The sequence below is a fragment of the Lampetra fluviatilis genome, chromosome 27 (assembly GCF_964198595.1).
Source record: "Lampetra fluviatilis chromosome 27, kcLamFluv1.1, whole genome shotgun sequence".
Taxonomy (NCBI): Eukaryota; Metazoa; Chordata; class Hyperoartia; order Petromyzontiformes; family Petromyzontidae; genus Lampetra; species Lampetra fluviatilis.
Genome location: NC_136301.1, coordinates 10,680,836 through 10,745,773, shown reverse-complemented (window position 1 = coordinate 10,745,773; position 64,938 = coordinate 10,680,836). Strand labels below are relative to the sequence as shown.

General features: G+C 49.0%; 4 pseudogenes across 3 annotated transcripts; all 4 read right to left on the bottom strand.

Moving 5' to 3' along the window:
- Positions 1-7,132: 7,132 nt before the first annotated feature.
- On the bottom strand, positions 7,133-8,155 carry LOC144942483 (trace amine-associated receptor 365 pseudogene; annotated as a pseudogene). Its single transcript, XR_013639383.1, has one exon. The product of XR_013639383.1 is annotated as a trace amine-associated receptor 365 pseudogene (transcript).
- Positions 8,156-33,426: 25,271 nt separating this feature from the next.
- On the bottom strand, positions 33,427-34,473 carry LOC144942574 (trace amine-associated receptor 365 pseudogene; annotated as a pseudogene). Its single transcript, XR_013639399.1, has one exon. The product of XR_013639399.1 is annotated as a trace amine-associated receptor 365 pseudogene (transcript).
- A 17,346-nt stretch (positions 34,474-51,819) lies between these two features.
- Positions 51,820-52,887, bottom strand: LOC144942573 (trace amine-associated receptor 365 pseudogene; annotated as a pseudogene). The gene has a single exon (XR_013639398.1). The product of XR_013639398.1 is annotated as a trace amine-associated receptor 365 pseudogene (transcript).
- Positions 52,888-62,543: 9,656 nt separating this feature from the next.
- Positions 62,544-63,611, bottom strand: LOC144942572 (trace amine-associated receptor 365 pseudogene; annotated as a pseudogene).
- Positions 63,612-64,938: the final 1,327 nt, after the last annotated feature.

Below are 64,938 nucleotides of genomic sequence, written 5' to 3'. Positions count from 1 at the left end.
CCTTTTTGGATGTCCTAATCAAAAGGAGACCTGATGGTTCAATGAGCCACTCTGTCTACAGGAAAGCCACCCACACGGATGCTTATCTAAAACCGGATTCCCACCACCATCCATCCCAGAAGAATTCTCTCATCAAGACTCTATATCATAGAGCCCAATGCATCTCCGACCATGAACACATTTCCAGTGAACTCAAACACGTACGCCAAGCTCTTAAGGCTAATGGTTACTCCGACTACACAATCCGCAAAGCCATCACTCCAACCACCAAGAAAGATCCTGTTGAGGAGCCTTTCAAGACCATCACCTTACCCTACATTGCTGGGGTCACAAAAAAGATCTCCAAAATCCTGATTAAACACAAGATCCAGGTCCGATTCAACACAGTACATAAAATCCGTGATCTGGTACCGTCTGTAAAAGATGTGGTTCCAGACATACAGTACCCTGGTGTCTACAAACTAAGTTGCCTCTGTGGTAGCAGTTACATTGGGGAAACCAAACGACATGTCTCGGACCGCATCCGTGAACATAAAGCTGACCTGAAACACTGTAGGACAAACACCTCAGCCGTGGCAGATCACTGTTACAACTCAGTGGGCTCACATGACATTGACTTCTCCAAGACAGAGGTTCTCTGCAAGCCATCTGGCTATCATGAGAGATTCGTACATGAGGCGATCCACATTTACAAACACAGAGACAATTTTAACCGAGAAGATGGATTCTGGCTTAGCAATCACTGGAAGGACGTAATAAACCATTTTGATACACATTAGGGTGGGTAGAATAATACATAGTGTTATATTAAAAATGTATAAGGTATAGGGTGGTTTATAGCAATACAGTATGTAATTTAATGTTGGTTTTGCCTATGGAAGTATATAGTACGGTATAGACGCGTGTGATGTAAGAGAATAAAGTTTAGATGGAAGCATATTATATAATTTTTTTACAACGTAGAATTTTTCATGTATTACTTACTGTTAGTAACTCAGCTTATTGTAGAGTATAGTAAGTTTACTGATGATGCTATGTAGTTTATACTTTAGTTTGTCATGCAGTTTATACTGTAGTTTTTTACGTGGTTGTTTAGTAACTACAGCTACATACTATTAACATTCCTTTCCTTTGTTAATGCTCCCCCCCTTCCCCCCCCCCCTTTGATGCTGCTAATCCTGCATAATGCACGGGCATAGTATTGATTTGGAACCCCCCCCGCCCACCTCCTACGCATTTTCCATATGCTGAATTCCTCTTGATATGCAAATTATTTTGTTTAGGCGCTCTTCTTCCCACCTCCCCCCCCCTCTAACCCAGCTTAAATATACGCTCCAAGCTTGGGGTGTTTCATTCTTCGCCTGAGGATGGCTGCTTGCGTTGTGGCCGAAACGTCGTGAGAATTGTTTTATTATGTTTTATTTTTATTATTTTATTACTTCCCTTCTACGTGACTTTACCGAAAGAACCAAGAAGATGTGGAGGAGATGTTGGCTGCAGATATTGTCTCTCCCTCCACCAGCCCTTGGGGGGCGCCTATTGTATTGGTAAAAAAACGTAATGGCTCCTTTCGATTTTGCGTTGACTTCCGAAAACTGAACAAAATTTCCGTAGCAGATGCATACCAGCTTCCTCGTATGGACGATTCCTTGGATGCTCTCTTTGGTGCACACTTCTTTTCAACCCTCGATTTGTTGTCAGGATTTTGGCAACTGACGTTGGACGCAGAATCTAATCCTAAAATGGCGTTAGGAACACCACGGGTTGTTTCATTTTAATAGTCTCCCGATGGGACATCACTCCCCGCTGGCCACCTTTCAGTGCCTCATGATATTGGTTCTATCTGGTTTGCAATGGGAATCGTGCCTTGCTTATGTTGATGACATAATTGTCTTCGGTCGCACTTTCAACGAGCACTTGCAGCGGCTGCGCTCTGTATTCTCTCATGTGCGCGATGCAAACTTCAAATTTAAGCCACAAAAATGCTATTTGTTGAAAACTTCGGTCAAGTATTTGGGCCATATCGTTAGAGTGTCAGGGGTCGCTACCGACCCGGATAAAACGGCCTGCGTGTGCACGTGGCCGACCCCCAAATCGGTGATGGAGGTCCGCAGCTTTGTGGGATTAGCCTCGTACTATCGCAGGTTTGTAAAGGATAGTGCGACAATTGCCAAACCGCTCCATTCCCTAACAGCCAATGGACCGAGTAATTAATTGGGACAATGTGAAAAATTATTCCTTTGTAACGCTTTGTGACGCTCTAGCCGGTGCGCCACTGCTCATTAATCAGATTTCTCAAACCCTTTATTCTGGACACTGACGCCAGTGATACGGGCATAGGCGCTATCTTGCCCCAGGTCATCGACAGAGTAGAACGAGTCATAGCATACGGCAGCCGCGTTTTGTCTCCCGCAGAGCAGTGGTATTTTACTTATACGGCAGGGACGTCCTTGTCCATATCAACCACGCAGCACTCCAATTCTCCCTGTGTGTGGACCAACCTTCTGGCCAAATGGCCCGATGGATTAAAATCCACCAGGGATTCTCCTTTACTGTGCAGTAAAGGAAGGGGACGCGCCATGTAAATGCGGATGCACTGTCCTGGCTGCCACTGCCCAGCTCATGTAGGTGCGTGATGGTATCAGCTCGATGTGGACCGCCGCTGCAGAAATCGCCCGAAATGGTCGCTGCAGTTGACTTGGTCCCGGTCAGCGATGCGCAAGCATCAGCCGACCGCATATTAGGGCTGAACCACAGCGAGTGGGGACAGCTCCAGGTTGAGGATGCCTCCCTGCTGAAATTGAGGCGCCGGGACCTCCCAACAACTGAATGCTGCATGGCGCCCTGTTCTGCAGCTCAGGGAAAGGCTCCTCCTACGATGGGATGTAGAGCTTCAACGGTTTTGTCTAGTGGTACCCACGAGTCTATGAGGCAGACTTACGCACGCGGTTCACGAAAAATATATACATTTGGGTGTCAAGAAAACACTCTCGACCTTAAGGATGGAATTTTATTGGCCAGAAAAGGACAACAATGTGTATTTGTTTATTAAGGCTTGTCCAGAGTGTGCACGTCAGAAGTCACCAACACAACCACACAGGGTGCCGCTGCAATCCATAACGGTGTCTCGTGTGAACAAATTGGTGGCATTGGACATTTTGGGACCATTTCCCGTTACCCAGAAAGGTCACAAATATTTGCTAGTTGGAGTTGAGTATCTCACCCGATGGCCAATGGCGTGGCCTTTGGCTGACCAATCGGCGGCGTCCATAACTGAGGCCTTTCTGCAGGGGTACGTGCTTGACAATGGTGCCCCGGAAAATTTGCTCACTGACCAGGGTAAAATGTTTTCCTCTAAGCTACTGAAGGAGGTGTGTGACTCCCTGGGCACTAAAAAGATTCGGACTTCCCCCTACCACCCATAAATGGACGGAATGGTTGAGCGATTGCACCGGACCTTGACATCCATGTTGTATCAGCAGGTGAACGCGGCTCAGTCTGATTGGGACTTGCACATCCTGAACGTCCTTGCCACCTATACGCTGGCCCCACACACATCGACGGTGGTTTTCGCCCTTTTATTTAATGTATGGTAGGGAACCCGAAACCCCTACGTTGGTACAATTGGGCGTGTGTCCACCAGGCAAGACACCCACTTTGCCAGTTCCCATGCAAGTGACCCTCGACTGGTTAAGGGAGGCTCGAGAGGTGGCCATAAACAACTCGGCCCAGCGGCAGGTGGCCAACGAATGGCTGCAAGGCACACAACCTCCATGTGACTCATGGCAGGTAGGAGACAGGGCATGGTTTCATTTCCCTCAGGTGACAGTGAGCACATCACCAAAACTACATCGTCTGTGGCAATGTCTGGTTGAGGTTGCAGATGTTGGACGACCCCAGTGCATGCACATTCAAGTCGGGCGACGTCGTTGGTTCGTACACCCATCAGGTCTCAAAAAATTTGTACCACCGCATCTCAATGCGTCATCTCCCATCCCAAAATGGCCTGTGTTGGATGCGTCCGACGAGTTGGTCACACCGCTCCAAGCGGATGTGCGTCAGGAGTATTGTCCTCTTCCACCCACAGGATCGCGACAACTGATGCACCAGAACAAGCTGAACGGTCCGCCGGCTGAGTCCGGGCCGTGGGACCTGCAGCTAGCACGTCACTCGTCATTGAAGGGACATGTGCACAGGGACGGTCCGGCCACCGGAACCCACTCCCATAGGGTTATGTTCAACCTGAAAGTTACTGCAATTACGTTACCACATGACCCGCCATCTGTACACCATTTGCCATGGAAGAGACATCGCTCCTCGTCCAATTCTGGCCCTTCTCTTCCTCCGGCAGTTTTGGATCCGGGTCGTGAGGACGGGCTGGCTGCAGGAACCCACTCCCGGAGAATGATCTGTTGAGGAATGTGGGATCGACGGCGCCATGGACCGCTGCACCGTTCTTTCCTCCGTAGAACAGACTGCACTTTGCACTCCCACATATTGTTATTATTGTTGTGTTCTTTCTCTTCTATTGTTGTTACTTGTGTCACGGATTCGCGTGTTACTTGGGTTGTATATAAGGTCAGCCGGGACGGCTGGGTATTTCATCACGAGGGTTGGGGTGAGATGGTGGCGTAACGCGCGCAGGGTTGCAAACAGCGGATGCATTCACGCGCAGGGTTGCAAACAACGAATGCATTCACGCGCGGAGTTTACAAACAGCGGGTACATTTCAGGGCAAGCAGGTGCAAGCGTTAGGACATGGAACAGCCGCCAGAGAGGCGCCAGCAATTAAGGGAGCAGGAAGTAGGTGGATGCATTTGGAGATAGGCGCCGGAGTGACGGGAGATGGAGACGATAAGGGATAGGAAGCGCGTACAGGAGGTGCCGCCGAGGTGCCGACTTAACAAGGGGCAACTGCGGACCCTTAATGAGGAAGGGGATATAAAGGGGTGTGCGTAAAACATGGGGTTTAGTTGGTTGGAGCTGAAGAAATGAAGAGGACAATAGCCGGAGACAAGAAGCCTGGGACCTCGCCCTCCACACCTCGTCCTCCCCAGAAGTGTTGGCTGATCCCCGCTGGGGGCACGGACGAGGTTGGAGGTGTGAGAGAGACTGACAGGCTAGCGGAGTGTTCAGTAACAGGCTAGCGGAGTATTAAGTGACAGGCTAGCAGAGTAAGAGAAAGAGTTCGGAGCAAGAGTGCGTTGTGTAAATAAGTAATAAAGTGGCATAGGAGAAAAGCTGACAGTGTCCGTGAGTGAATACACCACTACAATTGTACTGTCCTGATGAGTCGCAATGAGGGCGAAACAGATCTGCAGCTGTGTCTGCTTCCCTGCTACCTGTTATGGGAATGACCACATTTTCTCAACTCTTTGAGTCGGTGGTTCTAAACGACTCCCACACGTGCGGTTCTTTTGAGCTGGTGGTCTGTATAACGCTGAGAGCGATTGGACATGCAATTAACTGACCCGGCGACCTATGATTTGTTAACCTCAAAATGAAGACGGGATATATATTGCGGCAGAATCCACCAGCACGACCCAGTGCAGCTACCCCAGCAGTTTTGCAGCATTGCCCCATTCTCACTTGGTAGGCTTCCGAACCCACGCGAGGGCATTTAAGTTAAACTTGAGGAGATAGCCCCCAGCACAGGTCCGAAGGGAAACCATGGCACCTCTACTATGAAATTACAAAGCAACAGTTATGAGTAGAAGAGAGATTAAAAAAGAAGAGGGGGCGAGGAAGACAGGAGAATACCAAGATGTGGAAGGTAGAAACAGGCCTATAGGTATGGATTCCAAATAACTAAGATGAATTTCGAATTGCATAGAGTATTCATCTAATGGTAAAAAAGAAAACTACTTTGGATCGAGTGTCAATACATCATATGCGCGTGCAAACTTCCATTGACAATAAACAACGCATTCTTTTTTTTTCTTTTTTTTGGTATAGCCCTGGGAGCCATTCGGCTCTTGAATCGGATGCAACCACAAAAAACAAAAACACATGAAACAAAAACATGAACAAGAAAACATCTTAAAGTGACCATGTGACTATGTGCAAACAGAAAATCCAAGAAAAGATAGAAAAATATTGCAGAAAAAGCACCGTACACCAAAGCTGTGTGCAAAAGTTCCAGTGGGATGCAAGTCAAACAACAACAACCACAAGACAACTTCAATTATGTCCATGAGTCTAACTCCGTACTACAACAAACAAAACATGGCCAGACCAAAAAAGTTTTCGAAATCACCAAAATAAAGCCATAAAAGCAATGTAACAGTGATCATAGGAACTGTGACCGAATTTTCACAATAAACGACATAAACAACATGTACCACCAAACCCTGCAGCCATAGCTGGCTGCATGAGTCACTCCACAACAACAGGAGCATCAGTCGGAGTATCAAAATGTTTCAATGCACCTTTAAGATCAGCACACTTAAGCAAAACACAGATCATACTTTGCAGCTGTCATCCGGAGCGAAATATTTTATGTTATTTTAGGCCACTGAATAGCAGTGGCAGCTAGGGGTGTTCAACTCCTCTAGAGCAGTTTTGAGTGAAGATCTCATAGGTAGTGATTCAAGTTGCAGTTTATTGGCAATAGCATTCCAGACCCTGGGGGCATCAATAGCAAAAGCCGTTCCTCCTGTATTTGTACGGCCAGAGTCGGGAGTAAGCGTGCCGACAAGGACGGCCATTTGAAATCTATTCTCACAACAAAAAGTCCTTCAATATAGGACTGAAACTGCGGACAAGAGTTGTCAAAATCTTGTTCAGGTATGGAGAGATCTGCGAAGATGCACAACCAAAGTACATATACTGTGAGCCAGCCTGGAGTGATAGTTGTATTCATAACGGATGGGACATGTTTTTGCTAAGGCCTTTTCACTCTGACGTTCAGCATTGTGACTGAAACGTGATCACATTGTGTCCTCGACTCTGAGTTAGTGCTTGAATCACTTCTCATTAAATATAGCCCTTGATATACAGTGCAGATGGTAAAACATTTGCCACCTGTCCTTCCACATCGCTTTTAAAACCCATTTTACAATCAAGTTTTGTGTGAGAAAATAAATTCACCCTCAATGCCGTTTAAGTCTTTGATCAATCCATCCACATGTCCTCAATTCATCTCCTTGTCCCTGGCCGCCGATGAAAACACCTTGAAGCTCAGCATTGTCTTGAACGCGTGGCGGAACTGCTTGTTGAACACGGCATACAGGATGGGGTTGATCGTGGAGTTCATGTAGCCGATCCAAAATGATATTTTGTAGGGCAGAAAGATATCCTGGTACATGGTGAACACTATGGCCAAGATATAGAATGGCAGCCAGGAAATGATGAACGCTGCAATGATAGAGCCCAGTGTCTTTGTTGCGTTGTGCTCTCGTTTCATGTTGGTCCAGCGACTCGTGGTCTCACTGGCAACTCCGGGAAGCCCGTGGCTCTGCGTCCCGATCTTGCGTGCCTGACTACGAGCCACCTGATAAATGCGGCCGTACATGAGCATGATGAGCAGCACCGAGGTGAAGTATGGCACCATTCCGATGGTGAACAGGATGCCCACACTGATGAGAAAGCGGCAGTCGTTCGGGCAGCCTACCATCTCGATCCGTCCCTTTGCCAGCGTGGGACTCATGCTCAGAAGGATCGGGGTTGATATAATTGCCGAGACGATCCAGCAGAAGAGAAGCATGAACGTCAGGGTGCGTCGTGTCACCCGCTGTGCATAGCGCAGGGGGTCGCAGATGGCCACGTAGCGGTCGTAGGCGATGCAGCTCAGGTGCAGCACTGACGCAGTCGTGAACCAGTAGTCGCAGAAGAACTGCACGTTGCAGAACCATTGCACATAGAACCAGCACTTGTAGACTGCCTTAACCATGGCGAGGGGCATGATGACCACCCCGACAAGGAGGTCAGACACGGCCAGCGACAGAGCGAGCGTGTTGGTCCGCGTCTGCAGCTGCCGGAAGAAGGCGACGGCGCTGATGATGAGGAGGTTGCTGAGGATGGTGGTGGCGATGAAGAAGCTCATGACGCCCACTATCAGTGCACTCTCACTTTTGGAAAATTCCATCTTCGTGCAGTTGAGTCCGTAGTAGGAGATCACGCATTTGGATGTGCTGGTGCTCGTGGTGTTCTCCATGGGTGGTGCACAGGTTATTCACAGGACGTGCTGAAGACACGTATCTCCAAATGTCCAGTTTGCTCTGTCTACGCACGTGGTCTGTCTCCGCTACAATGTTCCCGCAGAGAATGGACAATCATTCCAAAAGACGTTTACCGATGTGATGTACTGGTTACGTGAAATTATATTGCATCTTCACTCGACCTATATTCTCTCCCACTGATGTTCTGTATATCAATATATCGTGATGTTTGTTTTTTATCGCGAGGGTGCCGATGTGTTCTTCAATTTAGTGCAATCGGATCTGTGGAAGGGGTATGGGGTTGAGAATGAGAAAATATTATTCATATATCTTCTACACATGGCACAAAACCTCACTGATCTCGCCAAGGTACATAAACCATCAAGCGAACTCCGGTCATCCTCACAGCAGCGGCTTTTGGCTGGCCATTGAACAAAGACGGTCACGGCATCGCACGCTTTCAGATGCGTTTCTGTGGCCGTCTGGAACGCATTTCCTTCCGATATTAAGAAGCCACCTGAGCTCTAAACGTTTAAAACATCTAAGTTTAAACCTAATTTCTTTAGAGCTGCTTTTTGTATTCAGTTTGTTAGCTCTCAATAACAGAACTTACCCGTTCACTTCATGTTAGCTATAGGAAGGATATTTCTCTTTGTGAGTGTTTGCGTATATTTATATATGGTAGTGTCGGGAGTGGTAGTGTAGCGGTTAGTGCGCTGCGCTACGAACACAGCGACACGAATTCGATTTCCGTTCACGGCCAATACCAGTGACGATTATTTGAACCGGTCCTGGGCCTCCCTAGGTCTACTCAGCATCAAATGGGTACCTAGTGCAATGTTTCAACGTCGCCACTATGGAGACAAAAGCGCCGTGTCGACCTTCATAGGTGCTCGCTAACAGCACTTACCCCAACAGCTTGTTCAGGCTATACAGGGGATCTTTGTATTTGTTATATATGGTAGTGCAGCGAATATCACTCTGCACCACGAACCCGGGCACCCGAGTTAGGACCTCTTACAAGTTAGTTAACATCTCGCCACCACGGCGTCAGATCATGGGCGTATGAATAAATCTTAATCTACCAACCGATGATTTCTATATCACGAGTTCCTAAGTTTCTTGGAGACAACCCTCAGACGACAACGTGCACCTCGTTGGATGAACTGCAAACGTGATGGCGAGGAGGTGTCCGCGTGGCTCACAGAACATGGGTTCGAATCCCAGTCGCCTGTGATTAAACCGTGTTCTCGAGTGTGGTGAGTCGATGGTCTCAGCCCCGTCACGAGTGACTCACACAGACCCATAGACTCACATAGCCATTTATAGACTCGTATAGAAAACCATAGACTGACATATACATATACTGATTTGTGATTAAACTAGTTTCTCAAGCACGGTGAGTGAATGTTATTAGCCCGGTCACACAAAAAACAGCCACTTAATTTGGCTAAATTACTGCCTTGAGAATGCAAATATCGCTTTGAGCGTCAGGCAATGGACGTTGCGCTCATGACGCAGAGTGAGGTGGGAGGAGTGCTGCCCTCTCTGCTGTGTGGCCCAAGTGACCTGAAGGGATCTCAAGAGGTACAGTGAGGGAAAAATGTATTTGATCCCCTGCTGATTTTGTACGTTTGCCCACTGACAAAGAAATAATCAGTCTATAATTTTAATGATAGGTTTATTTGAACAGTGAGAGACAGAATAACAACAACAACATCCACAAAAACGCATGTCAAAAATGTTATAAATTGATTTGCATTTTAATGAGGGAAATAAGTATTTGACCCGTCTGCAAAACATGACTTAGTACTTGGTGGCAAAATCCTAGTTGGCAATCACAGAGGTCAGACGTTTCTTGTAGTTGGCCACCAGGTTTGCACACATCTCAGGAGGGATTTTGTCCCACTCCTCTATGCAGATCTTCTCCAAGTCAGTAAGGTTTCGAGGCTGACGTTTGGCAACTCGAACCTTCATCTCCCTCCACAGATTTTCTATGGGATTAAGGTCTGGAGACTGGCTAGGCCACTCGAGGACCTTAATGTGCTCCTTCTTGAGCCACTCCTTTGTTGCCTTGGCCGTGTGTTTTGGGTCATTGTCATGCTGGAATACCCATCCACGACCCATTTTCAATGCCCTGGATGAGGGAAGGAGGTTCTCACCCAAGATTTGACTGTACATGGCCCCGTCCATCGTCCCTTTGTTGCGGTGAAGTTGTCCTGTCCCCTTAGCAGAAAAACACCCCCAAAGCATAATGTTTCCACCTCCATGTTTGACGTGGGGATGGTGTTCTTGGGGTCATCTGACCACAACACTTTCACCCAGTTGTCCTCTGAATCATTCAGATGTTCATTGGCAAACTTCAGACGGGCATGTATATGTGCTTTCTTGTGCAGGGGGGCCTTGCGGGCGCTGCAGAATTTCAGTCCTTCACGGCGTAGTGTGTTACCAACTGTTTTCTTGGTGACTATGGTCCCAGCTGCCTTGAGATCATTGACAAGATCATCCCGTGTAGTTCTGGGCTAATTCCTCACCGTTCTCATGATCATTGCAACTCCGCGAGGTGAGATCTTGCATGGAACCCCAGGCCGATGGAGATTGACAGTTCTTTTGTGTTTCTTCCATTTGCGAATAATCGCCCCAACTATTGTCACCTTCTCACCAAGCTGCTTGGCGATGGTCTTGTAGCCCATTCCAGCCTTGTGTAGGTCTACAATCTTGTCCCTGACATCCTTGGAGAGCTCTTTGGTATTGGCCATGGTGGAGAGTTTAGAAACTGATTGATTGATTTCTTCTGTGAACAGGTGTCTTTTATACAGGTAACAAGCTGAGATTAGAAGCACTCCCTTTAAGAGTGTGCTCCTAATCTCAGCTTGTTACCTGTATAAAAGACACCTGGGAGCCAGAAATCTTTCTGATTGAGAGGGGGTCAAATACTTATTTCCCTCATAAAAATGCAAATCAATTTATAACATTTTTGACATGCGTTTTTCTGGATTTTTGTTGTTGTTATTCTGTCTCTCACTGTTCAAATAAACATACCATTAAAATTATAGACTGATCATTTCTTTGTCAGTGGGCAAACGTATAAAATCAGCAGGGAATCAACTATTTTTTTTCCCTCACTGTAGTTGCTCTGGAGTTTCTTATACACTTCGCGCAATTGTCGCAAAACACAGAGGGTTGGAATGGGATGTGTTTGGTTCCTTCATCGGAACGCCGACAGAACAAGAGTGACCACCCCAAACACAGACCTCGTGGGTTGTAACTCAGCTCAGCAAATGTCCGAGTTGAATGTCCAGACGGGGGGCAAGACACAGCCAAAGCGCCCCGATTAACTCACCGCGCCACGAAGATTGGCTCACTCCGTCATTACCTATCTCGGTCGCTCTCACCAGGATGAGCGGAGTGAGAGCGGTTGCAGTTGGTCTGTTGTCTGTCAATAATGTTGTCTGTCAACAAAAAACTTATATTATTATGCTATCGTTTTTTTTTGGGTTAGATCGCGTAAATATAAATGTTTAGTTCAACCCGCCACAACCCGACATAGTCAATACGTAAGGTTTGTCACGTAAACAGAACATGCCAATTCGTTACTAGTACAGCACACCGGTGTGTTAGAGAACGAGAGGCGGGCGAGTGTAAATTTCGGGTTGTGGCAGTTTTAAGGACATGTTTATATTTACATTTATATTTACGCGATTAAACACACAAAACCTATATAATGGATGATATTGGTCGCGATAGCCGACGTGTTAAACTGTTGTCTGTCTGTGTGTCTGCGTGTGGGATTTTACCTGTCACCTCGGTAGCCCCTGCTCTGCCACGCACACTCGCCCACCTCTCTTTCTCCCCCACGTCTCCACCTTGTGCTGTGCTTATATAGATCATTTTACCCCCCCCCCCCCGCCACGTTCCATTGTCGGCTTCCCCCGTAGGGTCAAGCCAATTAAAATTAATGGAACTCAAGATCTCACTCCGCTGCGCCTGTGCTGTGAACGTGAGGGATTTCAAGAAGAGTGGAGTTATTTTTATTCGTGATGCGCAAGCAATTTTATCAAATAACTCGACACCCGGTACAATGAAATCGTCATGACAAACATCTCGGACCTGAAAAATCATGGGCAAATCACGCAACTAGGATGACACATAGCAGCAGCAACATCACCCCTCTCCCCATCACTGCAAAAACTTCGCAGTACCCTCCAAAGCGTCTTGAGACTCGGTGAGTCGGTTAGTCTCAAGACTAATAATTATTTGAAAAATGCACCCCATCTCCGTCGGATTACACAAGCTGAACAGTTTGGGCGCCTGGATAGTACTGTACTTTGACAGATTACCTCCGTCGCTTTACTAGGTGCTGTAGGAGTGGGGTTATGGGATGGTGCAGGGCTCCGTGTAACCCCCATCGACGAATTCGTGGCGGTTCGCTCCAGGCTCTCTAGTTTCATCACGCATGACACCAAGATCTCACTGTCTGTGGCCACACATCCCAATGTCACGAGGACCCTCTTCAACAACGTCTCCTGAGACTCCTTTCCTGTAGGACAAAGTAAAGAGCATGGCGATGAATGTGAGTCTACACCTCGAGGCGTCCTGCTAAACCAGATGTTGGCAACCAAAATCGCAAGAAGATCCATTTTTTTCGAATTCGGTCAAAAAAATCATCAATATTTCAAGAGCCGCAATGCACTGTGAAGAACATGACGAAGCCGTCCTTAAAGAGCCACATGCGGCAATAAATAAGAGCCGTATGTGGCTCTGGAGCCGAAGGTTGCGGACCCCTGTACTAAGGCAACTTTATTCTTGCAAGCCCCCCACCTCCCCTACCGCTTTATTTCTGCCAACCCCTTATAACCCCCTCCCCATCCCATGCCACTAATGGGTATCTCTCTAGGGTGTTCCCCTAGTCCCCTAACCCCCTTCATTTCACCCTGCAGCCCACGTGCGTGAATGGAAAACTGAAAGTATCGGCCCGCTGAGATATATAGCTCAGTGGGCCTTACCTGGAAAGATATAAGAAATAGTTTAACAAATCGTTCACATAGTTTTTAGTTAAAATAGTTTTGATTGATTTAAGAAAACGGGAAAATCACGCGGTTAGGAGGAAAGTTATTGCAGACCTGAGATATAACCATTTTTCAGAAGCGACGTAATATCTCAATGCAGTGGCTTATCACGTTGAAATGTGTCGCAGTCAAATAATCTAAACGCGTGATGTTAATTCTAAATATGGAGGGAAAAACCGGAAGACCCGGAGAAAAATCCATGCTACTACGAGGAGAACATGCAAACTCCAAATATATAGGTGTCAGGGTCGGGATCGAACCCACGACCTTCTGCATACCAAGAAAGTGCTGTAAGCGATCACGAAATGAAGACCAGCATGGTACATGAAGGGGTTAGTATCCAGCACCAATGTAAAAACATCCCCAGTGGCGATGTTTCCACATTGTGTCAGGTACTCATTTGGGCTCAGTCAACCTAAGGGAGGCCTAGAACCAGTTTACATTCATCGTCACTGGTGATGGCCGTCAAAGGGAATAGAAAAAAGGGTTTTGCAGCGCAGCTCGCTAACCACTGCACTCAACAAAGCAACCGTCATTCACCACTAAGTAGCAGTGACATCACCGTGAATCTTGTGCCAGGCTATATGCACGTTGAGGCCATGTGAAGTGTCGAACGCCCACTGGCAGGAGGTCACGGGGCAAACCCAGATACTACAGGTCGACTGACTGAGACGACTGGCAGATGCACCACCTGTGCCAACTTGCTGTGCTTCAGCCACCTGGCGCTCCGCTCGTTGCTGTTAGCGTCGCTCCTCCCCCCTCCGTTGTGGTTGGAGGGCAACTGCCACCACCTGCCCAGTAGCGTCATTCACTAGCCTTCTCCACAGAGGCCGATCTTGACACCGCTGGTACCAGTCATCGGGAAGTCCACTGAGCTCCACAGCCTCTTGTACCACATCACTCCATCTCTTCTCTAGCCCATGCCGCGCCCGTTTAGCCCCTTCGATCCGGCCGAACAAAAGCTATTTAAGCATGTTTAATAAAGGCCGTTGAGACAACGTCTGCAATTCAGTATTCTTTATTAAGTTTCTTTCACAACTCTCACTATATCCGTTCCTCTACTCTATAGCTCCTTCATGTTGTTGGCAGACAGCGTGGAAGGGGAGAGAGAGAGAGACTGCCGCGGGCCGCCACGTGGCAGGCTCCGGACCACGGCACCAGCGTGGTTTCCACCTTCGTTCCTCCAAGCTATGACCACGTGCTGTCCGTCTCCACCCCTTTTAATCCCTGGCCCACGTGATGCTCCGCAGCCAATCCTCAGCCACATCCCTGGAACTTTCCAGAACCCACTGTACGACTCCAGAGCCACGCCCCTAACTCGACTCCCCATTGGTTGCGGGCTGAAGCCAGCAGAGCCAATCATCATCTTCCAGGTGTAACCTTCACATTACATCAGGGCCACGCCCCTGGCTCGACTCCCCATTGGTTGTGGGCTGAGGCCGGCAGAGTCCATCATTATCATCCAGGTGTAACCAATTAATCATCCAGGTGTAACCCATTTATCATCCAGGTGTAACCTCACATTACACATGCGGTGACTGCTCATGCGGGCTACATGGCCCAGCCAACACAGCCTTGTCTGCCGGAGGATCTCACCAATGGGACTTTGTCCAGATCTTTCAAGGATTTGTGAGCTCCTCACACAATCCAACCTAGTTAAACCCATAATGAATCGTGCGCAGGCCAGGTTAAATGTTTATAACCAGCAAAGTTGTTCCTCTAGAGGGGTCCACGTTTCGCACGCAATAAGAAGGGAGGGAATGACTGTGGCCGAGAAGACCTTAAACTTTGTGCAGAGCGACAGACCAGGTAACTTCCACACAGTGTTACACAACCGATGAAAAGATAACGCCGCTCGACTGATTCGGAGTGAGACCATTAAACCGGAGCCAGTCATAAGGACACTGCCCAGGTATGGAAAATTCTCCACTCTCTCCACAACTGCCCTATCACCAATTGTTAGTTGTGGGGTGGAGTGTCCGATGGTACAAAATACCCAGGCAGGTGCTGATGGTAAAACCCCACCTCATAGTGGCAAGCTCCAGGTTCATCAGCAGCGCCTCCAACTCCTCCTCTGAGTGAGCAGCAATTATCAGATAATCGGCATACATGACATGGTTGAGCAATAGAGAGCCATTCCTTGACTGCATCCGGGCATCGATCAGCCTCCCATTGTATCTGTACCAGATGGTAATTCCTCCAGTACAGCCATTGAAGGTTTCATGAACTACGTGGTCAAAATATATGTTAAATAATGTGGGAGACAGAGGACATCCCTGCCCCACCCCAAGGTCTAGAGCAGGGGTCGGCAACCTACGGCTCCGGAGCCGCATGCGGCTCTTTACGAGCTGCTTCTTGACGATATGTACGTATGTACTCAGATGCATTGCGGCTCTTGAAATATTGAATTTTGTACCGAATTGGAAAGAAATGGCTCTTCTTGTTATTTTGGTTGCCGACCCCTGGTCTAGAGGGAATGGCTCTGACTGACGGCCATGTAGTTTGACGCGGGGCCGCTCACCATCATGAAGGTCCTTAAGGATTGTGAGCAAAGGGTGAGGAATTCCGAAAGCATGAATAACAACCCAGAGGTCAGGCCTACTGATGGTATCAAAGGCCTTGACCAGGTCAATAAAACACATACATTCACTCACATGCACACATGGACCTACAGACACGCGAAGAAATGGACTTACACTGACTCACAAGGAGCCACGCACACAAAGCGACTAACACACACGCCCATGGACTGATACACAGAGACATATTGACTCACACACACAAACACATGGACTTACACTCGCACATATGGACTCACACACGCATAGATATCCACTTTACATACACGCACATGGAGTTACATACACATATATCGACATACACACATACAGCGACTCATACACAGACATACGTGGACTCACACACACATTGACGTAAACACACATGTGTACTTACACACACATGTCGACTAAGACACACACACATGGACTTACACAGACATACATAGACTGACACACACATTGCCCTACACACACATACACATAAGAACTGTGACACACAGACATCTTCTTAAGATACACACACATGGATTAACACACACATATCGACTCACACACACGTATTGACTTACACACACACATCGAGTGACACACACACATGTATGGACTTACACACACATGTGGACTAACACACACACATATGGACTGACACACATACACAGCGACGTACACACACACATCGACTGACACACATAGACACACAAACGCACATTGACTTACATACTCAGATGGAGCCATGCACACACATCGACTAACACACACACATGGACTAACACACACGGCGACTGATACGCACACAAATGGACTGACAAGCACACTTGGACTGACACACACACACAAACACTTCGACGTACACACACACATCGGGTGTTGTCCGTTCGAAAAAGATAGACACACATATGGACTCAAACACACACACATCGACTCACACACACACATCGACGTGCACAGCAATCCCCGATGATAGCACAGCTATCAGTATCGCAGTACTACGTATGAGTAAATAGCGTGACGTGAGCAATCGAAACAATAGAAATGCAATGAAGAAATAAGTATCAATTCAAGAGTAGAAGTACGCACAGGTAAGTTGAGAAGCAGCCGACAGTCTAGATTATAGACTGCCAGTACGCCGACTCAATCACATAAGCACTGCTACAGTCGCAATAAAGCAGAATACAGTCGACATGAAAGGCTCTGGCAGTACACTTAGTTAGGTAAAGAAGCAAGCAACAGATTATAGACTGGTATACACTCATAATGGTCAAAAGGAAAATTAGCGGTGTAGATAATAGAGTGCCAGTGCACTGACGTTAATTAATCAGCAGGCAGCAGGCCACAGCACAGACTGGCAGTAGACCGTCGCAGCGTCATGAAAGCACAGCAAAAAAAGGTAATATTTAGCAACCTAAGAATGAAAAATTTGTTTTGTGCACACAAACATAATTATTATAATATCTGCCAACGTATTTGTTAAATAATAGTAAACAATAATACAACAAGAATGCTATCTAAGCGCTGTAATAATATTAATATGTACGAACTTCATAGCAGTAACTGCACGCATCGTATTGGGGGGGGGGCATCACACTGTCAAGAAATATCCGCAGCGTTATGTGTATAGTTATTGGATGTGAAAGCTTAAAAGAAAATGTCCCCCGTGAGCTCGACCGAACGCGCATCACTTAGCAGGGTTCGCCCCCCCTCACGCAATTGGCGTGAGTTGATACGGTCGATGTCGCGCAATAAATACATCGAAATTCCACAAAATCGCTAATTTAACTAATTTAAAGGTGACGGACGTGAAAAATGAATAGCATATTCCCACCGCGGGGCTTAGGGTGTGCTGCCCGTCAATTTTTTTCGACATCAACCCCACCGTTCGAGAATCAAATCCCTTGCAAGTGCGCGCGGAGACTTTTATATATAAGATATACGTGACTTTACCGAAAGAACCAAAGAGTATACACTTGTTTAGCCGGGGAAAGCCTCCCTGAGTCTCACAACTCATTTTTAGGAGGGTTCTACCGAATCATCGGATCATCTAGCGATATAGCATATCGTCCGTATAATCTCCACTGCATCATTTGCGGGTATCATTTCCCAAATTTGGCACGCGTGGACCATTGCGCCTGTGGCACGCAACGGTCTACTCATGCGAATGGCGTCACGGGACCCTTTAACGTCCACTGTTGGGTGAAGCAGCCCGGCGCGTAGCAGCAGTGGTAGTCGCATCTCTTCGGTTATGACGCACCTCATCAGTATTAGCCGGGTCTGCCGCCGGTTTTGAACTCTGCAACGAGCGGAGAATTCTCTGTCGCTGGGCCACCGCGCCAACCGCCTCGACTGGACGTCTGTGAAAGAGAGCATCATAACTCGGCGGATGCCTCGAGCATAAATAAGTATTGAGATTATGATGCTACGAACGCTGCGCGCTACGAACCAAGCACACTGAGGTCGATTCTTGACCAATTTATTTTCTAGTCGCTCCCTCCACCACCCTGCGGCCGGATAGCATTGTCAGTTGAGAATATAGCAGCAACATTGTTGTACTGTACTGTGTCCCCACGTCAGTTTCCCTCCTTCATCAACCCGCACTAATGAACATGATGAAGTATGGTCCAGCAACCCCCATAACCTCCACTATGCGGAGAGGTCTTCACGCAGCAGTGGATTGTCAAAGAGCTGAAGGCGAATGAGGTCTGGGTGAGGTCTGGTTGTGACAGATTGAGCGCACGTGTGTGTTTGTGTGTGCGCGCGTGTACACGCCCTTGTGGCAATCCACGACTGGTTGAAGGCTGCCCGACGCTTGCCGTGCAGTTCGTAGTGTTTATTTGACCATACTTCACCACGCTGGTCAATGCGAGTTGGTGAAGACGTGGTAGGAGCATAGTGCAGTACAACATGACCTTTTGGTGTGTAGTCCCTTTCTAAGAACGCAAGAGCCTTCAACGTCTATGTTAGACGTACCTAATAATTCGTAACTTGTAGGGTAGTTGCTTGGTCCAAGTTTCAAATTAGAGTTAATGTTGTTTAACCAGGTGAGCATTCAAGAGATCAGAATGAGCTTCAATTTGCAAGAGTGTGACCTGTGTAGGTATGTATGTTGAACTTATTTTGCACCATGCATTGCTAACTGTGCTCATCAGAGGTGTAGGGCAGTGTTGGGCCGCCAATAGGGAGCGAACTTTGCTGAGTTAGTGTGCGGGTAGTTTTCAAATTTGCGAAATGGTAAACTTCAAGTTCAAACTTAGTTTCTTTTTTTCAACTAGGTGAGTCCAGGATGAGTCTCACTTCAAAATATATTGTCAAAAAAATTAACTAATGAAAAAACTAGTAAATAGCTTTATCTGTTACGTGATGAGGAATTATAAACATTTCACGAACATAAATCCCTCCATCCCATATCGTCTCGGGCAGATTTGATTCCGAGTGGTTATTCCGCTCGTTATCGGCTTTTGTGTCACACTGTTCCAACAATAACCAAGACGACGAGTTTCCGAAATGAGAGCCCTTCAAAACTCGCGGATGTGAATTCTCGACTAAGATGCAAAAACCGTAAACATTAAAAAACAGAACAAGTTTGAAATTCTAATCTCGAATTTTGGGATGGTGTCCAAGCTCTGTTTTTCGGATCTTGGTGTCGAATTTGATGTTTGGGTTCATAACTCATCAAATCCTCCAGGTACAGAAGTCCGCATAACAAGGTTCCATAACAACAACACTGTCAGAAAATTCACACACATACAAGCCCGTCCCTACCTTGCTCTACTCACCCACCGTTACCTACCTCGAACAGTTGACTTCAAGGTGTTTCAGAGGTAGCTCTGTAACATCTGCTTCCGGTGGGCCGTTTTTTCAACACACAACGGTTTGCCCTCTACTCTGCGAGAGATCCGATTCGATTCGTCGTCCTCTTAGGGACCTGGCTTCGACAACACGAAACTTACCCCACCCCCGCTAACTCTAATTGTCGCTGAACTCAGAAAATTAATATCAGATGCGGGGCCACCACAACCACCGTGCCCAATGAACTCTGCGCGCCACACACTATCACTCACTCGCCGTCACCCTATCTTGTTGCTCTGCCTGAATGAATTTTGGGTGGAGCGATGGTATATCGGTTAGCGCGCTACCCTATAAACCCAGCGAGGCGAGGTCGATTTCCACTCACGGCTAACACCAGGGCCGGATCATGGTCCCATGAGGCCCCTGCGTACATGTTTTTTGGAACCCCCCCCCCCCACTTTCCTATATTGGTGTCTTTCTTGCCTTCCTCCTCGCAAAATCATCCACTAGATCTTGAAAATGTAGCTGTCTGACAAGGTCTAACTATTGACATAAGTGATCATGAACTGAGATGTGTTTGGCACATGCTACTCCGCAGCTCATGTTTTATTCTGCCTAAAAGGGTAAAAGGGGGAAATGTCCGCTCACCCTGGCAGTTTGTCACTGGCAAAGTTAGAAAAATTCGAAGTGTCACGAAAACATTGGGAAACACTGACTGCAGATTAAGTGCCTGCAACGTCTCAAACAATTTAGTTGGGAATTTCTCACCCTCAGTCAGACATGAAAGACTTGAATTGGATGAGTTTGTTGGAAAAGTTAATGTCCAGGTCTGATTGATATGCAGTGGAGAGTGCATTTACCTTTACCACTATGACATCACTGTTAGACACCGGATCTGACATAAACATAACTCCAAAGAGACTGGTCAAACGCTTGTAAGCGTCTAAGCGATGTTCAAGGCATGCCACTAGCTTATCAATGACCACATGAATGTTTCTATTTTTAACTTCTCCCTCCCCTCAAGTGTCACACCTGGCTCTGAGCTCTCATCTGAAAATCATGTTCGTTTCCTCTTTCGCTGAAGATCGTGCTTATATGACTGAGAGACACCTGTCACATTGAAGGCTGCCCTTTAAAAAGCCTCAAACTAGTCTCGCTGTCCCGCCACAAAATCCCTCAATGAATACAAAAGCTGTGTTGCTACAGAGATGTCAATGTCACTTTTCTGTAGGTGCATGCTTGTCGCGTGGAACCGGTCAAGTATGACGTCCCAGATATGTGCCATGTACACCATCTCTGAGGTGTCCAATTTAGCACATAGTCCAATTCGAGTATCTCTTTTCTCATTATCACCGAAGGCCTCTCTAATGTGGGTGTAATTTCTCCACATTGCCTTGGTTGACTCTGCCCGAGCACTCCATCGAGTACTGGACAGCGATTTTAATGTCAGTCTGACATCTATCTTCGAAAGACTTTCCCCCATCTGTGTGGGGATGATGAGCAAAATGTGTACAATCACTGCAACATGTAAAAAAACTCGTCAGCCTCTGGGCTACTGCCGTCTCAAGTGTTAACACCAACTAAGTTAAGTGGATGCGCTGCGCAATGCACATAATCTATCAGAGGTTGTTTTTTTGCTTCAGGTGGGCCTGTAGCCATTTATATTTTCCTGACATGTTGCTTGCATTGTCATATTGTAATAAAAGACTTGACCACGATCTCTGGCTCAGTGTCCTTTATTTGGTCCGTACTGTATTACCCACACGGCTGTCTCCTCTTTGCTCAGTCCCCACAGTGCTGACTCCGATGTCTCCCCAGTCTCCACCAGCAGCCCCTCTGTTGGCCTCTGTCGCTCTTGTAGCCCCCACAGCAGCTCCGCTGCTGTTACTCTCTCCCAGCCCCCCTGGCTCTCACCGCTGCAGCTCCTCTCTCTCTCTTGCTCTCTCCGCAGCTCTGACAGCCTCGTGCTGTCTCCCCACACACACCGCTGCAGCTCCTCTCTCTCTCTTGCTCTCTCCGCAGCTCTGACAGCCTCGTGCTGTCTCTCTCTTCGTCGCTCCTGCGACTCTCTGCAGCCACACCGCTGCCTCTGACACACAGCCTTCCTGGCTGTCCGTGCCCCTCTCCTCTCGTTCGCCCGCGTGGCCCCACTCTTTTCCATTCACACCCCGACTGACCCACTTAAGGACCCCAACCTTTCACCCACGTCACCTGGCTCCGCCTCCCCGTGACGTCACATCCGGAAGGTCGCTCACGCCCGCATTACACCACCCTCCCCCGTAGAAAAAACCCAGCCGACCTCGGCTGAACAATACCAAAGCGCAATGCGGTGAACCGACCTTCCGCGCTAAAGGACACCAAGCATGCAATATAACAACAGAACAATAACAACAAGTAACATCAACGGACGTACAGAAAGCATGCAATACATACAAGGGTAAGAACAAGAACAACAACACAACATACAATCAACGAAACGTAAGTGATTTAGAGCGTGTGCGGGTCGCCGGACCGTCCCGGACGGTCGGCGGGCCGCTCGCAGAACGGGAACGCGATGGAACTCGATGAATGACAGAGGGTAATTCTCCTGTTGCGGTTGGAAGTCCACCAACGTCCCGTGTTCCTGAAGAATCAGTCTTGGCCGTGTCCTTCGAATGTGCCCGCGGCGGGGTCCGAAGGGCTGCAGGGCTCTAAGGTCTCGCAGAGCTGGCAGGCGCCCTCCGAGCAGGGCACCTCGTCCCCCTCGGTGTCACGGCCGACCTGTCTGGAACAGGTACGACAGGCGCTCGAGCAAGATCAGTGGACGCAGGCAGGGGAGAGTCGGCAGCAACAGACCCCGGCAAGGCAACATTGGGAGATGACGCATCACGTAGGGGAGCAACATATGGTTTCAACCGCGACGTATGAACAAACCAACGGCGAGAACCAATCTGAACGCGCGCCGACTGTGGATTGGGAACCTCAATGAGGCGCACAGGACCATGCCAAGGTTTGTGCAATTTAGGAGAGGTCCCCGGCCGCACCTGCGGGCAATGGAGCCAGGCCAGGTCACCAACCTTCCAGGGGCACTCCCCCTCGGATCGCCGAGCATACCGCTCGTTCCGGGCCTGGGCTTTGGCCGTAGCCACGCGGGCATTTTCCCGCGCCTCCGTGACCCGGCGAACCGTGTCCTGAATGTATTCAGGGAGTGGTTTACGAGGTCCCTTCACCCCAGTACCCAATTGCACATCCACCGGAGGCACGTTTTCCCGACCATACATAAGGTAAAACGGCGAATACCCTGTAGCCGCATGAGGCGTCATCCTGTACGCCGAAAGCACTCCGGGGATGTGCAGATCCCAATCTGATTGCTGTTCACTCACAGTATGGCAAAGCATGGCAGACAATGTCCTGTTCAGCCGCTCAACCATACCATCCGTCTGCGGATGGTATGGGGATGTCCGTATTTTCTTAGTCCCAAGGCCCGCGCACACTTCCGCCAATAATTTAGAAGAGAAATTTCGGCCCTGGTCCGTGAGGAGTCTCTCAGGCGCCCCCTTGTCCATAATATACCCAAACAAAAAGGCGTCGGTGATGGCTGCGGCCGACTGATCGGGCAACGGCCAGGCCATCGGCCAACGGGAGAGATACTCAACCCCTACCAGCAAATATTTATTTCCCCTCGCCGATGGTGGGAAGGGTCCTAATATGTCCAGTGCCACCAATTCATTGACTCGAGACACCTGAATCGACTGGAGAGGCGGCACGTAAGGATGTTTAGGCGGCTTACGTCGGGCGCACTCAGGGCACGCGCGCACGTGCCCTACGACATCTGTCGCCATGCCGTGCCAAAAATAATGACGTTGCAACGTCAACAAAGTCTTCTGCACCCCTAAATGTAAGAGTGTCTCACAATGGAGAGTCCTAATCAACTCGAATCGCAAGGACGTCGGTACCACCACACGCCAGCTTTCCTGGACCCCTTCTCGCCACATAAGCAGACCATCTCGGAGAGCGGTTCGCGGCCCCACAGCCGAACTCGGACTCCCATTGTCCCTCGTAGACCGCTTCCGCATGGACAACAACGACTCATCCATCATCTGTTCCCGAATCCAGACAGACCGCGGCAGATTCAAAACCCCGTCAGTCGGTCCCGGTTCCATCGGAGTATCCGACTTCTCGACGGCCAACGTAAGCGGCTGAGGGGGGTTCAGAATCGGCGAACACCTATGCGTCCCCGACTCACATTTGCAAGGGGCTCGCCGCGGTAATCTGGAAAGTGCGTCAGCGTTCGCATGGCGCACCCCCTTCCGATGTTGAATTTGGAAGGAAAATTCCTGTAGCGTGTCCAACCAACGTGCCCACTGTCCAGATGGCTGGTCCATTTTAAGTGCATATTGCAAGGCCGCATGATCCGTTCGCACAACAAAGGAACGACCGTAAAGGTACGGTCGAAATTGCCGTAGGAAAAAAACAACCGCCAAAAGTTCTCTACGAGTGACACAGTAGCGAGTTTCCGCAGGAGACAAGACTCGGCTACCATACGCCACGACGCGCTCTACACCCCCTTTATACTGTGATAACACCGCCCCAATACCTGTGTCACTCGCGTCCGTATCAAGAATGAATGGGCGATCAAAATCGGGATAATCCAATGTTGGGGCCGTTGCCAATAGATCACGCAGACTCCGAAAGGCCGCCTCTTCCGGCTGTCCCCAAACAAACTTCCGTCCTTTACCCGTAAGGAGATGCAAGGGCCTCGCAATCGTCGCAAACCCCGGCACAAATCTTCGATAATACGAGGCAAATCCCAAAAACCGCCGAACATCCCCCACGGTGGCCGGAGTCGGCCAATCCCGGACGCACGCCGTCTTTTCCGGATCCGTGGACACCCCCTCAGCACTCACAATGTGCCCCAGATAACGGACGGACCGTTGCAGTAGGTGGCATTTCTTTGGTTTAAATTTTAAATTCGCAGAGCGCATCCTCGTGAACACTGTCTCCAGCCGTGTTAAATGTTCCTCAAATGTGCGGCTGAAGACAATGATATCGTCCAAATATATAAGACACGTCTCCCACTGCAACCCCGTCAAAACGAGCTCCATCAATCTTTGAAATGTGGCAGGGGCCGCATTCAATCCCATGGGGAGGCAGTTAAATTGAAATAACCCCTGCGGCGTACGGAAAGCGGTTTTCTCCCATGAGGACTCGTCAAGGGGGAGCTGCCAAAATCCCGAAGAGAGGTCCAGTGTGGAAAAGAACTTAGCCCCCGACAATGCGTCAAGGGAGTCGTCCATACGCGGCAGGGGGTACGCATCTGCCACCGATATCTTATTCAATTTCCGGAAATCAACACAAAATCGCAAGTTGCCATCCTTTTTCTTAACCAAGACCACAGGAGCGCCCCAAGGGCTGTTAGATGGCGATATGATGTCCGCAGCCAACATGCCTTCTACTGCCCCCCGAATGTGTTCTCGCTCCGCAGGACTCATCCGATGCGAATTTAATCGAATAGGGGCAGCGTCGCCCGTCTCAATGTGATGGGAAAGCAACGATGTGCGGCCCAGATCCAAATCATCGGAGCTGAACACATCCGAATACGTCAACAACAATTTACGCAGCGCATCACGTTGCTCCACGGACAGGGAAGAATTTTCGTCACATAAGTTAGCAATCCAACGATTATCCGAACCCCTCGGCTCGGAAACACCAGCGACCACTCCCCGGCTATGCGGACAATCGTGCGTCGCAAACGCGTAGTGGCATGTGCCACAACCGTACCGGCCGGAACACGGATGTTTTCCACCCCCGCGTTAAGCACCTGTAAAAACGGTAATTGATCCGGCCGGACAATGGTCTGTGCCCCAACTAACGCCAATCCTGTTGTTATCGTGGCGGATGGCGACAACAAGACCCCTACTGCTCCCAGACGATTAGGCAGGGGCTTCCGATACCGCAAGGGTATAAGCGTCTGTGAACCAGGTGGGATGTCCACAGATGCGACGGACAGCGCCTGCACCTGTATGGCCGAAGCAGGTCGCCCCCAGGGCGACGGCAGAAACGATATTTGACGGCCACCCGGCAATTCAATACAATTCTCATTGATTTTGATCAAAATGGGCATTCTAGCCAAAAAATCGGTGCCTAATAAGCAAGGAACCGCCAAAGATCTTGATATTAACACAACACCCGAAGCCGACACATCCCCAATAGATATCTTAGCATCCACCTGGCCCACGATACCCATGCTACCCCCGTTCGCAGCGACGCACGACCCATAAACCGGGCGCACAGCCCCCGGCGGGATGCCCAACAGATGGAAAATGACATCCGATATAATAGTCGCAGACGCTCCGGAGTCGACCAAAATGCGCACGTCCACCCCTTGTATAGACCCCGGTACAGTGGACGAACCCGTAGCGGCCGCGACGACTCTCCGCGCCAATTTGCGCCACTGCGTCACCGAGCGACAAGGCCCCGTCGAAGGGCATGCTTTAACCACAACGTTAGTATGGCGCAACGACGGTGATGGGTGAGGTGTAAAGCCTTGCCGAGTGTCTGGTGCGTGCCGACATGCCTGTTTCGGAGGATCTTTAGCCGACTTGTCCGGTGCCGAGGCCTCCTGCTGCGGCGGAGCCGGGAAGCGGGCCCAGCAGTCCTTAGCGTAGTGGCCCCTACGCCCGCAGCGGATGCAGTCGACATCATCGCGCCGAAGCGCAGGCCTTGCATCCCGACGGCCCCGTTCTGATGGCGTAGCGCGCAGCCCCAGGCCTCCGCGTCCCGACCATGGAGAGGAGGCGGCCGTCAGCTCCCGAGGACCCCGCTCATCCGGCACATAGACCGCCTTTGTGGGGTCCCACCCCATCGCGCCTCCTTCCTTGAGGGGCCCATCCGTCCATGCCGCCACTTGCTTCCAGCGACGGAGATTAAACTGCGCATCTAGACACTTTGCTGCCGCCCGGGAAGTGAGCTTCTCATGCCCACACACAGGCATGGGGATCCCCAGATCCCGAGACAGCTCCAGCATTTTACCTAATATGAGAGGCTCGAGCAGGTCCTGTGGCGTCTCAGGATAAGCTGCCATGGCCAGCTCCAGCACCGCACCTCTGAACGCCACGGGCGATTCCTCGGGTGCTCGTTGTCGTTGAGCGAATCGCCGATGCGCATCGTCAGGTGGCTCATAAGCGTCGGCCATTTCTTCAAAAACTCCGCATAAAGTCTTCTTCTTATCGGCCGTTATGGAACGGAAAAATCGAACAGATTCATCGTCCAGTAGAGTCGGCAACACTTCCAAGGCCTCAGCATCGGTCCATCTTGCTGAACGTACCGCCGCCAAGAATCGGCAGGCGAAAGCGCTCCAATCGCCCCCGATGGAGAATTCCTTAACTGTGGTGAGGTGGCGACTCCGACTCCTCTTCACGCCTTCTTCCAATGTCGGTTGTTCTGGTGGCAGATTCAAAATGGCGTCGGCCCGCGGCGTGGCCAAGATGGCGGTTTGGCGCCGCGGGGCGCGCAAGATGGCGGCTTCTTGCCGCGTGGCTAATGGCGGCGGCAGGGCAGGCAACGTGGCGGCCCGTGGAGCACCTTCAGCTTCCTCTGTCGTCCTTGGCGTGACGAGTTGACATAGGTGCGCCAGGACGTCCTTGAGTGCCTCCAGTTGCACCGCCATCTGTTGCCATCTCTGATCAGCGTCCGATGATGTTGACGGCCCCGCCATCGCGCCGACATCTTCCACTCCCGTCCCCATGCTCGCTTCAGCAGAGCTCTCCTCCACCACCCCAGCAGGATCCATGGTTGGAGGGAAATCGTCGTCGTCGGACGATGAAGCTGATGCTGGCGGCGGAGTAATTTTCTTCCTCACTTGCTTCGACATGCCGTTTCACTTCTGGCACCAGTGTAATAAAAGACTTGACCACGATCTCTGGCTCAGTGTCCTTTATTTGGTCCGTACTGTATTACCCACACGGCTGTCTCCTCTTTGCTCAGTCCCCACAGTGCTGACTCCGATGTCTCCCCAGTCTCCACCAGCAGCCCCTCTGTTGGCCTCTGTCGCTCTTGTAGCCCCCACAGCAGCTCCGCTGCTGTTACTCTCTCCCAGCCCCCCTGGCTCTCACCGCTGCAGCTCCTCTCTCTCTCTCTCTTGCTCTCTCCGCAGCTCTGACAGCCTCGTGCTGTCTCCCCACACACACCGCTGCAGCTCCTCTCTCTCTCTTGCTCTCTCCGCAGCTCTGACAGCCTCGTGCTGTCTCTCTCTTCGTCGCTCCTGCGACTCTCTGCAGCCACACCGCTGCCTCTGACACACAGCCTTCCTGGCTGTCCGTGCCCCTCTCCTCTCGTTCGCCCGCGTGGCTCCACTCTTTTCCATTCACACCCCGACTGACTTCTCTTTCCGGTTTACCCACTTAAGGACCCCAACCTTTCACCCACGTCACCTGGCTCCGCCTCCCCGTGACGTCACATCCGGAAGGTCGCTTACGCCCGCATTACAATATGACTGACCTCTCTAGTTTGAGAGGTCCAACCCAAGGCTAAACTTTTACCAGTGTGGCTCTCAATTGGCTCAAAGCCCAGGAATCGCTCCACAACATTCACGCTGCTGTTAACAAACCGGAATATGAACGTCAATTGGTCCACATGTGACAGGTCTGGGGTGGAGTCAACAATTATTTAAAATATTTGGCATTCCGAATTTAATCTGCTATTGTTTAGCGAGTTTTCTGACCCATTAGCTCATTGAGTTATTCACATATTGAAGATTGAAAATAGGACACTGTGCCTCTTCCTTTACTGCCAAACTTTTTAATATCGACTTAAAGCATTCATGACTTCAGGAATTCAGATTCTTTGGGTCTTTCGGTAAAGCCACGTAGATAGAAAAAAAAAATATCACGACGTTTCGATCGCAAAACAAGCAATCGTCATCAGGTGAAACATATAGCGGGAGAGCTGCTGAAGCAGGATGTTATATAGGTTTGAGATGGGTTTAGCCCAAGGGAAACTGGGTGGGGCTAGAGATGGAAATTGCATGTAAATGTAAGATCGGAGAGCTGATATACCTCCACAACGACATAGCCGTGGAGGTGGCCATTGTATTGTGAGAGATGAGCATGTCAATGTAAGCGAACCACCGCAACGGTGGCTGTGCTAGTGAGACATCCAGCTCGTTAAAAAATGAGGGACACCGCCAACTCGAGGACAAGGAGCAAAGGTGGCTGTATTAGTGAGACCTTTAGCGTATATGTAACTCAGAGAGTCGGAAATAACTGCTAACATCGGCAGATAGGATGGAAACATCACAGCCAGTTATGACTTAAACTTGTTAATAACTTCCTTCCAATGTCTTCTTGGTTCTTTCGGTGAAGTCACGTAGAAGGGAAATAATAAAATAATAAAAATAAAACATAATTAAATAATTCTCACGACGTTTCGGCGACAACGCAAGCAGCCGTCCTCAGGTGAAGAACAGGTCTGTCGTAAAGACAGCGTCTGAATGGGCACCACCATGCTTGGCAGCGTATATTTAAGCTGGGTTGGAGGTGGAAGGGGCGCCTTAACAAAGGAATTTGCATATCAAGAGGAATTTAGCATATTTATGGGAAATGCAGATATGGGATTAGTCACTACTTGTGGAATGCGTAGGAGGTGGGGGGGGTTCAAAGTCATATTATGCCCGTGCATTATGCAGTATGCAGGATTAGCAGCATCAAAGGGAGGGAGTAGAGTTAGCAGTAATAGAGGGAAGGAATTTTAATAGTAAGGAGCTGCAGCAGCTAAGTTTTTACCCATCTTCTCGGTTGGAATTGTGTCTGTGTTTATATATTTAGATGGCTTCATGAACGAATCTGTGTTGATAGACAGTGGGTCTGCAGAGTCCCTTCATCTTGTAAAAATATATTTCGTGTGTGCCCGCAGCGTTAAAACAATGATCAGCCACGGCTGAGGTATTGGTCCTACCGTGTTTCAGATCTGCCTTATGTCCACGAACACGGTCCGAGACATGTCGCTTCATTTCCCCAATGTAACTACTGCCGCAGACACACCTTAGTTTGTAGACACCGGGGTATTGCATGTCAGGGATCACATCCTTCACAGATGGGATCAGATCACGAATTTTACGTACTGTGTTGAATCGAACCTGGATCTTGTGTTTGCTCATGATTTTGGAAATATGTTTGGTAACCCCTGCAATGTATGGCAAGGTGATGGTTTTGATTGGGTCCTCAGATGTTTTTTCCCAACAGTTGGGGTGATGGCTTTACGGATTGTGTAGTCTGAATATGCATTCATCTTGAGGGCTTGGTGTACATGCTCCAGTTCACTGGCTAGGTGGTGATGGTCAGAAATACAATGAGCTCTATGGTGTAGAGTTTTGATGACGGAATATTTCTGGGATGGATGGTGGTGGGAATCATGTTTCAGATAGGCATTTGTATGGGTGGCTTTCCTGTAGACAGTGTCCCATTAAGCAATTTGGTCTCTTTTCGATTAACACATCCAATAATGGTTAGTTGCCATCCTTTTCCACCTCCATGGTGAATTTAATGACTGGGTGTATGGAATTGATGTGGTTGAAGAAATGGCCCAGCCCTGGTAGGCCATGTGGCCAGATGATGAACGTGTCATCTACGTATCTCTTCCACACGGAAGGACATAGGGTGCATGCACTGGAAGTGCTTTGCCATAATGCAGGGCCATTGACCTCATAGCACCGGGAATGGCTTGGTTACTGATTTGAATCTTGTGAATTGCTCAACTACTCCTGAGGTGGAAATGGTTCTTGTATACCATTAGCTGTTGAGGGTTCGCCTTCAAAGGATGGCTCTGTGGAAGTGACAACATTACTGGAAACTGAACTAGTGCTAGTTCCTTCCTCACAGCTGACAATAGTGCTGCTATCATCATTATTACTATCAGACGGTTTTTGAAAGAAGTTGCCAATAAGTGGAACACTTTAAAGCCAAACTGCCTCACTTGCCTCCTTTTATTTTTTGGCTTTCCTTTTGGAAGCACCACTATTCCAACGTTTGTGGTCCAAATTTCAGAACTACTGCTATTTATATGAATATAATTATAGCATATCTCAATACTTATTAAATAATAATTGAATTAATAAATATTACTAATGACAACACCCTTCAAATACTGTTGTTGGAAAATACAATCAAGTGGTGGTATTTTATAGTCGACTTGTACCTAAAGGACGCTTTGAGTAAATATAGAAAAATATAGAAAAGCACGTAAAAGAAAATAACCCTAACCCTTTAAAAAGGCTGTTAGAAAATATCCCTTAGGAGGGATTGTTGAAATAGCCTTTAAAAAGGCTGATGTTTTAATAAAAGATGAAAAAAGTATCTGAATATATCACTGTGGCGTACCAAGCAAGATAACAGTCCCTGGCGTTTCCTACCAAATAATGTCTTATATACCTGCCTGACACAGAGATAATTATGTCGCTTGAAATTAAAAATATAACTTTATTTTCATTGGCTGAACCACCAACACAGATTTCTGTGAAATGACTTGGTAGAGACGATGCACATAGGCCACACCCCATCAATGGGGAGGGGAGAAAAAGACCTCGGTCTATGGAAAACAAATAATGGGGTTTTCCTTAATCTTTAAGTGTGGATTGGATCTCTTATATATGCGTTAGTGTATGAAAAATATAGCTTTGGCATTTCTTTTTACGTTTCACGAAACCGCAGTGTATTTTTAATCATTGATTTGTCAACGGCTAACTAAGCTCTCAACAAATGACGAGCCCTCGGTCTCACTAGTTGGCTTTTTAGTGCAGCTAATTTGGTTTTAAGGGCAGCTAGCTGGCAATAATGTCAGCTAGCTAACTAATTTTTGTTAATAAGCTGAATCATATGGGCAGCTAGCTAGGGAAAATGGCAGCTAGCTAAAATAAAGGGATAGCTAGTTACGGTAAGTCAAATAACGAACGGCTTGCCATAATATGACGCCCTTCAAACTGTCCTGTTATGCAGAATGAACTGATTTGTTGGTGAATATTGTATCATGTCACAGCATATTGTAGTGTGCCAACCAGTGGCTCAGTTGTACAGAAGCACTGTACTCTCCGAGAGGCTCTCGTTTTAAGCATTCACTATATGTACCAAGGGGCCCAGGTGTTACGCCCGATGGTATGCACCGAGAGGCCTGGGGGCCCTAGTGGTCAGCTCACGCTCTAAGCGCGGAGAGGCCCAGAGAACCTCACACTGTAAGTGCCGAGGGGCCCAGGGGCCCTAGTGGTCAACTTACGTTTTAAACATCAAGGGGCCTGGGGGCCCTTACATTGTAAGAACTGAGGGGTCTGGGAGGCCCTAGTGGTGAGCTCACGCTATAAGCACCCAGGGGCCTAGTGGTCAGCTTGTTCTGTGCGCACTGAGGGCCCTGGCGTTCAACTTCCTTCGGAAGTCTTGGGCCAGTCACCGCGCGCGGCCTGAGGCTTGGAGGCCACCTGGCAGTCCGAGGCCCCAGGGCACTGGCCCCACTGGCCCGGTTCATAATCCAGCCATGGCCAACACCAATGACGATTATTATCTGAACCGCTCCCGGGCCTCCCCCTAGGTTGACTCAGCCTCAAATGAGTACCTGGTGCAGTGTGCAAACTTCGCCACTGCGGAGACAAAGGCAGACGGGCGTGGTGTTGGGCACCCACGCCCTCGTGTGACGTGCCGGCAATCATAGGCGATACTCACAAACAGCACTCGCCCCAACAAAACTGTTACGGCTATGTGGGGGACGGATGTTTTTGTGTGATTTTACCGCTCGTGTCATCGCCTCATGCTCATCCTCCCACACTCGACCCCCTTTCCCATCTCTTCTCTAAGCTCTTAACCCCTGACCCGCGCTCATATAGGCCTCCTCGTCGTCCCCAATTCTCAATTGTCCCCCCCCCCAGCCGCCCCTCCTCACCCCCGCCCCCTCCCTTCCCACCCCTTTCCTTCCCCCGGGATCGAGCCAATTAAAAATAATGGATCTCACTCCACCTGTGCTAAGTAGCTGTGCAGGTGGGGGATTGAGATAGAAGACAAACAACAACGACTACTGCTACACGCCAGGTTTACTTCATCGGTGCTGGAATTGCATTTGAGATGCTTATGTTCGAGGCAGCGGATGAAATCATTTTAATATATTTTATTTTCGGCGTCTGTTTAACATTGTGTCATTGTAACATCGTGCGACATGTGTGCGTGTTTGGACATTTGCATTCACTCGTGGTGGGGAAAGGCGGCAGCAGCAATGGATAGCCCCCCTCGCCCCCCATCGGAGGAGTATTTGGCCTACTCTTCCACCGTGGCCAGACGTTTTGGAAGACGTCGTTGTACCCACACCTTACCCCACACTTTATCCCACCACACTCCATCCTGATACACATATAAAAACACGTGAGTCTAAAATAATCGATTATTACATGCAAGGTGCAATTACCGTATACGTAAGCGCAATAAACTATTAGGTTAACAATCATTTTTATGCGCTACGAAGAAGGGCCATTGTACGAAACGTCGCCTATTACACGTGTTTATTGCAAGACCACAAACACACACACACAGAGCTATCGGCTACACACGGCCAGGAGAGGCGTCGCGCACTCTTCCGCACTAAGCTGGCAGCTCGGCATACATCATACGGCAAACGTTCGACCGACGTTCACGCGCGGCCGCGTCGCCCCACCACGGCGACGTGTATTTAGTGTGTTGTCCTTCTCCCCCCCCCCTCCGATTAACACGGTTTGGCTAAGTAGGGTGCTAAAGACGTTCAACGTACATAGAACATACATACACGAATCTCGAGCCCCTCCCCTCTCGCAACCCAGGTGACGTCGTCGCCCCTCAGTGACATCACCGCCTTTCAAAAAAGCCTCGTTCAGCGTGCCATCGCCTTGCCGTGGCTCCTCTCCGAGAGCCCCGAGTCTCTCCTGACCACTCCGGAGAAGACGCGGAGGCGAAAGATGTCGCGGAAGGCCGTGCGGAACGGGCGGTTGAACGAGGCGTAGAGCAGCGGGTTGATGGCCGAACTGCAGTAGCCGATCCACATAGCCACTCGGTAGGGAATGAAAAGGCCATCCACGGTGAAGGACATCATCGCCACCACGTAGTAGGGCAGCCACGACAGCATGAACGTGCCGATGATGGCACCCAGCGTCTTGGCGGCGCTGTGCTCTCGCTTCATGTTCTTCACGGCGCTCGAGTCGGCCGCCGACGAGGAGGCAGCCTCGGCCGCAACCTTGCGCGACTGCCTGCGCGCCACGCGGTAGATGACGGCATACATCAGCAAGACCACGTGGATGGCGGTGAAGTAGGGGCCCATGCCAATGGTGACAAGGATGCCGAAGCTCACGGAGAACACGCAGTCGTCGGGGCACGAGGCGCGCTCAATGTTGCCGCGCGACAGCGTCGGGCTGAAGCTCAGGAGAATGGGAGAGGAGAAGATCGCCGCGCCGAGCCAGCAGAGCACCAGCAGCGCCGCGATGGTGCGGACGGTGACGCGCGTCGCGTAGCGCAGCGGGTCGCAGATGGCCACGTAGCGGTCGTAGGCGATGCAGGTGATGTGCAAGATGGTGGCCGTGGTGAGGGTGTAGTCCAGGAAGTAGTGCGCGTTGCACAGCACGGACGCGTAGAACCAGCAGTCGTAGACGGTCTTCATCATGCTCAGGGGCATGATGAAGACGCCCACGAGCAGGTCGGACACGGCCAGGGAGAGGGCCAGGAAGTTGGCGTGCGTCTGCAGCTTTGTGAAGGAGGCGATGGCGGTGATGATGAGCAGGTTGCCGAGGATGGTGGCCGTGATGAAGATAGCGAAGACGATAAGAAGGACGAGGCGGACCTCGCGAACCTGGGTCGGGCCCGTGCAGTTGAAGTCGGCGAAGATCACGCACTCTTTATGGACTTGGGGGACGGAAGTGTTCTGCATGTTGCGTCGAGTGTGTTCCTAGTTAGGTGTAGCTGTTGGTCGGGTTCTTTGATTGACTCGGTAGTGAATCGGAGAATTAGTTGGTCGACTTACGAGTCCGCATAGCAGCGAGTCGACGTATTATTCCACTGATGAGTGAGAGGTTTTGTTCGTATTAAGAGTCCAATTATTCGTCGACCAATGGGTAAATTGCAATCTTAATTCATCGACTTGATGAGTCAAGTTATGAGTCGACGTTATAGTGCGTTGACGTATTAGTGAGTAGACTCGTAAATGCACTTTAGCGAGTCTACTCTTTAGTGCGTAAAATGAGTACTTAGGTCGACTTAGTATTTTCGGGAGTCTACTTACCTCTCGGCGTATGGTCGAGTCCTCTCGTTGTTCTAGCTCCCTAGCGAGTGTCAGCGTAACAGCGAGTCCGCGTACTCGTTCATGCTATGAATTATTCTCCTGTGGGTCGACTCGTTGGCAAAGTGTGAATGTTCTGGCAGGTCTGCGGGTAAGATTCGTCGCCGGTCAGTGACGCCGTTCTCCCGCTCACGTCCGCGAACTCCTCCGTGTTCTGCAAAGCCACAGAGCAGAGGGAGAAAAAACAACAACCCCACAGAGTGGGTCTCACGTGACGATGCCTTCCTCGCCTTGCGCCGCAGCCGAGTGGCACTGCTGGTGGCGCTGGTGGCGCTGGTGGTGGTGGCCACACTCCACGTGGTTGCCTAGAATCCTGTGCCGTGGAGGCAGCAGCGAGGGTTGGTGGATCACGGCACACAAATGTCGTGAAACTCCCTTCCCGTGGGTGGGCGTCGAGGAGGTGCCATAACCCTGGCTATGCCACGAGAAGGCCGGTACAGCACAGTGTGGACTAATCGCCACGTGGTTCCATCTGTACGGAGGATGGAACGTTTCCCCCTCGCACAAAGGCGAGGGGGCTCCGGTTTCCTTCTCCGACGTGAATTATCAACACGACTAATCATCATTAATCGACTGAAAACATCTTACAAGTAAAAAGTAATGCAGCAGTCATTCATTCAATAATTATGTCATTGATTAATTAAACCTGGCTCTGCTCATTTATCCACACTTTGCTCCTGGGTTTGCAGCATTATTTAAATTAGATTTTTATGTTTAGTTTGTTGTCCGTCCCCCACACCTTCGAATATAATTTTTGGCTATGTACGGTGCGAAAGTAGTTCAACATACAAAGATCACCCGCATATCCTTAACAATCTGTTGGGGCAAGTGCTGTTAGCGACCACCGATGAAGGCCGGAACGGCACGCAAGGGGGTGGGTGGGCCAACACTACGCCCGGCCGCCTTTGTCTCTCCAGTGGCGATGCTTACACATCGCACCAGGTACTCATTTGAGGCTGAGCGGACCTAGGAGAGGCCCAGGACCGGCTCAGATTACCGTCACGTGTGTTATTGTCCATGAGCAGGATTCGAACCCAGGTCGACAGGTTTGCAGCGCAGCGCGATAACCGCTACACCACCGCTCCTCGTATTCAACATGCGTACATGCACGCACACACATCCTCTTGCCTTGAACAACATAAGCACCATATTCTTGGTTCTTTCGGTAAAGTCACGTAGAAGGGAAATAATAAAATACATCCTTTTTATATTGTTATTTCCCTTCTAAATTAGTTTTTAGTTATATTATTTCATTATTTCCTTTCTACGTGACTTTACCGAATGAACCAAGAATATGAATCCCTGCAGTCACGAAAGCTTTAAATCGAAACATAAGCACCCTTCATTGATCTCGTCTCTCAGTCTTATCCCTTGCTGCGCCTCTCAGTCTCTTGCCTCGCACCTCCGTCTGCAGAACTCTGGGCCCCTCATTATTCTCAAGCTTTCTGTCCGCACCGGGACTCATCCCCACCACAACCACCACCGATGCCACAGGCTTGCGCTTCTCTCGTCTCGCCACCTATCGCTGCTACCTTCATCGTTTTACTCCGTCGCCAGATCGTCTCCTCTCTAAGTCTATCCGCTCCTATATTCTTTGGTTCTTTCGGTAAGTCACGTAGGTAGAAATACAACGAAATAAATCACGACGTCTTCGACGATGGCTTGTGTTGCTATCGATACGTCGTGATTTATTTTGTTTTATTTTTATCCATGTGACTGACCGAAATAACCTAGGAGTATGGATTCCTGCAATCACGAAAGCTTCAAATCAAGACTATCCACTCCTGATGCGCCTAAGGAGCATATTAACAATCTCAGAATCAACATTTTTTTCCCCTTTCCTTTTTCACAGATAGGGGTGGATCAGCAAGTTACATCAACAAAAAATATATAATATAAAATACGCGACTAAGATGGAAAAACGTTCAATAATACATATATAGATAAAGCATGGAAATACAAATTTCGCTCGCATATATAATATATACTACATTATATATGCTATAGTATGAAGCATATATATTATAGTAAATGTATATGCGTGGCATCTGTTCATCCCTTCTCACTACCTTGAATTCAGACCAATACATCACGACTGGTCTAACTGCACTGCTGTCGACCTTGTTTGTAAATATCGCAGGCATCCGCTTATTGGGAAAATCGATGATTACTCTTACGATGTATGCCTCCAATCTTGAGCGTGAGAATAGTGTGACTTGCTATGTACGCGGATCATATGCACGTGTCCCCGACGGACTCATGGCATGACCGATCATTCCCGATGCGATGCACTTTCAAATCTAGATTGCAAACTCATTTCTTTAGAACTGCTTTTTGTGTTAAGGTTGATGTCCTTCCCCCCGCATCTCCGATCAGCACTGTTGGCTACGCACGGTGCAAACTAAAGATCAACATAATGCACCACGACAAGCAGATAATACAAATGAGATACTAATAAGGAGACAGAGACAGTAGGAACGAGATAGGACAACTGACAAAAAACAGAACACAATACAAACAGCGAGATAGAACTTGACAACGAGATAAAGAGACAACGACAACAACACGTGATCGAAAACAGGAAAATGTTCTCAATAAAATGAACAAAATGAAAACGGAATATTGGTGTCCCGTGCGATGTTTGAGTGAACACCCAGACCGACGCCTCCATCAACGGCAGTGATCCCCCGCCGTATCGCCTGAACAGACTGTTGGGGCAAGTGCTGTTTAGCGAGCACCTATGAAGGCCGACACGGCACACGAGGGGGTGGGTGCCCAACATTACGCCCAGCTGCATTTGTCTCCCTAGTGGCGACGTTTACACATCGCACCAGGTACTCATTTGAGGCTGAGTCGACAGGCGGAGCCCTGGACCGGTTAAAATAATCGTCACTGGTGTTGGCTGTGAGCGGGAATCGAACTCGAGTCGCCGGGTTTGTAGCACAGCGCACTGACCGCTACGCTACCGCTCCCCACGCCTCCATCGCTGCCGCTCTCCCAGCCTCCATCACCACCGCAAGCAGCAGCAGCAGCAACAACGGAGGGGCGAGGCGCTCAGGAGAATCGTCGCAGCCTGTCAGAACCAGACGCGGATCTGGCCCCAAGAGCGACTCCCGTTGGCTAGCTTGAGCCAGGAGTTACATTCCACATTGCGATGGCGGGATCCAGTTTATCCATTGGACAATCACCGTTGAGTTCCGACACAATGCTTACCGGTTCGTTATTATCGACCATGGGTGGTGGTTAACAATAGGACTGCGGTGAGCTCCGGCTGGGTTTTTCTTGGGAACTTATTGCGAAGCGTGAGTCGATCAGGATAACGCGTGTGGCTGGGGTCACAGTCCTAAACGGGCCCTGGAACGCGCGACGACCCAGCAATGCCCGATTCACGAACACAAAGGAGTCATCATCATCATCACAACAGCAGTTAAATGATGCACCGCTCCGCTACTCCTGTTGCAATCGCCTGGATCATTAACCACCTTGATGTTTCAATTAGAGCTGTTTATCTCAACATCATCATCATCATCAGCCACACGCAGAAGAATATCGCGAAATAGGTTGCCTGTGGTGCACAACCACAGCCAACGATAACAACTCAATTCCCACCGCGTCAACACCAACAGCATCAGATCAGAATATGTATTTATGCTGGAGGAATCCGATGAGCTATGAAGCTCTTTATCACAGATGTTCATTCGGAGCGGGAAAGAACGTTACACCAACAATACAAAATGCATGATAGTGGTGCAAAGTACAAGAAAGGTAAAACATCACAACACCGTATGTGTATTCATATTCTTTGGGTATTTCGGTAAAGTCACGTAGATAGAACAATACAATAATAAAGATAAAAATAAATGAAAATAAAGTGAATAAAAAATAATTAAAATATCACGACGTTTCGATCGCAATACGTGACTTTTACCGAAAGACCCAAAGAATATGAATTCCTGCAGTCACGCAAGCTTTAAGTGAAAATGTAACCGTATGTGTAGCCATACAAGAAAACCATATGTAACAGGCGACGTTTCGGGCAACGACCCTTTATCATAGCACGTAAATAGAGGCCAGAGAAAGAGTGGATAGTACGGGTTGGAGACTGCCCGTGTTCATACCACGGAGCCCCGATGACGAGCGCCCGCCCTGCTCACGGCAGTAGCCGGACCCGTGATGAACATTCCACGAAATGCGCCGCGACCACGCCAGACGCCCTCAACATCTCGGGGCCACACAGCAGAGCACGTGGAGTTCGGCAGGTGTCACCTGTAGCCCTCGTATCGCGTAGTGAACTGTCGGCGGGTTGATAATAATGCCATATAGTGAACATCAATACAGAAGTAAAATACAAAGATCCCCCGTATATCCCACACAAGCTGCTGGGGCAAGTGCTGTTAGCGAGCACCTAACGAAGGAAGGCACGTCGCACGAGCCGGTGGTGCGAGTAGCACTAAACCTGGCCGCCTTTGTCTCCCCGGTGTCGATGATTATACATCGCACCAGATACTCAATCGACCTAGGGGGGGCATGACCGTTTTTTCATTAGGGCCAACGTCGGTGACGGATATCTGGACCGTTCCTGCGCCTCCTCTGGGTCAATTCGGCCTTAATTGAGTAACTGGTGCGACGTGTCAAGAGTGGCACAGGGGAGACAAAGGCGGCCGGGCGTGGTGTGCTGGCCACACAACCCCCGTCAGTATGAATAGGTTCTCGCTAACAGCACGTGTCCCAGAAGCCTGCCGAAGGTTATTTGTATTTGGATAAATAGATGCACACACGCATATGTACACACTTACCTACAGTACGTTCACTCGCACACGGATACGTACATACACTGAAACGTACAAAGACAAACATCCCCCGTATAGCGTTCAACAGACTGTTGGGGCCAGTGATGTTCGCGAAGATTTAAGGCCGGCACGGCACACGATGGGGGTTGGTGGTCAGCGCCACGCCCGACCACCTTTGTATCCCCAATGTTTACACAGCGCACGGAGGTTAAAAGAAGTTCGTCACGATCCCTTTGATCAACGGGGGGGGTGGGAGGGGGACTTTGACGACCAGCATCTGGGATGACGAGCGCGGTGCGGAGGTAACAATCACAACCGCACACGGATCAACAGACGTCAGAAACGATTCGCAGGTTTTTTTGCTCGTTGTACCGCGTGCTGTGCGCCATGATGCCCGACGTTTCGCTCCAAGTGTTCTTTTTAAGGATAATTCTGCAGAAAAGTTAATGCAAAGACAAATACAAAGACAAAGACCCCCCCCCCGTGTAGCCTTAACAGATGGTTGGGGCAAGTGCTGTGAGCGAGCAACACCTATGAAGGCCGAAAAAGGCGCACGATGGTGTTGTGTGGCCATCACCACGCCCGGCCACCTTTGTCTTCCCAGTGGCGAGGTTTACACATTGCACCAGGTACTCATTTGAGGTTGATTCGACCTAGGTGAGGCGTAGGACCGGTTCAGATTACCGTCATGTGTGTTAGTGGCCATGAGCGGGGAATCGAACCTGAGTAGCCGGATCCGTAGCGCAGTGCGATAACCGCTGCGCCACCGCTCCACACAAAGTGAATGCACATTCATACACGCACAGAGAAGGAAATTAGCAGCGCGGTCAGCGTGAAACGTCGGACATCGTGCAGAACCACGCGCCCCCACAACGCGAGCGCGCATCGGAGAGCCGGAGGGCACGACTGCCTGACTCAGAGATCAGCTCATCATCACGCAGCGGACATCACGACGAGGAGCGGCTGTAAACAGCAGACCTTGCTTCCCGTGCACCAGCTGATGACCCTGGCAGAAGGAAGGAGGCGACGGCGAGGCGCGCATTGGCAGTGGCGGACGACCTCTTAACTTCGCATGGCGTTGACCTGGAGCCTTAATAATACAGCCACAGCAGCAGCAGCAACAACAACGACAGCAGCAGCATCCACTGGAGAGCCAATGACAGCAGCCCCAGCCACAGGAATCCACCTGATCCGAGAAGGCCCTGCCTCGCTATTTATACTGCGCAGAGCGTTCTCCCGACTGCGAGGAGCTGCGATGGGAGGGGGGCGCGAGGGGTTTTGGGGGAAGAGTAATTAGGGGATGGTGGGGGCTGTGGGTGATGGGGTGGTTGGTGTGGGTGGGGGGTGTGGATTGGTGTGGGTGGGGGGTGTGGTTGGCTGCAGCTGACGGGGTGGGGCTGTGGATGGGGGGGCGGGTGACGGGTTGGGGATGTGGGCGGGGGTGTGGAAGGGATGCTGTGTGTGATGGGGTGGGGGCTGGGGTGATGGGGTGGTGTAAAAGGGATATTTCGCCGTCATCAGCAGATCAGACTTAACCAGAACCCTTACCCTAGGGGGAGGGGGTATCACGCGTGTTAAACAAAGGCCCGGGTGCGACAAAACAATACCTTTGTAATAAGTTCGAAACGGTGTTTTTATTTATTATATCTTGATTTGAAGCTTTTGTGACTGCAGGCATCCATACCCTCTGGTTCTTTCGGTAAAGTCACGTAACCGTGTGAGTTGGTGAGTGAGTGGGTGAGTGTGTGAGTAACCGTGTGAGTTGGTGAGTGGGTGGGTGAGTGTGTGCCGGTTGAACATGCAGCAGCGTGGCGATGGATGATACGACGCGGTCAGTGTCTATCGGTCCGACTCCTCAACACGGGTTGAGCAATCGATGAGTAAACGTTTACGGAAAAAATAACGCCGGTAACACAGCAGTAGCGATAGAAGAGTGATAGGGAAGTGACTGATAGTGAGTGTGTGACTGGGGAGAGTGGGCGAGTCCAGGATCATCAATAAAAACCTGAGAAGATGCAAACACTTGACGGCCCCCAGACCCGCTGGGCGAGTAGGGTACAGCAATTGGGTTCACGGACCGTTCGGTAGTGGCGGCCCTTTGAGTGGCGTCCCATCGAATGTGCAGTAAACGCGTGGCGGCGTTTCTCCGGTGTCTTATTCACACAAAGCGAGACGATGCTGATTGAAAATAACACTCTGAAACCCTGCAAAAAAGATATAAATATACTAGGTTGTGCGGGGGCGCCTGCGGCGGCCCCCAACAACCACAGCCTGCGGCGCCCCCCAACATCCACAGCCTGCGGCGTCCCCCAACAACCACAGCCTGCGGCGGCCCTCAACAGACTGGTCAAGTAAATCCTGACGATCCACTCGCACAGCGTGCGGTGGGCCTTCATCCAGCAGTGGATTTAAGCACCCCAAAAACTACAGTACTGATCTAATTAGAACCGTGTGCATTGTTTGTCAGATTTAATTTTTAAGGAACTCACCTTCAACTACTTTTTAACCTAATGACTTGAGAGACGATCGGATGTACGGCTGATAGTGAATTACGATTAAAAAACTAAAAACAACGCGAACAGCTTCGCTGTACTTGAGGACTTTTAATAAGTCGAATAAGCGCGGCTTTACGCGGCTTTCACTTAAAACTTTCACTCTACAAACCTCTTGTGACTATCCCGCGATGTCACTTTAATGTGAATTAATGAAAATGTATCTAAACTTTAGTTGTGAGAATGACATTAGCTTCTAAGAGCTATCACTTATTAATCAGTGAAAGAACTGTAGGATTATTTGGAAGCTCTTAAGGGATCTTAGGTTTCAAGTTTAAAGTTTCATTGATTAGGTATAGCCCTGTGAGCCATGCGGCCCATGAGTCGGGTGCAACCGCAACAAACAAAAGATGAACACAGAACATCTTAAAGCGACGGAGCGCACCCCGGGAGCGCGAGCCTCAGGCGGCCATCAGTGGAGAGCACCCGTCTCCCTCAGGGCAGCAGTGGACGGAGCACGGCTCTGCCTAAGGGCAGCAGTGAACAGAGCACGGCTCTGCCTAAGGGCAGCAGTGGAGAGAGCGCGGCTCTCCCTCAGGGCAGCAGCGGACCAAGCACGGCTCTGCCTCAGTGCAGCAGTGGAGAGAGCGCGTCTGGCTCCCTCACGGCGGCAGTGGAGATAGCGCAGCTCTCCCTCAAGCCAGCAGTGGAGAGCACGGGGGTCCCTCAGGGCAGCAGTGGACAGAGCACGGCTCTCCCTCAGGGCAGCAGTGGAGAGAGCGAGTCTGGCTTTCTCACGGCAGCAGTGGAGATAGCGCGGTTCTCCCCCAGCTAGCAGTGGAGAGAGCGCGGCACTCCATCAGGGCAGCAGCGAACAGAGCACGGCTCTCACTCAGGACAGCAGCGGAGAGAGCGTGGCTCTCCCTTCAACCAATCCGGGGGCGTACATGTTTGGGAGGGGCGCACCTCTGGTTGGCTGCGTGCTCGTGGTCACGTGACACACTTCAAGCAATCCTTGCTGCGTTAATCGCAGAATCACAGAGTCACAGAATGACAGAGCTGGGTGTTTATATATTAGTATATAATGGTCGACGTTTTGGGCAATGGCACTTTGTGATTGACATTAAAAAGCATTGTTAGAAATATATTGGTTGTGCTTGTGTACCGCTGCCAAACCTGTTCAGTTCGATCTCCAGGCACGACAGGCAGTGTGTGGTGGGGTTAAGCGGAGGAATCCCCCACATCTTACAAGACGTCTGGTTCTTCAGTTTAACCTCTAGTGGCGTTCAGTACTGGCGACGGTGAGCTGTGTGGTGAATTTATAATTGGTGGTGTTGGTGAGTTGTGTGGTGAGTTTGCTATTGGTGGTGTTGGTGAGCTGTGTGGTGAGTTTGCTATTGGTGGTGTTGGTGAGCTGTGTGGTGAGTTTACTATTGGTGGTGTTGGTGAGCTGTGTGGTGAGTTTGCTATTGGTGGTGTTGGTGAGCTGTGTGGTGAGTTTACTATTGATGGTGTTGGTGAGCTGTGTGGTGAGTTTGCTATTGGTGGTGTTGGTGAGCTGTGTGGTGAGTTTGCTATTGGTGGTGTTGGTGAGCTGTGTGGTGAGTTTACTATTGATGGTGTTGGTGAGCTGTATGGTGAGTTTACTATTGGTGGAGCTGGTGAGCTGTGTGGTGAGTTTACTATTGGTGGAGCTGGTGAGCTGTGTGGTGAGTTTACTATTGGTGGAGCTGGTGAGCTGTATGGTGAGTTTGCTATTGGTGGAGCTGGTGAGCTGTGTGGTGAGTTTGCTATTGGTGGTGTTGGTGAGCTGTATGGTGAGTTTACTATTGGTGGAGCTGGTGAGCTGTGTGGTGAGTTTGCTATTGGTGGAGCTGGTGAGCTGTGTGGTGAGTTTACTATTGGTGGAGCTGGTGAGCTGTGTGGTGAGTTTGCTATTGGTGGAGCTGGTGAGCTGTGTGGTGAGTTTGCTATTGGTGGTGTTGGTGAGCTGTGTGGTGAGTTTACTATTGGTGGAGCTGGTGAGCTGTGTGGTGAGTTTGCTATTGGTGGAGCTGGTGAGCTGTGTGGTGAGTTTGCTATTGGTGGTGTTGGTGAGCTGTGTGGTGAGTTTACTATTGGTGGAGCTGGTGAGCTGTGTGGTGAGTTTGCTATTGGTGGAGCTGGTGAGCTGTGTGGTGAGTTTACTATTGGTGGAGCTGGTGAGCTGTATGGTGAGTTTACTATTGGTGGAGCTGGTGAGCTGTGTGGTGAGTTTGCTATTGGTGGTGTTGGTGAGCTGTATGGTGAGTTTACTATTGGTGGAGCTGGTGAGCTGTGTGGTGAGTTTGCTATTGGTGGAGCTGGTGAGCTGTGTGGTGAGTTTACTATTGGTGGAGCTGGTGAGCTGTGTGGTGAGTTTGCTATTGGTGGAGCTGGTGAGCTGTGTGGTGAGTTTACTATTGGTGGAGCTGGTGAGCTGTATGGTGAGTTTGCTATTGGTGGAGCTGGTGAGCTGTGTGGTGAGTTTGCTATTGGTGGTGATGGTGATCTGTGTGGTGAGTTTGCTATTGGTGGTGATGGTGATCTGTGTGGTGAGTTTGCTATTGGTGGAGCTGGTGAGCTGTGTGGTGAGTTTACTATTGGTGGAGCTGGTGAGCTGTGTGGTGAGTTTGCTATTGGTGGTGATGGTGATCTGTGTGGTGAGTTTGCTATTGGTGGAGCTGGTGAGCTGTGTGGTGAGTTTACTATTGGTGGAGCTGGTGAGCTGTGTGGTGAGTTTGCTATTGGTGGAGCTGGTGAGCTGTGTGGTGAGTTTACTATTGGTGGAGCTGGTGAGCTGTGTGGTGAGTTTGCTATTGGTGGAGCTGGTGAGCTGTGTGGTGAGTTTACTATTGGTGGAGCTGGTGAGCTGTGTGGTGAGTTTGCTATTGGTGGTGCTGGTGAGCTGTGTGGTGAGTTTACTATTGGTGGAGCTGGTGAGCTGTGTGGTGAGTTTGCTATTGGTGGAGCTGGTGAGCTGTGTGGTGAGTTTACTATTGGTGGAGCTGGTGAGCTGTGTGGTGAGTTTGCTATTGGTGGTGCTGGTGAGCTGTATGGTGAGTTTACTATTGGTGGAGCTGGTGAGCTGTGTGGTGAGTTTACTATTGGTGGAGCTGGTGAGCTGTGTGGTGAGTTTGCTATTGGTGGTGCTGGTGAGCTGTGTGGTGAGTTTACTATTGGTGGAGCTGGTGAGCTGTGTGGTGAGTTTGCTATTGGTGGAGCTGGTGAGCTGTGTGGTGAGTTTACTATTGGTGGAGCTGGTGAGCTGTGTGGTGAGTTTGCTATTGGTGGTGCTGGTGAGCTGTGTGGTGAGTTTGCTATTGGTGGTGCTGGTGAGCTGTGTGGTGAGTTTGCTATTGGTGGAGCTGGTGAGCTGTGTGGTGAGTTTACTATTGGTGGAGCTGGTGAGCTGTGTGGTGAGTTTGCTATTGGTGGTGCTGGTGAGCTGTGTGGTGAGTTTGCTATTGGTGGAGCTGGTGAGCTGTGTGGTGAGTTTACTATTGGTGGAGCTGGTGAGCTGTGTGGTGAGTTTGCTATTGGTGGAGCTGGTGAGCTGTGTGGTGAGTTTGCTATTGGTGGTGTTGGTGAGCTGCGTGGTGAGTTTGCTATTGGTGGTGATGGTGAGCTGTGTGGTGAGTTTGCTATTGGTGGTGTTGGTGAGCTGTATGGTGAGTTTACTTTTGGTGGTGTTGGTGAGCTGTGTGGTGAGTTTGCTATTGGTGGTGTTGGTGAGCTGTATGGTGAGTTTACTATTGGTGGAGCTGGTGAGCTGTGTGGTGAGTTTACTATTGGTGGAGCTGGTGAGCTGTGTGGTGAGTTTGCTATTGGTGGAGCTGGTGAGCTGTGTGGTGAGTTTGCTATTGGTGGAGCTGGTGAGCTGTGTGGTGAGTTTACTATTGGTGGAGCTGGTGAGCTGTGTGGTGAGTTTGCTATTGGTGGTGCTGGTGAGCTGTATGGTGAGTTTACTATTGGTGGAGCTGGTGAGCTGTGTGGTGAGTTTGCTATTGGTGGAGCTGGTGAGCTGTGTGGTGAGTTTACTATTGGTGGAGCTGGTGAGCTGTGTGGTGAGTTTGCTATTGGTGGAGCTGGTGAGCTGTGTGGTGAGTTTACTATTGGTGGAGCTGGTGAGCTGTGTGGTGAGTTTGCTATTGGTGGTGCTGGTGAGCTGTATGGTGAGTTTACTATTGGTGGAGCTGGTGAGCTGTGTGGTGAGTTTACTATTGGTGGAGCTGGTGAGCTGTGTGGTGAGTTTGCTATTGGTGGTGCTGGTGAGCTGTATGGTGAGTTTACTATTGGTGGAGCTGGTGAGCTGTGTGGTGAGTTTACTATTGGTGGAGCTGGTGAGCTGTGTGGTGAGTTTGCTATTGGTGGTGCTGGTGAGCTGTGTGGTGAGTTTGCTATTGGTGGTGATGGTGAGCTGTGTGGTGAGTTTACTATTGGTGGAGCTGGTGAGCTGTGTGGTGAGTTTGCTATTGGTGGAGCTGGTGAGCTGTGTGGTGAGTTTACTATTGGTGGAGCTGGTGAGCTGTGTGGTGAGTTTACTATTGGTGGTGATGGTGAGCTGTGTGGTGAGTTTACTATTGGTGGAGCTGGTGAGCTGTGTGGTGAGTTTGCTATTGGTGGAGCTGGTGAGCTGTGTGGTGAGTTTACTATTGGTGGAGCTGGTGAGCTGTGTGGTGAGTTTACTATTGGTGGTGATGGTGAGCTGCGTGGTGAGTTTACTTTTGGTGGTGATGGTGAGCTGTATGGTGAGTTTACTTTTGGTGGTGATGGTGAGCTGTGTGGTGAGTTTGCTATTGGTGGTGTTGGTGAGCTGTGTGGTGAGTTTGCTATTGGTGGTGTTGGTGAGCTGTGTGGTGAGTTTGCTATTGGTGGTGATGGTGAGCTGTGTGGTGAGTTTGCTATTGGTGGTGATGGTGAGCTGTGTGGTGAGTTTGCTATTGGTGGTGTTGGTGAGCTGTGTGGTGAGTTTACTATTGGTGGTGATGGTGAGCTGTGTGGTGAGTTTACTTTTGGTGGTGATGGTGAGCTGTGTGGTGAGTTTGCTATTGGTGGTGTTGGTGAGCTGTGTGGTGAGTTTACTATTGGTGATGTTGGTGAGCTGCGTGGTGAGTTTGCTATTGGTGATGTTGGTGAGCTGCGTGGTGAGTTTGCTATTGGTGATGTTGGTGAGCTGCGTGGTGAGTTTACTATTGGTGATGTTGGTGAGCTGCGTGGTGAGTTTGCTATTGGTGATGTTGGTGAGCTGCGTGGTGAGTTTGCTATTGGTGGTGCTGGTGAGCTGTGTGGTGAGTTTGCTATTGGTGGTGCTGGTGAGCTGTGTGGTGAGTTTGCTATTGGTGGTGCTGGTGAGCTGTGTGGTGAGTTTGCTATTGGTGGTGTTGGTGAGCTGTGTGGTGAGTTTGCTATTGGTGGTGTTGGTGAGCTGCGTGGTGAGTTTGCTATTGGTGGTGTTGGTGAGCTGCGTGGTGAGTTTGCTATTGGTGGTGCTGGTGAGCTGTGTGGTGAGTTTGCTATTGGTGGTGTTGGTGAGCTGTGTGGTGAGTTTGCTATTGGTGGTGTTGGTGAGCTGCGTGGTGAGTTTGCTATTGGTGGTGTTGGTGAGCTGAGTGGTGAGTTTGCTATTGGTGGTGATGGTGAGCTGCGTGGTGAGTTTGCTATTGGTGGTGATGGTGAGCTGCGTGGTGAGTTTGCTATTGGTGGAGCTGGTGAGCTGCGTGGTGAGTTTGCTATTGGTGGAGCTGGTGAGCTGCGTGGTGAGTTTGCTATTGGTGGTGCTGGTGATCTGTGTGGTGAGTTTGCTATTGGTGGTGCTGGTGATCTGTGTGGTGAGTTTACTATTGGTGGTGATGGTGATCTGTGTGGTGAGTTTGCTATTGGTGGTGCTGGTGATCTGTGTGGTGAGTTTGCTATTGGTGGTGATGGTGATCTGTGTGGTGAGTTTGCTATTGGTGGTGTTGGTGAGCTGTGTGGTGAGTTTGCTATTGGTGGTGTTGGTGAGCCGTGTGGTGAGTTTGCTATTGGTGGTGCTGGTGATCTGTGTGGTGAGTTTGCTATTGGTGGTGCTGGTGATCTGTGTGGTGAGTTTGCTATTGGTGGTGATGGTGATCTGTGTGGTGAGTTTGCTATTGGTGGTGTTGGTGAGCTGTGTGGTGAGTTTGCTATTGGTGGTGTTGGTGAACCGTGTGGTGAGTTTGCTATTGGTGGAGCTGGTGAGCAGTGTGGTGAGTTTACTTTTGGTGGTGTTGGTGAGCTGTGTGGTGAGTTTACTTTTGGTGGTGTTGGTGAGCTGTTTGGTGAGTTTACTTTTGGTGGTGCTGGTGATCTGTGTGGTGAGTTTGCTATTGGTGGTGCTGGTGAGCTGTGTGGTGAGTTTGCTATTGGTGGTGATGGTGATCTGTGTGGTGAGTTTGCTATTGGTGGTGCTGGTGATCTGTGTGGTGAGTTTGCTATTGGTGGTGCTGGTGATCTGTGTGGTGAGTTTGCTATTGGTGGTGCTGGTGATCTGTGTGGTGAGTTTGCTATTGGTGGTGCTGGTGATCTGTGTGGTGAGTTTGCTATTGGTGGTGCTGGTGATCTGTGTGGTGAGTTTGCTATTGGTGGTGCTGGTGATCTGTGTGGTGAGTTTGCTATTGGTGGTGATGGTGATCTGTGTGGTGAGTTTGCTATTGGTGGTGCTGGTGATCTGTGTGGTGAGTTTGCTATTGGTGGTGCTGGTGATCTGTGTGGTGAGTTTGCTATTGGTGGTGATGGTGATCTGTGTGGTGAGTTTGCTATTGGTGGTGTTGGTGAGCTGTGTGGTGAGTTTGCTATTGGTGGTGTTGGTGAGCCGTGTGGTGAGTTTGCTATTGGTGGAGCTGGTGAGCAGTGTGGTGAGTTTACTTTTGGTGGTGTTGGTGAGCTGTGTGGTGAGTTTACTTTTGGTGGTGTTGGTGAGCTGTTTGGTGAGTTTACTTTTGGTGGTGTTGGTGAGCTGTTTGGTGAGTTTACTATTGAGTTTACCAAAATGTCGTTTTGTGAGTTGTGGGGAGTTTAGTTCCGGTACTCGTGAGTTGTGTGGTGATTTTAAGACTGGTGCTAGTGAGCTGTGTGGTGAGTTTAGTACTAGTGAGCTGTGTGGTGAGTGTAGTATTGCTGTTGGTGGTTCTATAGTGACATCGCTGGATGTCAACATGCTGGGTGCATTGCCGGCCCTAGAGGGACACGGTGTGTGGTGTAACGACATCGCGTATACCACGGTGTTGTGGGTGTAGTACCAGCCCTAGAGGTGGCCGGTGATTGCTGAATGATAGCGCGAGATGGCACCATACTTTGCGTGCAGTGCCGACCCTACAGGACAGGGTGTGTGGGTGCCAGCCGAAGGATTAGGTTATTCGAGGCCTTGGCACTCTGGTTGACCCTGGAGAACACGTGACTAGTTAAGTCTACAAAGGGGCCCCAAGAGGGGGCTAGGGGTGGTCACGTGATTGGGACCCAGATCCTTCCCAACGATTTTGGAAGGTGGACGTGGCCAATTGTGGAGCCGGCCACGCCACAGAGAATATAAGCCGGGTCCCGAGAGGGACCGGGGTTGTTGTTGATCCTGGAAGAAACCCTTCATCTATGTCAGGTATGTCAAAAGTCCGGCCCGCGGGCCAATCACGGCCCGCGGGCAGATTTCATACAGCCCGCAGCTGTGGTCTTATAATGTGTTATTTATGGCTCGCTTGCTCTGTCAGAATAAATCATAAAACTTTAAACATGTTATTCCTCTTTCCGCCACACGGTGGCAGCACCATTCTAATGCTCTCTAATTTTGCATCCGTGCCGCGAACCCTTCTCGAATCATTTCTGCTATGGCGACTGCAAAAAAAATGAGAAAAGTTGACGGTGAGGGTCGCCGCTTTCAGGAGCGGTGGGAATTACAATTATTCTTCACCGGAAATCGAGGAAATTGTGTTTGTCTAATTTGTAAAGAGACGGATGCCTTGTTTAAGGATTTCAACGTAAAGAGACACTACGAGACTAAACATGCTACAACATACGACAAGCTAACGGGGAGTGACCGCTCTGAAAAAGTAAAGCAACTTCAAGCTGCTCTGGCATCGCAACAGCGATTCTTCACGCCAGCCTGTGAGTCAAAGGAAAACATCACCAAAGCCAGCTACGAAGTGGCCATGTTAATAGCTAAACATGGCAAACCTTTTACTGAAGGTGCGTTTATCAAATACTGTGTCATTAAAATGGTGGAGAACATTTGCCCCGAGAAGAAGCAAGACTTTATGAATGTTTGCCTGGCACGCAACACTGTGGCACGGAGAGTTGAGGACATATCGTCAGATATTCCGAGACAACTGAGGGACAGGGGAGTGGCTGTAAGTGAGCACCTATTAAAGTCGGCATGGCATACGAGGTGGCGAGTGGCCAGCACCACGCCCGTCTCCTTTGCCTCCCACGTGGCGATGTTAACACACCGCATGAGCTTCCCATGTGAGGCTGAGCCGACCTAGGGGAGGCCCAGGACTGGTGTTGGCTGTAAGCGGTGATCAGACTCGGGCCACCGGATTCGTAGTGCAGTATGCTAACCGCTACAATAGCGGAACATGCATATACACACGCGCGTACCTGCATACACATGCATATACATTTTCACTTTATTGATTACCGTCAGACAATCAATTCTGATAAACATTGCTTTTGCGAGAGGGACGTGATACGCTGACCTACAGAGAGGTGTGCGTGTGTGTGTGGCGGACTCGTGTGTAGTTGTCACCACATAATTGACTATTATTGTCCCGTTAAGAACATATTTACCAAGAACATGGAGCCACGTTAGGTTGGCATTGACACGTGACACATCGGAAATATGTATCGGTGCTCTTAACGGCACAAACGGCCGCGCATTCAGTTATTTTAAGCTGATGCTCTGGATAAGGCTGAGAGATGTTGTACATGCAGTGCTGCTGCGCACCGCTGTGTGTTGTTAAATCGCGCTAAACTATCACGAGAGGCGTCTGAGCAGAGTGAGGCGTCGTGTGTGATGGATAGCACGTCAAGAGAGAGACAACGAGGTTAGACGCATAGAGAGACACACACAGAGCAAACATCAGCACGTCATCGCTTCTCTATACCTCAATCACCTCAAGCCTCCCGTAAACCACGTGACTCCGGTGTGGCCACGCCACCTGTGAAAACAGACGCTACTCCTCCTCCGTGCAACTCACTGTTGCTCGCTCCTTCCTTATAACTTCCGTCTCCTCTCATCATCATCATCATCACCCTCCCATCATCCCCGACATCTTGGCCCGGTAATTCCTTCTCCGCCCTCCTCAGAATAATAATCAGAAAATGTATTTATACTGGAGGAATCCGATGAGCTATGAAGCTTATTTTCACAGATGTCCTCCTCCCCTTTCTACCTCGCGCTCCTTCTCCATTCCTCCATGCAAACTTTGTCCTCCTCAAGGAGTTCAGTCCGGGAATATTGCTCCCCCCCTCGCCCAGTCCACCCCCTTCCTATTTGCAGCCTTTTCTCGGTACAGACTCCACTGCCCCTTCCCATGTTCGTGCCACGTGCTTATAACACATTTGCGTGCACACTAAACAAATGAGGAACTTTCACACTGGGCGCCGGTGACCGTGAATTTCCCGGCCGCCTAGTGATTGGACAGCTCCAGGTGCCTGGCCTCTGCAGAGAAGAAGTCCAGGCGCAAGATCCGACCGAACGCCGTTCGGAACGGGCGGTTGATGGACGCGTAGAGGATCGGGTTGACGGTGGAGCTGATGTAGCCGATCCAGGACACGACCTCATAGGCGGTCGACGTGTTCTTGTAGAAGGGAAACACGATCACCAGGATGTAGTAGGGTAGCCACGACAGCATGAAGCACCCGATGATGCTGCCCAGGGTCTTGGCAGCGTTATGCTCTCGTTTCATCGTTGATTTCCACCGCTTCGCTGCTTCATCGCCATCATGGCCACCACCAGAACTACCACCGTTGGCCACCTCGACCCTCTGCGCATGTATGGGCACGCCAACTGTGACCCTCCGTGCTTGCCTCCTGGCCACGCGGTATATCTTGGCGTAGATCAGCAGGATGATGAACATTGAGAGGAAATATGGGCACATGCCGTAAGCGAAGTGCAGTCCCAGGTCTACGGTGAACATGCAGCTGTCCGGACAGCCCCCTCGCTCGATCGTCCCCCGAGACAGCGTGGGGCTCAGGCTGAGCAGCGTCGGGGTGGTGAATATCGCCGCGCCGAGCCAGCAGAGCGCCAGCATCACGGCCACGGTGCGGTCCGTGACCCGCGTCGGGTAGCGGAGCGGGTCGCAGATGGCCACATAGCGGTCGTAGGCGATGCAGCCCAGGTGGATGATGGAGGAGGTGGTGAGCGTGTAGTCGAGGAAGTAGTGCAGGTGGCAGAAGAAGGAGGCATAGAACCAGCACTGGTAGATGGCGTGCATCATGCTGAAGGGCATGATGAGCAAGCCGATGAGGAGGTCGGACACAGCGAGCGACAGCGCCAGGGTGTTCGCGTGCGTCTGCAGCTGCCTGAAGCAGGCGATGGCTACGATGATGAGGAGGTTGCCAAGGATGGTGGCTATGATGAAGAAGATGATGATGGCCAGCGTGAGGATGCGGTCCTCCTCCGACAGACTGGGCCCGGTACAGTTGTAGTACTCGTAGTGCAGGGAGCATGGTGAGACCGTTGTGGAGTTGTCCATCGTCCAGCGAGCTGTAGTGGGAACACGGCGTTGGGCTGTGTGAGACTGTACGGTACGTATGGCAGTAGAACAATACATGTGCTGGTGTGGTATGCGTTACATGTAAGTTGTGTTGATACGTGCTCGTGTTGTTTGTCGCAATGCATGTGATATTAGAAGATCTGGACACACAATACGCAATTAGGCAATCAGAGAATCTCGCTCTTATGTTTGTGTGTCACTCGCGCTACGAATTCCAAACGACGGAGCATAGAACCTCGCCCTGCCTGAACTCTAAAAGTGCTGTGGTGGGTGGTTGGGTGACTGGGTGAATGGATAGGTGAGTGAGTGGGAGAGTGGATAGGTAGGTGGGTGACAAAATGGGGAAATTGGTGGGTGAAATTTGTGAGTGCATGGATGGGTGAATGGGAGAATGAGTGAGTGGGTTATGGAATGGGTAAATAGGCGGATAGAATGAGTGGGTGGGTATGCAACACGTGTGTGCATGTGTATGTTTGCATATTCTTAGGTTTTTTCGGTAAAGTCACGTAGGTAAAACATCAAAATTAATAAAAAATAAAATAAAATAAAGATCACGACGTTTCGGAGGCAACACAAGTCTCCGTCATCAGGTGGGACCGTCACAGCCAGATTAGCTGATGACGGAGACTTGTGTTGCCTCCGAAACGTCGTGATCTTTATTTTATTTTTATTAATTTTGATGTTTTACCTACGTGACTTTACCGAAAAAACCTAAGAATATGAATCCTTGCAGTCACGAAAGCTTCAAATCTAGAATGTATGTTTGCACTCTATGGCGGTACCCCAGGGTACCATAGTACCCCGGCTCTCGCATAATGTCCGTGATGCAGTAATTTTTAGTCTGTTGATGGTCGGCGATGCGTCAATCGACTCATCTCGACGAGCTGTACACGATGCACTACGGTGCGTACGAGCGTTCAGGGTTTCAGCGCAATCGTACTCGCTGCGTTTCGACATCGCCGAGTAGCACCGATTTCGGATTAATTGGTACCCCAGTCACGAAGTTAAGTACACCCCTGGAAAAAAAAGTGTCCCAGAAATAAAATATTTAATTGCCTCGGCCATTTTGCATTATTTGGTACCCCAGGGCACCGCCATAAGGATTAATTGTGGGGAGCGGTGGTGTAGCAGTTATCGCACTGCGCTACGAACCCAACGACCCCAGTTTTAATCCCGCTCATGGCCGCCAACACCAGTGTCGATTATCTTAACCAGTCTTGAGCCTCTCCTAGGTCGACTCAGCCTCAAATAAGTGCCTGGTGCGGTATGTAAACATCGCCACTAGGGAGACAAAGGCGGCTGGGCGTCTTGCTGGTCACCTACCCACTTGTGTGCCGTAACGGCCTTCATGGGTGCTGCTCGCTAACCACTCTTGCCCCAAAAGTCTGCTCAGGCTATATGGGGGAACTTTGTCTTTGCATGCCTTCATAGCTACTCACAGCACTTGGTGAAATATTGTATCGCTCTGAATCTGTTGATTTTGTGTATGCCTTTGTACATAGGTATACCTTAATGCATGCTCGCTAGCATCCCGAACAGAATGCATTTGCAAATGCATGTACCTATACATGTAATATTCACTTAAATATTGATTTTATGCAATTTCAAATGTCTGTGTTCATCTCTTTGTGTGTCTCTCTCAGTGCGATTCGCTGCAAGCACTGGACGCTTTTTTGACCAATGTTCGGACTTTAGTTACGGTTGTTTCGTTGAGTGTAGTCGCAACAGCAACAAAAAAGAACGAAGACATATCATATATTTTAACGTGCAGAGACAGAACTGGAAAATACATCGAAGTATATAGTCTTCCATAATAGTAGTTTTTTTTGGGTTAGATCGCGTATATATATCTGTTGTTAAGCCCGCCACCACCCGATACAGCCAACTAGAAAGGGTTGTCACGTAAACAGAGCCTGCCAATTCGTTACTAGTACAGCACTAACCGGTGTGTTGCAGAGCAAAGCCACAACATTTACAATCTGAGCACGACGTGTCGCCAATAATTACAGCTAGCTTCATCAGGTGACAGCCATATTTGTGGAGAAATCCTCCTGCTCCATTCCTTAAAAAACTGTTTTCCGTGTTAATCTGATTTATTGTCTTGTCTTCAGCCATCCTCTATCCGAGGGTTCACCGCACCATGGGTATTCCTTTGTCACTGACTCCTGTCTTGCGCTATTTTCATTGTCTGTTCCAGCATGAGCCTCGCCCGTACTTTGATGTTATATATCCATTACATATATTTTCATGTAGATATTTATTCAGTAATACCTCGATTTAAGTCCCTCCTCTTTTACATCGTTTCGCAAATACGTGTCTGTATGCACAGCATGCATCTACGACTATTGTTGGGATTTTAGTCCAGATTTTTCGTTGCCACACTAACAGGTGCCAAGTCAATGTAAGCCAAACTTAATTCTCGTTTAGTGTAGGCGCAAAAGCAACTGGAAAACACATCGGAGTATATATATAGTAATGCCCTGATTAAAGTCCCACCCTTATGCATCATTTTGCAAATACGTCGTCACTTTATTAATACCACAACCTGATTTGCGTCGCCCCAACCCACACTTACGCAGCTAACAGCATCATCCGTCCTTGCTCGTATTCGTTGCCTCTAGCTTCTCCTCCACCTACCCTGTATATCGCTTCGATTTATGTCGTTTCGATGTTCGTCGCACATTTCAGGAACGTATCGCCGATGTAAACCGGGGTATTTCTGTACAAGGATGCACTGACGAGATAGAGGCAAGTGACAATGCGTTCGAGTGCTGTTGGATAACCGAGTTCCATAGTGAAAAGTGACCAATTGTGCCGATTAATCAATATATATTCACGTTTCTAATATGTGTATATTAGCTGCTGTGACATTGATCGGAGAATTATGTTTGAATGAAATTCGTTTCGAGGAATGAAAGAGATGCGCGTTTTTAATTACATTGATAGCCAGGCAGAGGAGAACGTAGATTAGATGACACCCGCAAGTTAACGTCATCAGTCAAACTCTTAAGAACAGTGAGTGAGGCTTGGGCAGAATGCGCCATGGCTAGAAGACACGATGGGCGACGGACAGGAATGATAGCGGAGTGGCGGTCAACGCATTGAACGCGTCGGATAGAATACGTCCACCTCGGGAGATGGAGCGATGAATACATCTCGTGCTCAGGTGCTGGGCGGATTAACGCATCAGGATGGTGAGAAGTGGGGACGAGGCCTTCATCCAGCAGTGGATTGACCGTGGCTAATAATGATAATAAACACGTGTTCAAAGCGCATGCCAGTCAGATCGTCAGCCACCCACCTGAACACCTCGCCTCGCTCAGTCGCCACTCCGCGGTGAGCGATGCTTCAATATTTATGAAGCTTGGAACACGGCGATATAAATAGGCCCCGTGGCGAGCCCTAGCGAATCGCTTAATAGCCTCGGAGGACCAATCCAAATAAGCCTAATGATTCACACAAACCAGCGCGTCGGGGATTTATTGGGGAAAACTCGGTTTATAAAAATATATATATTACGGGATTCGTTCATGGGGGAGGGGAGGGCCCTCGAGGCAGTGCCCTAGAATATCGTTGTTGTTTGGTGTGCGTTATTTGTTGGTAAATTTATAATGGGCGTCGTAGTGGCGAGATGTTAACTACCTCGCCTGGTATACAGGACGTCGTGGGTTCGGCCCCGGCCCTGACCCTGACGCCGGTATTTTTAGAGTTTTTTCTCTCCGTGTTCGCGTGGATTTTCCTTAGGATCTTCCTGTTTTCCCTCCACATTTAAATTAACATGCCTTTAAAAAAAATTGGCTGCAATAAATGTGCACGTGATAAGCCACTTCGTTGAGCTATCATTTGTGGCCAGGTTGCTTTTGAATAAAATAGCTATATAGCTCAGTGGGCCTTTCCTAGTAAAACAAGAAGTTTAGTTTATATTATTGGTTATTTTGGTAAAGTCACGTAGAAGAGAAACAATAAAATAATATAAATATAAAACAATAAAATTCTCACAGCAAGAACATTTTCTTGCTGTGTTTTTTCACACCTGATGATGATTGCTTGTGTCGCAGTCGATACGTCGTGAGAATTTTATTGTTTTATATTTTTATTATTTCATTGTTTCCCTTCTACGTGACTTTACCAAAAGAACCAATAATATGAATCCCTGCAGTCACGAAAGCTTTAAATAATAGTTTAGTTTAGTTTTGGAAATTATATTAAAAACAAAATAATGCACACGGTATTTAATGGATGCATAAATCGGTGTCACTTGAAAGGTGTGGCCTTTAATAGAGATGAGTTTACATGTTGAGTTTATTTGATTTGCTACACGGATAAAAGTGGTCATATTTAGCCAGTTGTCTGGCTATTTTATGTTAAAAGGTGTAGGTGCAAGTAAGGCATGTATTTTCCTCGAATAGGGACGTAAATAACGTGGGGCCTTTAAGATACAAACATGAATTATGATTTTAATTTAGGAGCTTTCGTGACTGCAGGAATTATTCTTTGGTTCTTTTCGGTTAAGTCACGTCTAAAAATAAAATAATAATTTTTTTATTTTTAGACGTGACTTAACCGAAAAGAACCAAAGAATGAATTATGATTCGTAACATTGGGCACGAAGCCTCCGTGTTAAATTCCCCAATATTCTACGGAGCAGACCTGGTTGGTTTGGGGTCACCCATAAGCTATGTAGCTTGGAGTCGGAGCTGGGGCTCTGGTGCAGCTTGGTTATTTGCCTGCCGCCAGTGTGTTTTATATAGTATGTATACTTGTATAACGCTATACAAGTATAAGTAGTTGGCATTTTTTACTTGGTCATAAGAAGTCCAAATGTCTATTCAGCTGTGATGTCACAGTGCACATGTAACAATGATGTCACAAAGCATGGCACAGATTTATTATGTAACATAACATGCTGTGATGTCACAGAGCACAGAGCTCCTTGTGATGTCACAAAAAACCCCTACCCTCTCCTCCTACCCCCCGAATGTGTCCCCATTGCTCATCCAGTTGTGTGTATGCAAAGTACACTGGCAACACCAAGTGCTGCACCAGTAATCACTGCATTGAGATGTACGAGAGAAAATAAATATGCTTGAATGTTGCAATGTTTATTGGCTCAAATGCAACACGATGTATTGATGATATAATTAGATGTTTTACATTTAAACAATGCTTACATAGAATAATGGAGTTACTTTTCGATTTAAAGCTTTCGTGACTGCAGGGATTCATCTTCTTGGTTCTTTCGGTAAAGTCACGTAGAACGGAAATAATAAAATAATAAAAATAAAACATAATAAAATAATTCTCACGACGTTTCGGCCACAACAGGTCTGTCGGAAAGACAGCGTCTGAATTCAGACAAAAGACGCTGTCTTTCCGACAGACCTGTTCTTCACCTGAGGAGGGCCGCTTGCGTTGTGGCCGAAACGTCGTGAGAATTATTTTATTATGTTTTATTTTTATTATTTTATTATTTCCCTTCTACGTGACTTTACCGAAAGAACCAAGAAGATGAATGGAGTTACTGTCAATAAAATACACAACTCATTTGTAGATCGTGTGGCTCCAGAGTCGGAGCTATGTTTACGTAGCCACAGTTTGAAGCTCTTCTGGAGCAGCTCAAAAAATAGAGCAGAGGTCAGTCTGGAGCTGGAGTCAGCCTGGAGCTGGAGCGGAGTCAGCCTGGAGCCAGAGTCAATCTGGCGCCGGAGTCAGCTTGGAGCCGGAGTCAGCTTGGAGCCGGAATCTGCCTGGAGTCGGAGTCAGCCTGAAGCTGGAGTCAGCCTGAAGCCGGAACCGAGCCACGTCCAGCAGAGGCACGGAATTGCCAACCGAAGTCCGAAGTGACCCTCTGACCCCCAATGCTAGGAAGATAAAATAAACTTAAACTAAAATGCGTACATAGTTGAGAATATGAAATGTTACGGTTTAAAGCGTTGAGATGTGCGTGCAGCATTTTCACTACAGACCACGCAGTAACCCGTAGAAATACATAGAGACACACAGATATACATAGAGACTCGTGTATATATATGCAGACTCAGAGATGCATACAAAGACCCATAGAAAGGGGTCGGAAACATTTAAAAGAAGAAGAGCCATTTTCTTTTGTCTTTCACAAAAATATTTCGGAGCGACATCCCACGCAGAGCTACTTGTACACATACATCGCAGGTATCGTTTTAATTCACCTAAGTTGTTATTTTTATATTTTCAGTATACTCTCGATTATCCGCGTGCGGCTTATCCTACCGCGCACCTGAGATTTTGCATAAATGAATAACTCATGGATTTCCCTCAACCCCAAATTAATCATGTGAAAACAGTTACACATTGTTATTCTTACTCTTTGGTTCTTTCGGTAAAGTCACGTAGGTATAAAATAAATAAAATCAAGATGTTTTGGGCACAACACAAGCGGTGGGATAATGGATGCTTGTGTTGCGCCCGAAACATCGTGATTTATTTTATTTTGTACCTACGTGACTTTACCGAGTATGGATTCCTGTAGTCACGAAAGCTTCAAATCAAGATTGTTATTCTTGGAAATGTGTATTGCAAGTCACGTGCTTAAAACGAACAAATATGTTGCTCCAGTTAATCCGAAATCCACGTGATCGCCTCGACAGCACAGTACGTGCATATTTTTACGACAGTGGGCGGAGTTTGATTGATGCTGATTGGCGAGGCTCTGCTGCTGTCCACTTAGTGGGCGAACTCATCTGCGCGGGACGAGGCAAGGGTTATCACTGACCACGCGCATCGATCGTTAGTGTTTGTTCTACATCGAAAGAGAAGCAATACAAATCGTCAGCTGTGCTTCATTTTGAGTTATTTATCCGATCATTTATTTTTGTGAGCTTTAATTTACCAAATTGTGCGATGGCATAGAAACTCAAACGTAAGTTATACCTATATTGGTTCTTTTTGGCATACAGGTCTGCGTAAAAATTTTTATATTTATTTTTATTATCCGAGATTGTGAATAATCCACGGCCGTCCACCTCATCGTAAGCGCGGATAATAGAGAGTCTACTGTACATATAAAAACATTTATTGTCATTAAAGAACCCAGAATGCAAGTAGATATCAAAAAGAGGTGGGAAAAAAACTGCAAAACACGTGTAACAAGCTCGATGTAATCCACCTTTCAAATTAAGGATCGTATGATGGCGTCCAGGTCTCTGCCCTACCGCGATAGGGGTACTGACAGGCAGCGGCAATGGCGGAGCCAGGATTTTCAGGCAGGGGGGGCAACCCCTCCAGCAATGAAAAATGATAGTTGTTAGTAAGTAAGGACTTGTTCCTTTCTTTTGATTAGATGCGTGTGCGGCGATGGCGCAGCCATCGATCGAGGGTCGAATTCGAACCGCGTGTGATCAGCATCGCACTCGCTGAAGGTGAATGCCTTCAGGGAAGTCGTGTACTGTATATGCAACTGCGCACGATTCTGTGAGCCACTTATAACTGATTTCCCGTTACTTATTGCCAATTATGGACTCAGACTATTGTGCTATCATCTTCTAGAGTCCCTGGCACGTAATAATATGCGACACAGTGGCAGTGGGGGTCGCCAAATTCCGATTTATTACTCATCAACCCCAATGATCCGATTTAAATTATGAGATGGGAAGTTAATCGAAGAAAAGTAAAGATGGCAGGAATCATCGAAGCAAACAGACCCAACAATAAAATCACATGAACGCAATTGTCCAAGTTTGTCATTCTTGATTTCTCCCAGTAGCAGTGGTTACCATGTGTTGACGACAGTGGTGTAGTATCCAGAGTCCATCCCTTCTCCCTAGCCTCCCTTTTCCCGGGTATTCATGCCAGGTTCCGCAAGAACGGGGCCTATATGTCCTTGCACTCCCTCTCCTTCCCTTTGAAGACGTGATGTTCAATTCCCACCTCCCCTTAGTTATTCTTTAACAATACAACTAAAACTATGAAACATTTTTTTATTTTACCAGCTAAGGCCCACTGAGTTATATTGCTCTTTTTGCAGAAGCGACCTGGCCACTAATAATAACTCAACGAATCGGCTTATCATGTGGAATTGTATAGCAGCCAAATCCTCGAAACGCATGGTTCTAAATCTGGAGGGAAAAAACGAAGTCCCGGAGGAAAATCCATGTGACCACGGGGAGAACATACAAATTCCAAATACTGTATACAGGTGTCAGGGTTGAGATCGAACCCACGACCTCCTGTATACCAGGCGAGGAAGTTAACATCTCGCTATCGTGGAGTCCGGTGGCCTGCAGAACTCCTATCGTGTTTTGTACTGTTTGTTGTTGTAACTTCCTGACCCACCCCTATTGGACATCTGTGAAAAAGAGCTTCCTAGCTCATCGGGTTTATCCAGAATTAATAAAGATTCTGACTATGACTCTTCACGGCACAGTGTGTCCAGACTGTAGCTCTCTACGCCTCCGTACATGCTGTGATGAAGGGCCATTGGTCCGAAACGTCGCCTATTATATATAATTTAAGGCCATAGTGTTATTGATGGATGTGATGAGGTTAAGTTTTGTGATCAACAAGCTTGCAAATAAAACAAGGCAATTCAACCCGAACTAGAATTAGGGTGTAAATAATCAACATTATTTCCACATTCGTCGCTTACACCGCCGGCGAACCAGTGCCAAGCTTCACAGCTCATCGGATTCCTCCAGTATACATCAATATATATTCTGATTGTGTCATCTTCGCTAACTAGTTTCCGCTCATCCCTCAAAACTCCCTTATTTTCCCTGGCTCATCACACGACCGCCCAATCTCCCCCTTCTAACCACCGCTTTCTAACGACCTCCTGCAATTACCAGGTGAGGTAGTTAACATCTCGCCACCGTGGCGCTGTGCGTTTTTTCGTCACAAAGACATTCTATTTTGACCCATTACGTTTCATGTTAAATAAATTGATTATTATTATTTTTAGGTTAAATTATGTTGAAGATTGGTTTGTATAAAGCAGTGCTGCTGCATACAGCCGTGTATTGCTAAATCGCTCTGAACTATCGCGAGAAGTGTCTGAGCAGAGCGAGGCGCCCTGTGTGACATGACATCGAGAGAAAGAACGAGGTCAGACGCAAAGAGAGAGAAACGCGGAGAGAGAGAGAGAGACTAACACACACAGAGGCAACATCAGCACGTCATCACTTCTCTACACCTCAAGCAGCTCAAGCTCCTGTAACCACGTGGCTTGTGTAGCCACGCTCCCCGCAAAAACAGACGCTGCTCCTTCTCCATGCAGCTCACTGTTGCATGCTCCTTTCTTCTCTCTTCTCTTTCTCTCTTCCCTCCCTTCTCATTGCCATCATTACCCGCTCCTCATTCCCGACATCTTGGCCCGGTCATTCATTCTCCCCCCTGCTACTCCCCTACCTACCCAGCGCTCCTTCATCCTCTCTTCTGTGCCATCTTTGTCTTTCTCAGAGAATTCAGTTCGGGCATTCTTCCGCTCATCTTACACTCCCCCCCACCCCTTTTTCTTCCTTCCTGTCTGATGCCCTTTCTCAGTACGGACTCCACTGCCCCTTTCCATGTTCGGGCCACGGGCTGATAACATGTTTTCGCACACACAAAGGAAAGGACGAGCTTTCACACTGGGCACCAGTGACCGTGAATCTCCCGGCCGCCTAGTGATTGGACAGCTCCAGGTGCCTGACCTCTGCAGAGAAGAAGTCCAGGCGCAAGATCCGACCGAACGCCGTTCGGAACGGGCGGTTGATGGACGCGTAGAGGATCGGGTTGACGGTGGAGCTGATGTAGCCGATCCAGCACACGACCTCGTAGGCGACCGACGTGTTTTTGTAGAATGGAAATACGATCACCAGGATGTCGTAGGGCAGCCACGACAGCATGAAGCAGGCGATAATGCTGCCCAGAGTCTTGGCGGCATTGTGCTCTCGTTTCATCCTTGATTTCCACCGCTTGGCCGCTTCATCGCCACCACCGCCGCCTCCAGAACTACCACCGTTGGCTACCTCAGTCCTTTGCGATTCCGTGGGCGCGCCAGCTGTGACCTTCCGAGCTTGCCTCCTAGCCACGCGGTATATCTTGGAGTAGATCAGCAGGATGATGAACATTGAGAGGAAATAGGGGCACATGCCGTAAGCGAAGTGCAGCCCCAGGTTCACGATGAACATGCAGTTGTCTGGACAGCCCCCTCGCTCGATCGTGCCCCGAGACAGCGTGGGGCTCAGGCTGAGCAGCGCCGGAGTGGTGAAGATCGCAGCTCCGAGCCAGCAGAGCGCCAGCATCACGGCCACGGTGCGGTCCGTAACCCGCGTCTGGTAACGCAGTGGGTCGCAGATGGCCACGTAGCGGTCGTAGGCGATGCAGCTCAGGTGGATAATGGAGGAGGTGGTGAGCGTGTAGTCGAGGAAGTAGTGCAGGTGGCAGAAGAAGGAGGCATAGAACCAGCACTGGTAGACGGCGTGCATCATGCGGTAGGGCATGATGAGCAAGCCGATGAGGAAGTCGGACACAGCGAGCGACAGCGCCAGGGTGTTCGCGTGCGTCTGCAGCTGCCTGAAGCAGGCGATGGCTACGATGATGAGGAGGTTGCCAAGCATGGTGGCTATGATGAAGAAGATGATGATGGCCAGCGTGAAGATGCGGTCCTCCTCGGACAGGCTGGGCCCCGTGCAGTTGTAGTTTTCGTAGTGGAGGGAGCATAGCGAACCCGCAGTGGAGTTGTCCATGGTTGTGGAGTTATCCAGCACTACGAACACCAAACCACAGAACATAGAACCTCGCGCTGCCCGAACTTTAAACTTCCTGTAGTGGGAGGGTAAGTGGGTGAACGGATGGGTGAGTGAGTTTATGAGTGAGTGAGTGGCTGGGTGAAGTAATGAGTACATTTGGTGGGTAAATAGGTGGGTGAAAGATTGGGTGAGTACGTGCTTGGATGGAGAAATAGGAGGATGGGATTGGTAAATGGGTGGATGAGTGAATTGGTGAGTGAATGAACAGGTGGGTGGGTGAGTGGGTGATGCAGCAAATCTGGCTGTGACGGTCCCACCTGATGACGGAGACTTGTGTTGCCTCCGAAACGTCGTGATTTTTATTTTATTTTACTTTCATTAATTTTAATGTTTTACCTACGTGACCTTACCGAAAAAACCTAAGAATATGAATCCTTGCAGTCACGAAAGCTTCAAATCTAGAAAGGATGGGTGAGCGTTTGGGTGTATCTGCAAGTCACCAACTCTCAGACAAAGCAAGTGAACGTCTAAATCTCTAGTGAATCTCTCATCGTTGCTCTTCATTGGCCATACAGAAGAAGAAGACGCGTGCGTAAGGTGATTTCCCACTATTTATCTATGTGCGTTATAGGTTCAAGAAGATGCCTTTGCACAGTGTGTGGTATTCAACTCATGTGTGCGTATGTATGTTTGCGATATATCAGGAGTGGTAGTGTAGAGGTTAGCGCGTAGTGCTATGAACCCAGCGACCCTAGGTCGAATCCTGCTCACGGCGACCAACACCAGTGACGATTATCTGAACCGTCACCACTAGGCCTACCATAGGTCGACTTAGCCCCAAATAAGTACCATACCTGGTACGGTGCATAAATATCGCCACTAGGGAGATAAAGGCGGCCGGGCGCCGTGCTCGTCACCTCGCCCCTATTTTCGAGCTCCATCAGTGTCTATTTAAATTCCTACTCTAATTCCCTTGCTTTCCAGCTCCTATTTCTCACGCTCGCCCTACTTATCTATATTATCTGCTGTTTCACGAAATGATATTCTTGTTTTAATTCAATCACTACACACTAGGACTTCTCCTATTAACATATTTCCTGGGTGCCTCTTAAAAATAATGCCCCACTAAACTAGCTACTGCGATTGTGCACATCGCCAATGATTCATTTTTAGGTGGGTGTTTCCCACCATCTTTAAAAATAAGACAAGTTTCACCACGTCTTACGAAATCCGGACTAGATACTGAGGACCCTGCCGGCTACCGGCCGATTACTAATCTCTCCACCATTTCTAGACTCCTTGAGCATCCTGCTCTTTCTCAACT